Below are 72,089 nucleotides of genomic sequence, written 5' to 3'. Positions count from 1 at the left end.
TGGTAGACCTAGTTGCAGCCGTTTTAAGACGTGTTGCAAGGTGTGTATATGTAGTGTAGTAGTACTGATAGTTATCTGGATAGGACTAACAATTTTCATTCCCTTTGCTGTAAGTAAAGATACTAACATTGTCCCTACTGAAGTTGTAAATACTGACAGTGAGGAGCTAACAACACAGAGTGTAGCAAGACATGAAAGAGCCCTGAGACAAACAAAACAAAACTTAGAAGCATCAGATGAGGGAGGACTACATTATCATGGAGTTAAGAACAAGACACACTTAAATGTTTTCGCAAACTTGTTAATACACTATGTAGAGACTATGGAAATTGAAGATTGCTATGTCTGCATGAAGCTACCTACTTCTGTGGCTGAAGGCGTGACATACCATCACCTGCCATTGACATATGAAATCTCCTGTAGCATTTTAGCTAGTTTATTTTACAAAAGAGGACCGTTACAGTACTATTACTCTAACAATGACGTGATCTTTTCTGAACTTCCTATACGTGGGAACTTGAATCCTGTACATACCAAAAGTGACACCATAAGATATATGGGAGACTACTTTCTGACTATAGGTAACATTGACATAGCAGACGCACACAGAGATAACTTGACTTGTTCTTTGCGTGAGCAGGAAAAGATGTTCCTGAACATGGCAGAGAAAAGAAGAATTAAAATTCAAAAGAAGGCTAATGACGAAAGTCAGAAAAAGCCAAAGTGGGCAGAGAACATGGAAGGCACCTCATCTGGTGGAGCGGGTCCTGCTCTGTTGCTGGATTTTGAAAAGAAAGGCAAGCTATGTCTTCACCGCGAGAAGACTAGCTATTATAATAATGTTTTCATTGGTTCCAGTGCATGCGAACATAATTACAAGGTAATTGGAGGTTGGGGTTTCAAAAATGGGTCAGAGCCTGTGTTTCCTGGAATTTATTATATTTGTGGGGACAAGGCTTATTTCAAATTGCCGGATCACTGGTATGGAAGCTGCTACTTTGGTATTGTTTTCCCGAAAATATACCATGTGAATGGGAAAGCTGGAAGCAATGAAGATACTAATGGCTTAGTGCGTAGTAAAAGAGAAAGTATAGGTGAAATTATGGGTAGTATTTTCAGTGCACTGATACCTGGAGTGGGAGTGGTTCTGAACACTCACAGAATTTGCAAATTGTCTACTATAGTAGATGTGCTGTCTACTGAAACAGCTCATGGATTTCTGCTGGTCAATACTGAAATGGTTGCGATCAGATCAATGGTTTTGCAGAATCGACTTGCTCTTGACACCTTATTAGCGAAAGAGGGCGGAGTCTGCCGGATGTTGAAGGCGCAACATTGTTGCACTTATATTCCGGATAAAAGTGTACAGATCAAAAGATATGTGAAAAACATTACTAATTTGGCAAAAGAACTCAAACCACTCGAGGTTGATAGTGCCTGGAAGAGACTGGTAGATGGTCTCTCAAATGTAGGTCATTGGCTTGCTAGCATAGGTAAAAGCTTATTGTTCAAAATTCTGATGCCAATTGGTATTATAGGTCTTATTATACTTTCCATTTTCTTGTGCTGTAAATACCGCAAGCGCACCAAAAAGCACGAGGTAAATGCAAGAGGAGTGAAACGAAGTGTGGATGAGATTGAATTAGAGGAAGTGAATGATCAGATATACAAAAAGGTGAAGACTTCTCACCCTACTAAAACTGAGAGAGAAAAGTTAGAACGGTTGCTGGAAGAGATAGAACTTTATAAAGTGTGAAAGAAAGTTGGCATCTGGTTCCATTATAATTTGTGATGATAGTAAATATCATCAAAGAGGGGATTGATGAAGCAAAGCTTCGCATATTTTGCGGCTTGCCGAAGTCAAGAACCTCGTTTATGTGTAATACGGTAACAAGTGTATGTTCTACTAACATTTATGTTTAGTTTGGATAAGGATCGTGAAGCTTGCACATGTGGTTTACTAAAATAATTTACTCGAGTCATCTAAAATGGCCGCCGCTTGTATTTAGTTACTGCACATGCGTCAGCCACACTCACGTGTCCTGACGCGTCTGCAGAAGTGGAGGGAAAGTTATGCGCATGCGTAATTCATAGCTGTGCTTATCATGTGGTACTGCTCGTGCCACTGCTCTTGTGACTGTATCAATGTGGCTAACATTTAAACGCAATAGTTTTATTTCTTGATGATGAGTTAAAAGTATAAATCCTGTGATGTGTTGCCATAATGACATTACTATGTATTAATTTGTTTTCGCTTACTTTTCATGTACCGCGGGGAATGGGGTTTTGTCTGTGCCGAGAACCATCTTGGAGGTCCCTCTGCGCCTGCGCGACTTGCCGAGGCATGACAGATCTTGACTGATGGAACACAGCCAGTTGGCAGTGATGAGCAAGATGCTCCTGAGAAACGACCCGAAAACTCGGCTGAACCAATCATATGTGCTCACAGAGCAACAATGTTAAAGTTACCATTGTATTTCTGCACCAGTTCTCATGAGAACCCCAATCTAGTTAGGCGGTACCCTATTATGCAAATGTAGGCTTGAAACACTATGTCGTGATTGGTGTGTTACCCAAATCCTACCTTAGGACCAATCGAAATTAAGGGATTCTGACACTTTGCAACATTGGGGGGTGGTACACTGTCCCCAAACTGTATATCTACCCTGGGTTCACCTAGTGAACCGTCCGACTTGTCTGGTTTAGCTGACCTGTCACTGACCCAACGCACTCAATAGGTGACTGAAGATACAGAGCGCTGCGAAGCACTCTGTCCGAATTTGACCATAGACTGAGGTTCTACTGAACCTTAAAGTGCTGGCAAAGCACTTAGCTGGGAGTTCGTTGACCCAATCGGGGTCTTGATCGATAGCTGCAGAGCGGGTGGAGCGCAGGCGTTGCTTCCGAACTGTGGGTTCCGGTCCTGTCCTGAAGAGGGTCCTGTCCTGAGGGTTTGCTGTCCTGTCTTGAGGGTCCTGTCCTGACTCCTATTCCGAGGGTATCCTGTTCTGTCCTGGGTGTCCATTCTGCACCTGCTGTCCTTGAGGGGTATCCTTCCTTGAGGGTTTCCTGTCCTTAACTGACCCGTGGCCAGGGTTTGGTTTCCACACCTTTCTAGGTAAATATTGCTCTGAAACTCTTAAATCTTGCACCTTCTGAATTTCTAACTTTTGCTTTAATAAAGTTCATCATTGCATATGTTATATTTTCCATGCCTTTCCGCAACTATTGAAAATCAATTACATATTTTTCAAAGGTTTGTTCCTATGTCTTCTCACTGGTTAAAAATTATATTTTGCATTGCAGTTTGTAATTTTCTGATATGGTCTAGAACTTCATTGCCTAGATTGTTCAAAGGCCCATTCACCTTAAGTGAAGCGTGTTACTCTTTATAGGCCCTCCCATAGTTATTCATGCATAAACTGTCCATGCTTAAACATTTCTGAGATTTTATAGTATTTTCCATCTGCATTTCATATTACATTTGAATGATTACCCTGTCATTATTTCTTTATGCCTATATAATTTACGTTATCTTGGTTATTGATTGCCTTATTTTACTGTACCTCATGCAAGAAAATAATGAATTTTAGATAAACATTTTAAAACTTCCAGTTGTCCGTGGTCATTTAAACAGTATTTGAATGTTATTGTTTGGGTTTGTATTTTGCTGCCTTTCTTTTACAGCTAGCTCCCTGATTCATTGTGGTCATTAGGTACCCGCATCGGTGGATGGTAAGTCGGGTGCATTGAAAATTATTAGCAGGGAACACACACACATCAACTTGGTAGAGCTCGTGAAGTCACCTGATTAATGTATATGGTGATTTGAAAGTATATGGGCCCTGAAGCCGGAAACGGCGAAAACTATTGGTCGGGTGGCCTCGCGCGCTCTATCAGTACCACCTACCGCATTCTGAAGTAGTGGGATTACCCGAGCTTGGCGCCTGAGGCAGTGACACACATCTCAGAACAGAGTCAGAGATCAAATCTTCTACTTCCAGTGCAGGTAAAGAGAGTTGATGGTACTATGCAGACACCTAGCGCTGTCCGTTTGTTCTGAGACATTGAGATGTGAATATTTCGCACCTGACTTGCACCCTGCATTTCTGGTTTTCCGCAGTGGACTGATGTTAGAGACTGCTAGGACTTAGGTTTTCCTTTTGACTGTTTCCATCCTTGTTTTAGTCAGTTCTCTATCGTTTTCTTGTAGTGTATTCCAGGCTTCTACTGGGAACAAGGTGGTATATAGATGGTTCTAGTTCTTGTCACAACTGTTTTTATTTGAATAAGACAGTAAGCAGTACTTTATAAATGACCCTTACACGGGTTTCGTAATAGTAAGTTATTAGCTACACAACACTTGCCCCTTTCTTTGTAGGCACATATCTAGGTCCTTTTGAAGCTTACTAATCATCAGCCCTGAATTGCCAGAGAATGAGAATATCCTACCCTGGCATGAGGGGCGTGGTTTCGGCGCCGACCGGGATGGCTGCGTGAGCGAGTTGCTCCGCGCCGCGTCCCGTCCTTTCTCCTGCCAAACGTTGCCCCGGATCGCCTGGTGGCTGGGAATGAGGACCGGAGGGACCGCTGCCCTGCTGGAGAACGTTTGAACCCGAGCGGAGCCCTGGCTGCGGTGTGCGGGAGGACGTAGTGCTCGGCTCCCTCCGGCGAGCGGACAAAGACAAGATGGCGGCACGGACTGCGGGATAGCTCCGAAGGCGGAGCAGTGAGGGACACAGGAGCAGCGGTGGGCGCCTGCGGCACCCCCGAGCGGCAGTGGATGGTGCGGTGACCCGTCGGAGCGGGCCCAGGATTGCGGAGAAGATCGGAGGAGTTGCCGGTAGGAAGGCCCCCCCCTCCCCCCACCCGGGCCCTTGATCGAAGCGAGAGCGGCGCCTGGGAGTGCGCTGTGCCGGCGGAGGCACTGCTGAGCTGTGCGGCCGCTCGCCAACCGGCCGGCCCGCAGTGGGGACCGTCAGCGCATAGAGACGCGCAGCAGGCGGCTGGGGCGCTGTGAGGGGGACCGCCCAGGGCGCCCGCGCATCCCGGATCTAGAGGAACACGGCCGTGGGTCTGGACCTTGCTGGGGGTCCTGCCCGGTGGAGGGCGCAGCTGCGCCGACTTAACAACGAGGCGCTGAGCTGCGCAAGGAGTGTTGCGGTGACCAGTGTTGCCGGGGGCAGTGTGCTCGGTGTGCCCTGGGACCCACATCATTGACTGGCGGCCTCTTCGGCGGAATCTGCTCCCCCAGGCCCTGGTGAGCTTGGCTGACGCTCTATGTGAGGCTGAGGCGGCATGGGATGCTCCTTTGAAATGGATACTGTCGACTGACCAGGTGTGGGGGCAGTAGGCGCCGCGCACTCTCGCTTGCCTGGGGATTGGCGGACCGCGCTGGCTGGGACACTCCGCTGAGCGTTTCTGGTGCGCCTCGCCGTTCTCCGAGGGGGCGGCTTGAGAGGCTGAATCCCTGCACGCAAGATGGCCGCGAAGGGGAATGGCGCCGCCGAATCGCCTGAAAAGGGAAGCCGGGGGTCGGAGGATGCGAGTGGCGGTTTCCCAATGGAGACTTCAACACAGGAACAGAGGCTAAACCTCCGCCTCGATACTATCCTGGCCGCGATCACTGCTACGAAGGATGAGCTGCGCCAAGATATTGCGCAGGTGGCGTCTGGCCTCGGCCTGCTGAGGGCAGACCACTCCAAGCTATCTGATCGTGTGAAATCCAATGAACTACTGCTCCAGGAGCTGAAACCGGCGGTGGTTACGGCGGAGCATAAAATCGATGACGTTATCCGTCGACTAACGAATCTGGAGCGCCGCACGGAGGACGCGGAAGGCCGCAACCGCCGGAACAACGTGCGGGTGGTGGGGCTACCAGAGAAAATTGAGAAAGGCGATGCGATAGCCTACTTGGAGGACTGGTTCCGCACAGTGGTGGCGCCGGAGGGCCTCTCCCCCTTCTTCTCCCTGGAAAGAGCGCACAGGGTGCCCGCGAGGCCTCCTCTGGAGGGCCGACCACCTCGGCCGATGGTGGCCAGACTGCTGCACTATAAAGACCGGGATCTGCTGATCCAAAGGGCGAGAGATCGTGGGCCCTTCCAGGTGGACAACAGTAGGGTGACGATCTTTCCGGACTACACGCAGGAGGTACAGAGGAGCAGGGCCTCTTTTCTGCCGGTGAAAAAAGAACTGAGAGAGGAAGGGGTTCAATACTCCTTGCTTTTCCCGGCCAAGCTGCGGATCATTGTTGATGAGAGGACGCACTTTTTTCAAACACCTGACGAAGCGTGGTCCTGGCTGGAACTATATCGTGCAGGAACGGATCGGGCTCATAGGCCCGCCAGGGAACGAGAGCAGCCGGTCAGGGTCAGGAAGTCGCAGCGCATCCGCTCCAGGAATAGGCGCCAACGGGCCGAGCGCGAGGCGCAAATACTTGCAGATCGAAAGAGTGCGTTGGAGGCCACGGCGACCATCACGGGCTCACAACGGGATGACGCCTCCAGGGGCTCGGCTTCGGAGGACGACGGTGAGGGTGAGAAGACCGGCGAGGAAGACTTGGAGGGGGGGGGAGCGCAGGGGCCAGAGGTTACCCCGCAGACATCGGATGGTATCTTTAATGGGTGAAGTTCGTGGTTGCTGAACTTTTATCAGGTCTGGACGCTCCTGACTTCTTCTGGACTGCCAGGTATGGGGCTGCATTAGCAGCATGGGGCTGTAGGCGCGGGGTGGTTGCTCTGTCGTCCTGGCTCGGGGCTCCATAGCCCTCTATAGACCCTTAAGGTCTTCTGTGGTGTCGACCACAGATTAGTGTGATGTGTTGGGTGTTTGAGGTTTGGAACGGGGCTGAAGCTGGGTTACTAGGCCCTGTCCTGGGGTGGGGGGGAGTGGGAGTTATGGGGCGTGTTTCAAAGGGGTTGTTCAATTGCTGCAATGCGGGTCACAGTTCTTGGCGAGCGCCACTGTTGGGATTGATGCTCTATGGGGACGTTACCTAATTTGAAATGTGTCACATGGAATGTCCGGGGAATTCGAACTATGGTTAAGCCCCATAAGGTGCATGCCTATTTGGTGAGGCGGGGAGTCCAGATAGCGATGCTTCAAGAGACTCACCTGACGCAGCAGGAGTGTGGGGCGTTGCAAAGGAGGTGGCGGGGTCAGGTGTTTGGCACGACTTACTCGGCGTTCGCCAGAGGGGTGTTAATATGGGTCAGAGCGGGCACGCCATTCCAGGTCACAAGTCAGAAGATTGATCCGGAGGGTCGTTATGTGGTGGTGGAGGGGAGGCTGTGTGGTAGGGAAGTGGTGCTGTGTAACATCTATGCCCCCAATGCTGATCAAGCCCATTTCTTTGAGGGATTGTCGCGCTCACTGGCGTATTATTTAGCGGGCCCGATATTGCTGGCGGGGGATTTTAACTCTATTTCGGATGTGCTGTTGGACAGGTCGCACCCGCCCTTGGCTGACTCACCAGTGCGCAGACTTGCAACTCATAGGCGGGAATGGCAGGAGAGGTGGGGCTTGGTGGATGTATGGCGGGCACAGCACCCCGAAACTCGAGACTACTCCTATCACTCTGCCCTGCATGATCTGCATGTTCGACTGGATTCTGTGCTGTGTTGTGAGTCTCTGGCGATGACGGTGACTCACTCTGAATATTTGGCTAGAACCATCTCGGACCATAACCCACTGCTGATTTCTGTACAATGGCAGCTGGCGAGATCGGCGGTCCCTTCATGGAGACTTCGCCCGGAGATGCTGGAGGATCCGGCGTTCTGTGACACGGTCCGACAGGGTATAGACGAATACTTCACGATTAATGCTGGGTCGACAGAGACTAGAGCGAATGAATGGGACGCGATGAAAGTGGTGGTGAGGGGGGTGTGTATGGGTCGGTTTCTGACTGTGAGAGGTACGGTGCTGAATGACCTCGCGAAGGCGGAGGCAGTGCTGAGAGGGGTGGAACGGCGGCGGCCCGAGCGGCCGGAGCTGCAGGATAGCCTGTTGCATGCTAAGGAGGCGGTGGCGACAGAGACAGAGAGACTGCGATGCTATGATTATAAGTTGTATGCGGTGAAAGTGCATGACGAGCGAGATAGAGTGGGCACGCTCCTTGCGAAGTTGGCTGATCCGAACCCTAGAGGATGTCCGGTTATGAGTGTGCGCCAGGAGGATGGGGAGGTGGTTTATTCGCAATCGGTGGTCCTGGGGCGCTTTCAGTCCTACTACGCGAGCCTATACACCAGCCACCTCGAAGTGGATGCCGCGGACATAGGCGATTATTTGGCTCGGATCCCTCTACCGGTACTAGATGAGGAGGACGCACGGGATCTGGGGGGCCCTGTGACTCTAGCGGAAATCAGAGGGGCGATTAGTCATATGGCGCGGAACAAAACTCCTGGGGTGGATGGGTTGCCGATCGAGTTCTACGCCAAATTTATGGAAGTGTTGGCTCCCAGACTGCAGGTTGTGTATGCGGAGGCGGAACAATTGGGGCGGTTGCCTGACTCTATGACGGAGGCGCTGGTTGTGCCCCTGCTGAAGCCGGGCAGGGATGCATTGGATGTTTCTTCCTTTCGTCCGTTGTCTATGCTGACTGTAGATTATAAGATCTTGAGCCGTATCCTAGCCACCCGGCTCCTCCCACTGATGACCTCTTTGGTGCATAGGGATCAGGCGGGATTTATTCCCTCGAGGAGCACTTCGATGAACATCCGCCGGCTGATTGGGGTTATTGATGGTGCTGCCCTGGCTGATCCAGGCCCGGTAGTGCTGACGGTTGATATTGAGAAGGCGTTTGATAGTTTGGAATGGGATTTTTTGGATGGTGTGCTGTTGAAGTTCGGAGTTGGGGAGGGGTTCCGGGGCTGGACGAAAGTGCTCTATTCTTCGGCTAAAGCGAGGGTGCGGTTAGGGACCTTGGTGTCCTCGGTTTATCCGGTCTGCAGGGGCACGAGGCAGGGCTGCTCGCTGTCTCCATTGCTCTTTGCTCTAGCGATGGAGCCGCTGGCGGCGCAGGCGAGGCAGGGAATTGTTTTTGAAGGGATTGCGCTGGGGCTCGATTCGCATTATATTTCGTTGTATGCCGACGACTTGTTATTGTATCTGGCAGACTCTGGGAGGGCTCTTGAGGGTGCGGTGGACATGCTGGACAGGTTCGGGAGGCTCTCAGGCCTCCGGGTGAACTGGACTAAGACTTGTGTGTTTCCGCTGCGGAGGACTACGCTCTGCCCACAGCTCACGAGGCCGGTAGTGTGGGAACCCTCTTGTTTTGTTTATTTAGGAGTGCGTATATACTATGACACGGCGGACCTCCTTGAGGGGAATGTGGGGCGCTGCATTAGGGTGCTACGAGGCAGTATGGACTTTTGGGCCTCTCTCCCGCTATCTGTACTGGGCCGTGTGGCGCTGTTGAAAATGGTGGCACTCCCGAGGCTCCTCTATTATTTTAGAACACTGCCGGTGTGGATCCCGCAGGGTGTCTTTCGGGAGTTGAGGACATTGGTGACTGGCTTTCTATGGGGCCGCGGCCGCAGACGGGTGGCATTGACCACCCTGATGAGACCCAAGTGTGAGGGAGGGGTGGCAGTCCCTGACTATGAGCTATACTATCTGGCAGCGCAGCTCCAGGTCCTGACGCAGAACGTGGCCAGAGAGTTCAGGGGGCCTGAGGATGGCCGGGAGGTTGGCATTCGGAGGTACGTCTTGTCATCTATCGTGATGCAACAGAAACTGGCCAGTAGGGACATCACGATGGAGGAATGGACGCTCAGGTTATGTTGGAACAGGCACCTGAAGAGGGTTGGGAAGCGCCGACCGTACGCGCCGGAGATTCCACTGGGAATGCTCACTGCCTTACCGCATGGGGGCGATTGGTCCCAATTGTCTGAATGGGAGGACCTGGGATTGCAGATGGTAGGTGACCTTTATGTAGACGGGGCGCTGGCCCCGTTCCAGACCTTGCAGGAGCAATTCGGCCTGCCGAGTGGTACCTTCCTATTGCACGCGGCGGTTATTGCGGCCCTGCAGAGGCATTGGGGAGGCGGATTGACGGAGCCGGAGGTGACGACGGTGTGCCAATATGTAGTGATGGCCGCGGGCACCGTTAAGGCGGTGACCTGCCTCCACAATAGGATGTTAAATGAAGGCCTGGCCCCGTTGGCTGAACTGAAGTCGCGTTGGGAGACCAGCGTCGGCAGGCAAATCCCGGACTCGGTATGGGGTCAGGTGCTCCACAGGACCTGGAAGGGGACGAGGAATGCGAGATTCCAACAGGTGCATTATTTTGTGCTCCATAGGGCGTATTTGACCCCGGAGAGGTTGCGGCGACATTTCCAGGTGCTTGATGCCATGTGCCCGCGATGTCTGGAACCTGAGGTGGATCTTGACCATATGCTGTGGGGTTGCCCGAAATTGGGGGACTACTGGTCTGAGATAGGGGACCTCCTGAATGCAGTTACGGATCGGGAGGTAGATTTTGACATGGCCGCATGCCTACTTCTTTGGTTCCCGCATACTAAAAAGACCAAGGTTACGAGCAAATTCATTGGGTTGGGACTGATACTGGCACAGCGTGAGATCACATGGCACTGGAAGTCTAAGGAAGGGCCGTCTGTACGGAGGTGGAGGAATGAATTAGTGAGGTGGTCGAGCTGTGAGAGTGTGTTACGAATGCGCCAGGCGACTAGGGCTGGCACTGAGAAATGCTTGGAACTGGCGCGGTCATGGGAGCTGGTGGTGCAGGCATTGAGGGACTATCTCACCGAAAGCGAGGACACTGCTTAGTTATAACCAAGGGTTCCATGTGGCTGCTTGCTTACCGAAGCTTTCTGATAGTTGTCACCCGGGAGCAGTAAGGGGCTGGTGGATCCCGCATTAGCAGCAGTTGGGGGGGGAGGGTACTGGGAGGGAGTTGTATGGAGGAGGGGTTTGCAACTAGCGGCAACCTCCTAGTAGGGACTGGCCCGGGATAGTACTTACGCGGCTTTAGTGGCATGACTTTAGCGTGGCCTGGGATCTGATGGAGATTGTGGGTTGGTTGTTGTAGGATAAAAGCGGATACGAAGTATTATACTTGACCTGTGTCCCGAATAGGGCATGCACCGAGGTACCTCCAGTGTACTGACTTATTGATGCGCCGCCCAGCCTCCGGGATGTGGGCCGATCGGCTGTGTACTGTATTATTATTGCACTGTGTGATGGGGACTGCTGGTGTACGGGTTGGTTTGTTGGATGTTTTTCTTCCTGATTCTGCAATAAAAATATATTTCAAAAAAAAAATCCTACCCTGGCATATGTTTTATTGATTTTCCCTTTCTTCTCAAATTGATATTCACTTTTTGCCTTCCGAGTCATGAAAGAGAATCTCTTTGTGGAGGCTTGGAGTTAACGTCTGAGTTTCAACATTGTATCCTTTTCTTTACACACCTAACCCGGCAGGTGGTCCACTATTCGGCAGCAATGTCATGGTGACGGGTTCCCTGCCCTATTTTGGATGGAGCAACCACCACTAGATTTCCCAATCCACAACTGCCATGCAAAGGTTAGCAGTCCCAGGCAGGGAAATCTGTCAATGCCCCCCCATGCAGGAAGAAATCAACATGCCAACTGCTTGGTATTTTATTGATCCTACAGAGGAGACAATGCACAGGTTACTCACTATACCATTGAAGATTCCTGCAGACAGGAGTGATCTCTAAATCGAGTGGCAAGTCCTCCAGGGAAGGGGAGGCACTAGCCTCTACTGCGCTGGTCGGTCAGCGGAGACCACGCTTGTTTTTAAATCCACCTAAAGTCTCTCATTATTACCTTATTTGGATCAGCTAATGTTTATGTTTATGTTTGTGCCATTTTTAAAGCGCGCAAATACCCAGAGGTGTCTCGGCGCTCGGATACAGAGCCATCGCAGAGGTGAAAAGTTATGTTTAGATGTTTAGTTAATAGCATCTGGACTTGGTTAAGGAAAGGCTTTGGACCCTGGGGAATGAAGTTCTTTGAATCAATTATTGCAATAGTTTTAATTATCGATGTTTGATAACTCCAGCTCTCTAAATGATACATATATATATATATATATTTCACAGCACACGTTCTCCAGTCTCTCAAGAACGACGTCCAGGCCAGCTTAGTTTTCAAAAACCGGTGTTTATTTCACAGCCCACTCAACGTTTCGGGAACCACTTCCCTTGCTCACGAGTGATGACTGAGAACGTGTGCTGTGAAATCTTAGGGAGTGGCGCTCCCGTCCTGGCCCGCCGCTGCAAGCGGCCACCTATGCTTCGCGCCAAACGAAGGAGTTGGATATATATATATATATACATATATATATATATATATATATATATGTATATATATATATATATATGTATGTATATAAATGTGTATATATATATATATATATATATATATATATATATATATATATATATATATATTACTGCTCCAAAAACACCATCCTGCGAGTCACTCTCATGGCAGTGCTGTGATGCGGTGGTGTACCGCGTTAATATCAACGCTCCAAAGTTCTCCCCCAAGATCTTTCAATGGGAAGAAATACAGCACTCACGGGATCTTCAGCTTATTCAACGGATTTTATTTTTAAGACAGACGCGTTTCGGGAAGCGTCCCTTCCTCGGTGTCTAAAAGAACGCACTGCGTGTCACCATATTTAACGAGCCTGTGTAGCATGATAAACACAAATGAGGGACTGGTCCGTATGATATTCACATAAGCGCCATCTTTGAATCTGTCCTAGCGCATATAGTCAGCATATATACAAGAACTTATAATAGTTTTACACTCAAGATATCAATGTATCCAATGATCTTGCCGTGGATCGGCAATGGCAATCCCCTCCGGAAACTCAAAAAACACCTCTCAACCCATCTTTCTACTAGACATTTCAGTAACCAAAAATTATTGTCAACTCTCCAGTACCTAGGAAATCACATACGTTACTGAAATGTCTAGTAGAAAGATGGGTTGAGAGGTGTTTTTTGAGTTTTTTGATTTTTGATCTTATTCGTCTGTTCAACAGAGCCGTAAGTTGATTGATTGTTTGCCTTATGTGTCCAAAAAGGAATGAGGGTGGGTGCAGCCATATTTAGGCTGCAGTAGCCGATCCACGGCTTAGATTAAAATTAAAACATAGTGTGTGATGGGCTTTGAGTAATATGTTGAAACCAAAACGTTTGTAAATATGCTAGATCACACTTTTGTTCACGTAACCAATAGCGGGTTACGTTTCCCTCATGATTGTGAACTTTTGGATACGGTAGACGAAATCGATAATGTTGCATGATGAGAAAATGTAAATAAGAGGGTTGATCTCCGGAGGGGATTGCCATTGCCGATCCACGGCAAGATCATTGGATACATTGATATCTTGAGTGTAGAACTATTATAAGTTCTTGTATATATGCTGACTGTATGCGCTAGGACAGCTTCAAAGATGGCGCTTATGTGAATATCATACGGACCAGTCCCTCATTTGTGTTTATCATGCTACACAGGCTCGTTAATTATGGCGCCACGCAGTGCGTTCTTTTAGACACCGAGGAAGGGACGCTTCCCGAAACGCGTCTGTCTTAAAAATAAAATCCGTTGAATAAGCTGAAGATCCCGTGAGTGCTGTATTTCTTCCCATTGAAAACTCTTGGGGGAGAACTTTGGAGCGTTGACATATATATACATATATATATATATATATATATATATATATATAAACACTGCGGTAATACGCCCACTGGGGCGGGTCCTCTGAAGTATTCAAAGTGTTCCTTTGAGCTGCTGGGACTTTGTTTGCAGCCAGTGAACAAGGGCGGAACAGCCCGAAACCGGTATGGCATTTTACGGAAGGAGAAAGCGCGACTTGCTGTATCCTGCACCAATAAAGATGGTTAAGCTCTCTTGGTGAGGCGTTTTTACATGGGCAACCTTTTTGATGAATTTTAAGCGGCGCGCCTCGCCGCAAAAACTGCCCCGCCGCATGGAAGCGGATCTGCAGCACCTGAAATGTTTGGGACTGCGAGGACGAGAGAGCTCTAAGGTGTAGGACTTGGTATGTGCAGCAACGCGTGGCTTTACACCTGAAGTCACCCACTTGGGAGAAATAATTTTTGCACCAAAGACTTGTCAGCAACCACTGTGTTAAAGGATAAGGAACTACGGGGACCATAAAACACTGCGGTAATACGCCCACTGGGGCGGGTCCTCTGAAGTATTCAAAGTGTTCCTTTGAGCTGCTGGGACTTTGTTTGCAGCCAGTGAACAAGGGCGGAACAGCCCGAAACCGGTATGGCATTTTACGGAAGGAGAAAGCGCGACTTGCTGTATCCTGCACCAATAAAGATGGTTAAGCTCTCTTGGTGAGGCGTTTTTACATGGGCAACCTTTTTGATGAATTTTAAGCGGCGCGCCTCGCCGCAAAAACTGCCCCGCCGCATGGAAGCGGATCTGCAGCACCTGAAATGTTTGGGACTGCGAGGACGAGAGAGCTCTAAGGTGTAGGACTTGGTATGTGCAGCAACGCGTGGCTTTACACCTGAAGTCACCCACTTGGGAGAAATAATTTTTGCACCAAAGACTTGTCAGCAACCACTGTGTTAAAGGATAAGGAACTACGGGGACCATAAAACACTGCGGTAATACGCCCACTGGGGCGGGTCCTCTGAAGTATTCAAAGTGTTCCTTTGAGCTGCTGGGACTTTGTTTGCAGCCAGTGAACAAGGGCGGAACAGCCCGAAACCGGTATGGCATTTTACGGAAGGAGAAAGCGCGACTTGCTGTATCCTGCACCAATAAAGATGGTTAAGCTCTCTTGGTGAGGCGTTTTTACATGGGCAACCTTTTTGATGAATATATATATATATATATATATATATATATATATATATATATATATATCTCAATATCTCAAGTTCCAAGTTGCCCCTCTCGTAGAAACGCACTGGACTCAGTTTAAAGGAGAAATCATTTTTTTGGTAAAAATGCCACTGAGCCCTGTTGATTTCCCAGCAGTATCGTCGATTTTGCCCGATGCATTTTGAAGCCTCAGTGCTTCTTCCTCAGAGGCTCGACGACCATTCATGGGTGAATAAGCACACCCTCCTTTAAATAAATACCACGCCCTCAGGTGGGCATATACTTCTGGATCTTGTGGTGCGCTTCAACTTTAAACCCTGTATGGGCGCAATTAATTTGTCACTGGCAGCTCGTTCAAAAAGTCCTACATGGGCTTCAGCACCCAGAAGCATCATCAATCCATGAACAGTGTCCCGCTTGAGGCCAGTTAGATACCGATCCCCTCGGCCCCCCTCATCCAGGGTGGTGCGTAACTTGTGAGAAGGGCTGCCACGTTTAAACATCAAGCTCTGAGTTGCCCCGCTCGTAGAAACGCACGTAGAAACTTTATATATATATCTATATATATATATATCTCTATATATATATATATATATATATATATATATATATATAGATATATATATATATAGATATATATATATATATACACACACTACCCAGTGGTGGTTGCCACTGTGTTGTTACAGTTAGGATATAGTTAGTACCACGTTTCCATAGAAAATTGATTTTTTGGTTTTCTAATAACTTTAGCATCATTTGACGATTCTTCACAATACTTTCCAAAATGAAAGTTCATCCGCCTCAGGTCGTTCCTGAATAGTTTTGGGGTGATCTCTCAAGCGGGGCTGAAAAACAATTTAGGTTCCAGAATGCTTTCTCACCAAGCAATTTTCCATAGGAATGTAAAAAAGCGATACCCCAAAACCGGCTGAACGTAATTACACCAAATTTGGCAGAATGCTAGATCTTGGTCCAGAAAGTGTGCCTTCAGTGATTTGAAATAAATCTGCAGTTTTGAGAAATTAAGGTTTGAAATGTATGTATATATCACACTGCAAAAGATCTGAAATGGTCTCAAGATTTGAGCTAGCATCAGGCCTCCCTCCTCGAAATGCTCACTGGCCCCAGTGACACCCCACCTTCCAGAGCAAGAATAAAGCAGTATCCCAGGGACCCCATCCCCCAGGACTCCACTGTGTCCTGTTTGCAAGACTGCTGGCAGGGAGAACCTAAACTCCCTGCCCGTGCTATTTTTGGCAGGGAACACAATTTTGTTCCAGTCTAGGCGGGAGAAGAGAAAAAAGCTGCCCGACCAAGCAGGAGCAAAGGAGTGTAGCTAGCTCTCACCACAACAAGGATGGGTGATGCCGCGGGGAGCATTGGGGCATCCTCCATATCCCCCAACATAAAAATGTACGGCTGCCACGGATGGGCACCGGGGTGCTGACGGTTCAAAAAAAGAAAAGGCCAACTTCCTCCAGGGTGCTTGCTGACTGGGGAGCTGGCAGAGGCTGCATGGGCCTCAAGGCTCCCAATGCAAAATTAAAAACAAAAAAGAATTAATAATGAGTGGGTGGACCAGCTCTTTCATTGTTCACTGCATCAGCGAGGTGTGCCCATAATAGCCAGCGAGGACTTTTTTAAATGATGTGTATTGAATCCATGACCCCAGGAGAGCTTAACATATTGTTTTAAAGCACTGCGAGCTGGAGCTCTATGCTGTTAAGCTGGAGGGCAGGGACCCTGTTGTTGATTCTGCACTTTGTGATCTGATTTTTTTTTTAAAGAATCAAAGATGTGTTAATCTTGGTTTTAATGTTTTATTGACATTTGTATGACAATCACTTTTATTAAACAATGCAGTGTATACATTTATGAGCTATCCATTTGATTATAGTTATTGGTGACTTTTTGACAAGACAATAGGTCTGCTTTATATAGGTTAATGTGCTGTACCCTTGATAAAACCTATAGACATGCTTTTTATATTTTTGTGTTCTGACCCTTTGGGTCAGTAGGTCTGCCTTACTAGGGGAGAGGGTGTGGCAGAGTCTCCAGAGCTGTCGACTCGGGAGCTAGGGATCCGGGTTTGAGTCTTAGCGTCAGCGCAATATCCTATGATTCTGGGCAAATCACTTAATCTCCCCATATCCATGGACAGCTTGTATATACCTCACGGGTGACAATCCTTGCTATATGAACCTACAAACTTAAACTACATTAAATGGCATCCTTTATATTGTTGCATCACATAGTTAGCCATGCTTTGCGTGGAGGTGGGCACTATCAGGGTGTTGTATGCACCAAACCCGATGTCGCCCATGACTTAAGGCCGCCATGCACTGCTAATTACCTCACATATTACATCACTCATGGCATGTTGTATGACATCATATTACTTCAACATCTGAAATTAAATCAATGATGACAGCGTTGTGAATGGCAGGGGCATGAATTATAGTTACTTTAGGGCACAAGTTATAATTACTCATTAATGTGCCTGCCGACTATAAGTGATGGGAACAATGAAAATGCTGATCTACTCCTAGAGCCTTGCAACCTGCCACACTATTGCTGACACAAAATCATTTGCATGGGTGGTTTGGTGCCTTGAACTGAGGGATAAAGTCTCTAAGTAACAATTTAGCTACTGTAATGGCATCTCCACGGGCATAGGGGTTCATTTCCACCCATCTTAAAAACATGCACACAATGACTAAAACGTGTGCATTATTTGTACATTTGTTCATGGTGAAGTCCATCTGGAGGTGCTCAAAGGGGCCCCAAGGAAAGGGGTGAGCAGCGGGTATACCTTAATCCTTTTTTTGACACTGTGTGACAGGTAGATGGCATAGGATTGGCAGTAACTCTGGGCTATGGAAGAGAAGAAGGGTGCATACCCATGAGGTGCTGTGGCAGAGTTATGATGCGGTCCCCACCAACATGGGCTGCTCTGTGATAAAAACCTAGAGAATTTGGGAGTAGAAACTTCGATGACACCACACACTCGGGCTGTCTCTATAACTCCTCAGGGTCTTTATTATGTTACTGCTTAAACTCTTTATAATTTTCAGATGCTTGCTCCTACAATTAAGACAAGTCTTTTAATGTTCGTACAGTAAACAAATCAGTTCTCATAACATAAATAGGAGTACCAGCAGCTTTAAACAATTCTGCATTTTTACCAGTTGAATTTGCTAGGGCATTGCCCCTTGAAATATCAATATGAGGGTATTGGTTTGCAGCACACGTCACCACTGCCTTCTTCTCTGGGTATTGCAAAGCATTTAAAAGATTGTGGACATATTGCCATTCTTAGGAGATTCTGGCTGAGGTCAGGCAACTCCTTTGCTTGCATAATAACCTAAAGTTGTGTGGCACTCCAAATGTGTACTCTGAGTTGGTGTATACAGGGCCAATTTCTTCTTTGGCTGGAATGCAGGCTCTTCTGGGAGTAACTGGAACTGTTGAGCAGCTCAGCAGCTGGAACGCATATCACAGTTGGTATATGACAAGTCTCCACAATTTGGTACACAGTGCATGCAACATAACCGGCAACTAGGATACCATCATCATCATTTCTGAGGCACAATCCATCAATAAATAAACTTTCAGTGAATAATTGGTGCATCAGTCAAGTCATATCAATATATTGTTTTTAACATGGGCAGTAACAAGAATAAAATTGAAGGGATCCCCATCCTCACTGGTGGACATCAGAGAAGCAGGGTTCAATGTGGGAAATTGAACCAGGGTAACATGGGAAGCAGACCACAACAATTTTCTGTATCAAGACAGATGGGCTGTGGAGCAGTGCAGGGTTTTCATAGTGAGGAGGAGTGCACCCACAGACTGAGGCACAGCAACTGTTAAAGGGGCCCTCAACTGAATATTCCAGATGCTTCAACAAGATTTGCAGCAGCCTCTACAGATCATTAACATGGTGTGAGGCCCGCCTCAACTGGGTCCAGATTTTAAGAGTATGCAGATATGGGCTTTTTCGGATCCCCATGACTCTCTACGAGCCATCCATGTGCAAATTCAGTGTGTTCAAGGCAACAAAGAGTAAAAGTTTTGGCATAATCTGGGAGTCCTAGCGCTGGCACAGAATTAAAACATTGTTTAATTTTTGCAAATGCATTTTTGGCTTCCGTACGGCACTGGAGGGTATCTTTTCAGTCATACTCTTGCAAAGGCAACACCATATCAGCATACTCCAACTGTGCCGAGTACCCATCCATTCCCAGAAAGGTACGTACCTGGAAAACAATGGCAGGTCCAGAGCAACTTACAGATGTCTTCAACTTGTTCAGAGGACTGGTGGCACTGACAAGCAGAGATTTCGTGGCCAAAATGTCTTACTCTGGGTAGGCAGAACTGTACTTTCTCTTTTGAAGCTGTGTGTCCCTTTGCTAGCTAATTTGGTAATGAGATACACTGACTCCTCCATGCAGATCTAGAGTAACAGATTACAACAATGAGTAATTTACATACTGGATTAAAATAGAACCTCGGGGGAAGACCAAAGTGTATGGATCCTTCATCGGAGCCTGTGAAGAGACTAAGAGGGCTCAGTAAATCCCTGAGGGACTCAGGTTCATGAAAGCTGGAAGCTTGGGATACCCACATTATTATTAATAGCCCTTAGGGTGTGCAAGAATCTGCATACCTTGGCCGTTCCCACCTTGCAAATCGGGAGAATCTGAGTATTATATCAGCTAACAATAGATACTAAACCCCTTACTTAATCAAATCGTCTTTTACAGGATGGATTCCTTTCTCTGCTTCAGGTTTTAGAGGGTAGTGAGTATTCTGAGCAGCTTTTTCTGAGATTTGGCCTTCACCATCACTGGTTCCATTGATCAAATAAATCCCACATTATTGGCCTGTTTGGGCCACAAAGTGGATGATACCTGTGAACACAATTCAGTTAAATCAGAGAACATAAAAATCTCTACCACTTAATTTGGGTAACTTAAAATGTAACATAATTGTGTGATTAACTAGTTTTTTTATTGTTGAGGTATGTGTATGAATACCCCTTCACAATTCAATTGAGCTTGTACATAATATCCCTGTCTAACAAATTTGTGGGGGAGGTTGTGCTAAGTAAACTGGAATGCGTATCACTACTAGGTCCCACAGAAATGGATATGTCATCAGTAATATGGTGAGGAGCTCTTTGGTTGGAAATATTGATGGTGTCCATGGACATGCTTGAAAAAGGTAGAGAGGGGATTTTGGAGGTTTGTAGAGCCGGGCAAGTAGTGCAAATGTCAATAAAGCAACTAGTGTGTTTACCATCAGTGCGATTTTCTCATAAGGGCCCCTCTGATTGACTGGGATTAGGGTATACACACTTAGAACGTCTATGGCTGTCCTAAAATTCCATTTAACCTTTGTTTTTTCAGTGAATTTCTAAAGTTTTAATATAAAGTAAGATATTATTACAATTTCTAAGTATAACGTTACTTTAACCTTTGTTTTTTTCTGTGAATTTAATAGTTTTCTAAAAATGTGAAGTAAGATGTTCATTGTTGTGCGTGTGTCTAGGTGCCCAACCTACCACCATGCATGGCCGAAGGGTGGGGAAAGGCACAATGATATCTCCCTTTTTCTTGGAGTCCACTTGACGGATCACCCCAAAATTTCCCAGGAAAGGGCTGAGGTGGATGAGACTTTGTTTTGGAAAGTTTTGTGAAGATTAATCAAAAAGTGCTTTAAAATGATTTTCCTTTGGAAATGTGGCATATGATATTGGGGAAAGTGACAATGAAGATGAAAAAAATGAAGTGATCAGGCTATTTTTGATTGAATTGTGGCACAGAATGTTTTCTTTGGAAAAAGAAGCTGGGTTGTGAAAACAAACATATATTCCCATGTGTTACAGTATTATTGTTTAGCTAGATGTATGATAAAGTGTGCTCTGATATATTTGATAAATAAATAAGGATTTGTTTTGTTTTTGGTTTGCAGCATCCATTAGCCTCAAATATGCTTGCCAAATTGCATTGCTCTAGTAGGCCCAGAAGTCAAATTACTAAGTTCGAACAGTTGGGCATTTCTGCAATGTGTAACCTTGTTTCCAGTCCTGGCAACTGGAAGTAGGATTTTGGGAAAATAATGAGCTCAGTGTTGCATTCATGTATGATATATTCTCCTGAATGCTGCAATGCACTTCCGTTGGGAGAAAATCCTGCCACCTGCTCATTTTGCTGAAAGTAACAATTTTCTGTCACATAATCAAGTTCTGTAGACTTATGTTGAGTGAAAAGTTATATAAACTGTCCTACAATTTAAGAGCTCTGGTCAGTTGCAATGACAATTGTCTTTCAATTATACTTTGGGCTCCCAACGTTTTATTTTTAACACAAACCTTGTGGATATCTAGGGAGTTGCTTCCCTCTGATCTCCACCTGCACAAGTATATGATTTGGTATAGTATAAAGATCAATATCCTTAGATATTTCAGCAGAAACGTGGGACATTATTTACAACTAAGTGACTCAGCGCAGTGCTGCAAGCCATTTTGTTGTGACTCACTGAGTCACTCGCAAAGCACAGAGATGCATCATATCTACAACAATATGACGGATCCCGTGCTCCCACAATTGGCTGACATGCGCCTATGCAGGAACCCTTGCACCATTGAGCAATGGTGCCTGCATCACGGGGAGATTGTTTTTGTGCAAGAAGGGACACCTTCCTGCACAAAAACTATTACAAGATGTGATCTCATCTTTCTCTGCATGCTGCAGAATAGAGCACGCATAGAAAGGTGAAAAACCGAGGAGAATTGAAAACATTTCTCCTTGTTGCGCCTCCTTATGCCTCTTCTGGGGAGGCATAGCATTCTGTTGCATTTGCAGCTTTACGATTTCTCGTAAATCTGGAAATGAACAGAAGCCATGGGTGTTGCGGAGGAACACCCACAGCAACACCCATGGCAAGTACCTTTCACACAAAGTGCTGCGTGTAAATGGCTGTATTTTCAAGGACACAAAAAACATTGCAGGCTGGCTTTACATGTCCTTGTAAATATGAGGCAGCAAGATGCGCCACCAGGACATCACAAAATGTGACACACCGGCTGCACAAGGGGCTTGTAAATAAGCACCATGGTCTTTAAAGGTCGAAGAATATATGGCAAGGTATACGGAACTGACAAAGTTGATCCTATCTCGAGTCACTCGCACCAGGATGAGATAGGGCTCACAGTGGATGCTAGACCAGATCTTAACATGTATTTTACTGATCCAGGAGATGCGGATGGATACAAAGGTGGAGAGAATGTGTGTAGGGAAGTTGAGAGGAGAATTTGGGACTGTATTATGGCAACAGGTTTTGAGAGTATGCATACTTAAAAAATAGACAGATACCGAAGGAGGGGTATTCCAGTGAGATATTGCATGTAGACATTCTCCTTTCATAATGAAAGAACTTTTAAATGGGCTCTGTGCCAAAAACATTATTTCCTTGGGAGGCTCCAGGAGTAAGTTCACTCAAGAGTTCTGGTGACCTAGATCTCTGTGTTGATTTTTGTAGTGTAAATAATTTATTTTGGATATACCATCACCCCTTCCAGAATGTGCATGACATGTTATCAATCTTGGCAGGAGCTACAGTGTTTTCCATGTTAGACCTTGTGAGCATTTACCACAAGATAGTTCCGGATAACAAGTCCAAGCATTTGACTGCTTTTGTGACCCCAGAGGACAAGTTCCAGTCTAATTGCATTCCTTTTGGAATGGCTAGTGCTACATCTGCTTTCTAGTGGGCTATGAAAGAAACTCTTCAGGGGATAAAAGGTGATTTTGCATTTCAAGATGATATCCTTGTTTTTGGCAAGAACTGCAGCTGAAACGCCCACAATTTTGAGAAAGTGGCAAAGGTTCTAACAAAGAAGGGGCTAACACTCATATTGAAGAGGTGTCATTTTGAGTGTGTTGAATAGAGTTTACTGGCACACCATCTCTAAAGCAGGAATAACCCAAAGTTGAACCATGTCAGGGGAATGTTATATGCTCCCAATGCAACCTCTACTGAAGAGTTGATGATCTCATGAAATTATATTCTAGGTCTTATGGAATTATATTCTAAATGTCTTATTGGCTTGTCAAGCAAAGTAGAGTCCTTAAAGTTTTTGTTAAGAAATCATGTTAAGTTGAGTTGGGGAATAGAACAAGAGTTCAAGTTGCTTAAGTAGCTATATTGAATGTGCCCTGCTTGCAGCCATTCTTGATGGGCAAGAAGTGTATTGTGGATGCAGAAACCAGTAACACTGGCCTAGGAACAGTGGGGCATATTACCAAGGCATACGAACTGAAATTATCGCCACTTTTGCGGCCATTTTCGTCCGCAATGCGCGATATTTCGATCGCCCTATTAGCAAGCTGTCGCTAACATCAGTTAGCAACAGCTTTTAGGTGATAGCGAGCGGTTTGGGGGCCGCTTTGCATGTCAGCGATATTTATCGCCAATGACATGCAAAGTGGGCGTACCCAACCTGTTAGCGACTGAAAGCAGTCGCTAACATCGCTATCGCCTATTATCAACGCAGGCGTAGCGATAAAAATATTTGCGCTAAGCGCGAGTATCGCCAAATCCTAATGCCTGCTCAGACCACTTCTTAGCCTGTATATCCAACGGGAGGTGGATATTCAGGTTAAGTCCCTATTAGCCTGTAAATCCAATGGGAGGTGGATATTCAGATTAAGTCGCTATTAGCGATAATGCCTGAATATCGCTGAATTACCAGTGATATTCATGCATTTCGCCGCTATCGCCGGATATTTTATTGCTTTGGAGATAAACGTTGTTAATAGCACGTTATCTCTGCGATAAAATCCGGCGATGCACGGTGATAAAAAAAATTTCGCTAAGCTTATTTAGCGATAAATATCGCTTGTTGTTGATAATATGCCCCAGTGTTACTACAACATAGTAGCTGAAGGGAGTGAAATATTGCATCTGGCTATAAGGGATTAATTAACAGAAGCCGCAAGACATTATTCAGTTATTGAAAGAGATCTTCTCACCTGTACCTGGACAACAGGGCATGTGCAGATCTTCTGCACATCTGCACATGTTTATATAAAAGACTGATCACAAACTATTAGTTAACAAGCTTAAGCAAGGGCATGACACTCCCGGCTAGAATGGCCAAGTTAGCCTCCAAAATCCAGACATTTCTATTTGAGACTGAATATATTCCCAGCCAGGATAATCAACATGCAGATTGTTTGGCAACAGTTGCCATTATCCATCTCTGATAAGCACATGAATGAAGAAGAGCATTACCTAGTTAAACCATCAGTCACATCGGGATGAAGAATGGTAATATGGTGGCGTTCATTATTTCTTAACAGGACTGGGACAGTGGCTCATTTACCAGAAGAAAGGAAGTTGCTGGGGATTTGAAGTTCTTTGTTAAAATGCAAGGGGAAATATGATTGGAGAACTTCTCATGAGATGAGATATGGTAATTCCATTAAAGTGTTAGGGGAATGGGACTATCACGAAAAGTCACAAGGGACACCCAGGAATGTCAGGCACAAGTGGGTGCCTGAATGTATGTTGTGTACCAGAGATTGATGAGTCCCATGCCCGTAGACCTTCTTGAGGCTCCTTAGAGGAACGTGGGGTTGAACATAGTAGGTCCTTCTCACGTTGCTGTGAAGAAAAGTGCCTTTTCTCTTATCCTGGTATACTTCCAGGTCACCAGAGATAAAGATTGTTAAAAGCTTAACATTTGATTCAGTTGTTGGGTGTCTAGAAGATATTTATTATAGGGAGTGGCTTTCTGAATACTCAATGTCAGATAATGGGCCCCAATACACAATTGCCAACATTTTAAAGTAAGGGTAAGGTTTAGGTTTCCCCATAAACAGGTTGTTGCATACCATTCCAAAGCCAATGGGCAATGAAATCAGCTGCTGCTGGTGGTATTAAATGGATTAAAGTGTTTCAGACAACCTTGCTCTCATATAGAACCACAATTATGAGTCACTCCTTTTGAACTATTGACTGGATGCAAGCCAGAAGTTCTCCTGGTTCCCTTGCGATTGTAAGGGAAAGTAAGAGTGTCTGGGAACTTTGATGCTTTCAAACGCAAGACATATAACAAAATAAGAAGACAACAGTAAAATGACAAAGTAAATGTATGCGGATACCTTCCATTGTGAAACCAAATGTGGGTGACTGGATCCGCATCAAACTGCTTAAAGTGAGTGCAGTCAAATTTCATAGATGGTCAAGTCCAACTACGGTCACAAAGAAGTTGAGGGGGGCAGTTGAAGTAGTGAAAGGTAGTGTGTGGAACCTAAATAAAGTGTGAATTTTCAAAGAGGAGGAAGGCGGTTTCATATCTTTGTGATATAAGGAGGCAGAAACTGTGTCCCGCAATGCCGATGTTCTGCCTTTGGGTACTGGAAATGGCTGTGATGGTAAGATGAAAGAGGTTCAGATGAAAGAGTGTCACAAAACAGTGAGAAATTAGTCACCATATTTTTCTCCAAGAGCGGTAGCAACGTGTGAGCCATTGTTGATGAGGCAGCTTTCATCAAGTGGTGTGTCACCTAATTTGTTGGGGAAAATGGCATTTAGCTACAGCACCAGAAACAGAGTGGTCCCAATGATGTCCAAACAATTAATTTTGTCATAAATCCTTTTCCTTGTATGAGTAGACACTTGGTTATTGTTCTGATTTATCCTTGCCTCCCCTAGGCTATTTCCAGGTGCCCATTTAATTTTGTCCTTTTGCATCTTTGTGAAGTCCAAATGTAGAAGATGTGTAGCGGTCTCAGGTTATATCTGTTATTGGGTATGATGGTACTAGAATGTGGGCAGATCCTTTCTTACATATTGGAACCACTACTTGTTTGTAGAACACAGACATTTGTATTGGTTTGAATTGAGGGATGGAGCTTGTCACTATCCCTGTGTGTCCCTTACCCCTGTTGCTTTTGTTACATATATATCATACCTGCTCCTGAATAAATGTACACATTTGTGTAAATATGTGTGACGCAAGCCATTTTTTAATCACTTTCTCTACTAGACCTCTTGTAAGGTTGGGACGCTTATTGGTAATCTTCATTAGCCTGGGCCCAATCATTCTCATCCCATCCTTTACTGTATTATGGGAGAGCCCACTCATGACAGGCGTTAATCCGTTATTTATCATTCTTCATTAAAATAATGACATTCGCCCATAAATATAATAAATTAAAATAACGCCACCAAAGCTTTCTGTAATCCCAAGCTTCTCCAAACTGGTCAAAGGCCATAATATTGGGAGAGTGTAAGGATTAAGCATGGGCGTAAAATCCGCTCCGCTCGCGGATTTTTCGGATTTTCGGCAAATTCGCAATCCGCGAACTCTCGCGAATTTGTCGAAAATCCGTGAATCCGCTCGCGGCGGATTTTGTGCTTGGTTGCGGCACGCGGCGTGGTGCACGGCGTTCACTTTCCGTCATTAAGCGTTTGCCGAGTTGTTTTTCTCGATCATATTTTGCGAGTGCCGCGCCATTTTGGATCTTGCTGCGTGATCCCGCGGGAGTTTGGCGCCCGCGAATACGTAATCGCGGCTTGCCACCTTGCACAGCACACCTCGCGAGAGTTCGCAATTGCGAACACGTAGTTGCGGCGGAAAGGAACAATCTCGCACTCGCGAAATAGAGATTTTGCAATTCTGCACAAGAAATCCACCAGCAAACAGGATAAACCTTCAGAAAATGATGATTTTTATCAGAATCACTCCTCAGGTTGACATTTACATGGCCTTTTTTTTTGCAAGGAGTCCATTTTTTGGGGGGGGGAGGGAAGGAAGTGCCCCACAGTCTCCAACTTCCTGTTCCTGTCCAGCAGGCTCCTCCCAGTGCTTTGTCCATCTCCTGGTCACTTTCATTTGGATCTGGAGCTGGAAGGATTACTTTTTGTGGGTGCTGCTGGATATTTGGATTTGAGGCCTTTTTGACTTTCTTTGGATCACTTTTGGATTAGAAATCAACTTTCACAAGTAAGTTTGTTTGGGGCATTACAGTTGCTGCAACTACAATTTTTGAACTTTTTCAGAACATTAAATAAATTATATTGTGGGTAGCCACAGTATCCAGTAGGACCAGGGTTGGTTATGGGTGCATGATACAACTGTTTTGTTGAATTTAAACACCATTGAGGCCATGGATGGGCTGGGATTGTGCTGATTTTTGTTGTTTTTGTCGTTTTTTTGGGGCTGCTGGTGGGGCCCTTTGCCCAGGGGTGGTGAGTGTTGCATGGGCCTAGTCTTTCTGTGGGGTGTCTTCTTGAATTTAAACATCATTGAGGCCATGGATGGGCTGGGATTGTGCTTATTTTATTGTTTTTTGTCGTTTTTTGGGGGCTGCTGGTGTGGCCTTTTGCCCAGGGGTGGTGGTGCATGGACTGAGTGTGCCTGTGGTGTGGTCTCACTCTCTTTAATGTAAACATCATGGATGGCATTGGATTGTGGTGATTTCTGGCTGTTTTTCTGTTTTTTGGGGGTGTACTGTTGATGTGGACTGGCCATGTGGGTGGTGGTGGTGGCCATCTTGAGTGCTGGCTGGTACAGGCAACATGTGCTTGGGGTGCAAGGGGCCATTTTGAAGAGAGGCAGTGTCTGAGGCCTGCACTTATTTTGCCTACTTTTCATCCATTATGCCCAGGGGTAGTGAGTGTTGCATGGGCCTAGTGTTTCTGAGGGGTGTCTTCTTGCATTTAAACACCATTGAGGCCATGGATGGGCTGGGATTGTGCTGATTTTATTGTTTTTTGTCGTTTTTTTGGGGCTGCTGGTGGGGCCCTTTGCCCAGGGGTGGTGAGTGTTGCATGGGCCTAGTCTTTCTGTGGGGTGTCCTCTTGAAGTTAAACACCATTGAGGCCATGGATGGGCTGGGATTGTGCTGTTTTTTGTTGTTTTTGTCTTTTTTTGGGGGCTGCTGGTGTGGCCTTTTGCCTATGGGTAGTGGTGCATGGACTGAGTGTGCCTGTAGTGTGGTCTCACTCTCTTTAATGTAAACATCCTCGATGGCATTGGATTGTGGTGATTTTTGGATGTTTTTCTGTTTTTTTGGGGTGTACTGTTGATGTGGACTGGCTTGGGGTGTAAGGGGCCATTTTGAAGAGAGGCAGTGTCTGAGGCCTGCACTTATTTTGCCTACTTTTCATCCATTATGCCCAGGGGTAGTGAGTGTTGCATGGGCCTAGTCTTTCTGTGGGGTGTCTTCTTGAATTTAAACACCATTGAGGCCATGGATGGGCTGGGATTGTGCTGAATTTTGTCGTTTTTGTTGTTTTTTGGGGCTGCTGGTGGGGCCCTTTGACCAGGGGTGGTGAGTGTTGCATGGGCCTAGTCTTTCTGTGGGGTGTCCTCTTGAAGTTAAACACCATTGAGGCCATGGATGGGCTGGGATTGTGCTGTTTTTTTGTGTTTTTTGACGTTTTTTTGGGGCTGCTGGTGTGGCCTTTTGCCAAGGGGTAGTGATGCATGGACTGAGTGTGCCTGTGGGGTCTCACTCTCTTTAATGCAAACATCCTGGATGGCATTGGATTGTGGTGATTTTTGGCTGTTTTTCTGTTTTTTTGGGGTGTACTGTTGATGTGGACTGGCTTGGGGTGTAAGGGGCCATTTTGAAGAGAGGCAGTGTCTGAGGCCTGCACTTATTTTGCCTACTTTTCATCCATTATGCCCAGGGGTAGTGAGTGTTGCATGGGCCTAGTCTTTCTGTGGGGTGTCTTCTTGAATTTAAACACCATTGGGGCCATGGATGGGCTGGGATTGTGCTGAATTTTGTCGTTTTTGTCGTTTTTTGGGGCTGCTGGTGGGGCCCTTTGACCAGGGGTGGTGAGTGTTGCATGGGCCTAGTCTTTCTGTGGGGTGTCCTCTTGAAGTTAAACACAATTGAGGCCATGGATGGGCTGGGATTGTGCTGTTTTTTTGTGTTTTTTGTCGTTTTTTTGGGGCTGCTGGTGTGGCCTTTTGCCAAGGGGTAGTGATGCATGGACTGAGTGTGCCTGTGGGGTCTCACTCTCTTTAATGCAAACATCCTGGATGGCATTGGATTGTGGTGATTTTTGGCTGTTTTTCTGTTTTTTTGGGGTGTACTGTTGATGTGGACTGGCTTGGGGTGTAAGGGGCCATTTTGAAGAGAGGCAGTGTCTGAGGCCTGCACTTATTTTGCCCACTTTTCATCCATTATGCCCAGGGGTAGTGAGTGTTGCATACTTGCATGGCCCTAGTCTTTCTGTGGGGTGTCTTCAATGTAAACATCATGGATGGCATGGGATTGTGCTGATTTTTCTGTGTTTTGTCGATTTTTTGGGGTGTATAACTGAACTGATGTTCCTCTGTCTTCCATTGCTTTTAGGTGCACAAGACTCAAGAGAACCACTAGTGCCAGGAAGAAGTCCTGCAGCGGTGTGTGTGTGCAGCATAACGTCACGCGACGTCACGTCTGGACACAGACAACTCTGCAACTCGTGCAACTGCTGCCTGCTGTTATGACCTGCTCTGAAGAAGATGGCCCCAAAAAAAGTTACCCGTAGCTCCTCTAGCAAGAAAGGTGCCAGTAAGGAGCAGAAGAAGCAAGTTACCAAGGAGACTGGTGTGCCGGCCGCCCCTTTTTTTGGGAGTAAAAAAAAAAGTATGCCTGCAGCAGCAGCGGGATCTGCTGGGGACCAAGCTGGGAGCAGCACCCCCGCTCCATTGGGCTCAGTGCCACCACCACCACCACGCCAACTTAAGTCCAAGCCCTTGAGTGCTGCAGAGGCAGCCAGTATAGTTGTTCAATCACCATCGACCAGTGATGTTGGCTCATCGCAAGAAAGCAGCAGCAATGTCCCTCAATCAACACAGGTTGTTGTAGCTCATCTGACGAGTGTTGAACAACCACAGCCGCAACAACTATCACATGTGCAAGTACAAGCCCAAGTACATGTGGAAGGAGAGGCAGCGCAAGGAGATGCGCAAGCAGAGGTGCATGGAGGGTCACAAGTGCCCACAATAGTTGTTCCTCCCGAAGTAGGGGCACATCAGGAAATCGACAATCAAGGCGAGGTATCATTTGAGGAAGACACTCCTCCTGATGATCATTCATTGTCTTCCACACCCCTAGCAAGGAAGAGATCAATGGTGGTGTCTACATCTTCTTCAAGCACACCTCCTTCTGATGATACGGATCAAAATTGGGAACCAGCACCACTGCCGTCTGAGAGTGAGGCACACCATGATCTGACAAAGGTAGTTAAGCGTAAAAGGAAGCTCGTCCAAAGTCTCAGAGTGTGATGATGAGGCTCAGCAAGAAGTGGCAGATACTGCTGCTGATGAAGACTCTGACAACGACGACCCAGTCATCATAAAGGTAACTGCAGCCCCAGCGGGCATGCAGCAAACAGACATTTTGACCCTAGCCCGAAAAGCTGCTGAGCGTGATGATGATGATGTTGTCGACGAGGAGGCAGTGGAAACACCACCACAATCATTGGAGTTAAGTAGTACACCAACTCGTACCGCTTCCATATTTCTTTCTGGCAAGAAGGGACCTCCATCCACCTCGACCTTAATTAGTGGCGGTGAAACTGCACAACGTACAAAAGTTGGGCAATCCAGATCCTCCACTTCATCTGGCATTAGCAGCATGACCACCACCACCAGTATCGCCGCCTCCTCCAGGCCCCACAGACACTTCAAGTCACCAGTTTGGGACTTCTTTACTGTTTGCCCAAAAAGGGAAAAGTTCGCCATTTGTACCCTTTGTAAGGTTGCAGTTAGTCGTGGTAAGTCAGGTACCAACTATGGTACCGGAGGCCAGAGAGGTCATCTTAAGAGACAGCACACTGTCCAATGGTTTGCGCACCTAAAGGCGATCAAGGAAGCCCGAATTGGAAGTCAAGAAAACGTTGATGTTTCATCTGATGATGACGAGGAGGAAGAAGACGTGTCAAACACTTCACTTACACCCAGTACCCCTGTCAGCAGCACACCCCATGAGAGGCACACTAAGAGTGTTGGAGCGAGTGAGACACCAACGCGCAAAAGTTCACCAGCGAGCATAATTGCGTCAACGAAGTCATTATCATCCCGTAAATGCTTGGTCCAGGGCAACATTAGAACCATGTTTTCTTCAGACGCGCCATATGAACGCAACCACCCACTGACGCGTCTGTATAACACTAAGCTGGCTAAAATGCTAGCTGTGGACCTTCTCCCTTTTTCTTTTGTAGAAGCGGTAGGTTTTCTAGAATTAGTGGCAACGCTCTGCCCTAAATGGAAGGTTCCTAGCCGGTTCTATTTTGCCAGAGTTGCGGTTCCAGCACTACATGAAGATGTGCTGGAGGCGATTGGGGCAGCTTTGCAGAAGCGTGCTGTTCACACTATACATCTGACAACAGACATGTGGACCAGTGGCGCAGGCGCTGATTACATGTGCATCACTGCACACTGGGTCTCTTTTTCAGGTGTTAAAGCAAAGCTAAACGCAGGTGTTGACCCGGACCAAGTTTTTAAAGCTGCTCGGAAACATGCAACACTAGCCATGTTTGGCTTAGAGAAAAGTCACACAGCAGAAAACATTTTGGACGAGTTTAACAAAAAGGTCTTTCACTGGCTGTCCCCAAAAAAACGCCAGATTGGTTATGTTTCCACGGATAATGGCGCCAATGTAGTTAAGGCCATGGCGATGGGTGCATATTTCAGAGTGCCGTGTTTGGCGCACTGTATCAACCTGGTAGTTCAAAAATTCTTGAGTGATAGAGACAGTACAGCGTTCGAGGTAATGGCCACCTGCCGCAAAATGTGCAACCATTTCAGCCATTCTTTTAAGGCCCGGAAGCATCTGAGGAGGCTGCTACTTGAACGTCAAATGCCAGTGAAAGCACTCATCCAGGAGGTGGCAACACGTTGGAACTCAACCTTCTACATGCTTGAGCGTCTGTATGAGCAGTATACGGTACTCGATCACTATTTCTTAACAGAGGGTACAGCTCAGAAGGACCTGCGGATGGGTGCGGCGCAATGGGACATAGTTAAAAGCCTGACAGACATGCTTCGTCCTTTTGAGTTCTTCACGCGTGCAGTCAGCCAGGAGGACTGTAATTTGGGACAAGCTATCCCATTGTTGTGCATGCTGGAGCACCAACTGAAGGCGGTGTCTTCTGAGTTAGAAAAAGATGAAAAAAAAAAAGACCCTTTTATTTTGTCGGAGAAATTATTAGACCGCCTACGTGGTGATGAACGTCTTAAAAAGATCAACTCAGAACAGCATTACATTTGTGCTACTATTCTGGATCCACGCTACAAAAAGGCGCTGGCAGGCCAAGCATTCTTTCCTTTTGCTGATGAAGATGTTAAAAAGTACAAACGTTGGCTAGCCTGGTCAGCCAAGAGGTTTGAAAAAGAACGGCAAAAATGGCAGCTATCATTAATCCATATGTGAACCCTCTGTTGAATTGTTCTCTTGTACAGGGTGTGGTTCCCCAGTCCTGGAAGCAGGCAATGATTATCCCCCTGCTCAAAAAACCTGGTTTGGATGCGGAGGTGTTGGCAAACTACAGGCCTATCTCACTCTTGCCTGCTTTCGCGAAGATCATTGAAAAGCATGTGCACAAGGTGCTGGCCGATTATCTGGAGTCCCACGGTCTGCTGCACCCCACTCAATCGGGTTTCCGCACCAATCTTAGCACCGAGACTGCTCTCCTGGAAGTCTCGGAGGCGATTAAGGAGGTGCTGGACTCGGGTGGCAGGGCGATGCTGGTGTTGCTAGATCTGTCGGCGGCCTTTGACACCGTCCCCCATGAGGGCCTCCTTGCAAGACTCTCAGAGATTGGTCTCAGGGGGACGGTGCTCCAGTGGTTTCGATCATTCCTGGCAGGCTGTCGACAAACGGTCTGGGCCTCCGCCTGCTCCGCCGAGATGTCGCCATTGGGTGTCGGAGTTCCTCAGGGCTCAGTATTAAGCCCAACTCTATTTAACATCTTCATGACCCCTCTGGCGGCTCTGGCGGAGTCTTTCGGGGCTCAGATCGTTTCCTACGCTGATGACACCCAGCTCCTCTTCACCTGTGAGAGGGGTGCGGATTTCGATGGAGGTAGGATCCAGGGTTGCCTTGAGGCTGTATTTCAGTGGTTTCAACATCACAGCCTCAAGTGCAACTCGGATAAATCTGAGGTCCTCTTTTTTGGGTGCAGTTCGGATCCGGACTGGAAAGTGTGGTGGCCTGAGAACATGTTTCCACCAGCAAGTTCGTCCCAGGTGGTGAAAAACCTTGGGATTAAGATTGACAACGGCCTCACACTGCGCTCACAGATAATTGGTCTCACGGGCACCTGTTTCGGCTTGCTCCGGATGTTGCGTAAGTTTCTCCCTTTGTTATCGCAGGAACACAGGAAGATCACCGTGCAGGCAATAATTGGCTCGAGAATTGACTATGCTAACGCTCTCTATCTCGGCCTGCCGGAATATCTGCTTCAACGGTTACAGGTGGTCCAGAACTCAGCAGCTCGGGCCATCTTTGGACTATCTCGCCGTGCTAGAGCCTCGGGTCTCCTGGAGGCACTGCACTGGCTTCCTGTCCGGAAACGGATAATTTTTAAGATCCTGACTCTGGCGCACAAAGCCCTGCACGCCTCCGGTGCGAAATATCTCGGAAAAAGACTGACCTTCTACCATCCAGTCAGGTCGCTGAGGTCAGAATCTTTGTTTCTTGCTGCAGTGCCTCGTGTGAAGAGGGCACGCATTGGTGGCCGCTCTTTTAGACTACTGGCGCCCCAGTTGTGGAATAAGCTGCCAATGGCCCTGCGCAGTATTCCAAACTTGTTGGCCTTTAGGAAGGGGCTCAAAACTTGGCTTTTCACTTCTTAGTTTTTTCCTGAGCTCCGTGGGTTTCCTTTCTGTTTTTATCTGTTTTCCTCGTGTTGTGTTGTAGATAGCTTGCAAAACAAAGCGCCGGGACACTCTTTTGAGTAGCCGTGCGCTATATAAAACCCCAGTATAACATAACATAACATAACATAACATATTGAAGGAGAAGGCAGTACATCAGCATCAGCATAAGCAGGCCATCCCCAGTCAAAAGAATCCACTTCTGCACCTGTGGCTGTGGCACAAGTGACCTCTCAGCCGTTAAAGACACCGGCAACCGGATCATCTGCACCACACACAACAGTACCAGTGGCTGCTGTAGAGGATTGGCTAACTTTGCTTGGGTATGGTTCTCGAAAAAATGTCACAGGCACAGCAAAAAGTAAGCAAAGTGGAGGAACCGTTGAGGACCTTGAGTCGATGGTGCAGGACTATCTGAATGACTCAACAGAGGTCTTTCTTAATGATGAGCCATTGCAGTATTGGCATTGGAAAAAACAATTGTGGCCACAGCTCTCCAACCTGGCTATAAACTATTTGTCTTGCCCACTCGCAAGTGTGTCTTCTGAACGTGTTTTCAGTGCTTCTGGTGGCATTGTAACTCCCAAACGGAGCCGCCTCTCGCCCAAAAATGTGGAGCGGCTGACAATGATTAAGATGAATCAGCACCTCATACCACCAGATTACAAAGTACGAGAAAGCATGCCGCATGAAGACGAGGAGGACGGCAACGTAGATGAGGGGATTTGTTCTCTGTTCGGTGACACTGACCTCATCCTGCCTGAATTCGCAGAGTATGATGACGAAATCTTCTTCTTATTCCCTGACACCGAGCCCTGAAAATGAGACAATGAATCAATAACTTTCTTTTTCGTCCTTATTCACTTTTATTCCTGTGTGTCTGTCTTTCTTTGTTTTCCACAGTTAATTTAATTCAAACTTTAATCACCTAATCCCAAAAACAAGCCCATCAGCAGAACTGTCTTCACTTGTTTGCTTATTGATTTGAAGGTGCCGCAGTCTACATTCCTCAGGTTCACAAGTTCAGAAGAACATGCTCCTCTATCCTCCTCCTCCTATTTCCCTCAAAGCAGAGGGCTGGATTACGCCCAATGAAGAAAGACTCAGCACTTGTGGGGGTGTTCTACTTCTTTGCGGGTGAGTTGACGGCTCTGGGCCCATTGCTGTGAAGCTCTAATAACGGATAAAAGTATTTAGGATCAAATATGAGGCTGAAATTTCTTTCCGTTTTTGCTGACTTGCTTGCCTTTGAGGTGCTCTTTGGCGGGGTTCCGGGTGTTTGTGGGTGAGTTTTGGGGTCTGGGAGCACTGCTGCGACAGTCTAATCTTGATTGCATTTCCTTTTCAGGAAATCCGTGGTGGAAAACAGGAGTTATGATGATGATGACCTAGCTGCACAGCGCGTTTGGACCGAAGGCCGAGAGATATTGTAAGTATGAGATTTTGCTTTTTGGCTGTTTGGGGGTGTTGTCGCGTGCTTTTTTGCGGGTGGGTTGGCGGGTCTTGGGGCATTCCTGGGAAGGTCTAATACCGGATAGAAGTGTTTTGGATAAAATCCATAAGAAAAAGCCTTTTTTTTGCTATTTCTTCTGACATCTTGCTCAATGTAGCGTTTTGGGGGGCTTCCTGGTGTTTGTGGGTGGGTTGCGGGGTCTCTGTCGAAGCACTGCTGTGACAGTCTAATCTTGATTGCATTTGCTTTTCAGGAAATCCGTGGTGGAAAACAGGAGTTATGATGATGATGACCTAGCTGCACAGCGCGTTTTGGACCGAAGGCCGAGAGATATTGCAAGTATGAGATTTTGCTTTTTGGCTGTTTGGGGGTGTTGTCGCGTGCTTTTTTGCGGGTGGGTTGGCGGGTCTCTTGGGGCATTCCTGTGAAGGTCTAATACCGGATAGAAGTGGTTTGGACAAAATCCATAAGGAAAAGCCTTTTTTTTGCTATTTCTTCTGACATCTTGCTCAATGTAGCGTTTTGGGGGGCTTCCTGGTGTTTGTGGGTGGGTTGCGGGGTCTCTGTCGAAGCACTGCTGCGACAGTCTAATCTTGATTGCATTTGCTTTTCAGGAAATCCGTGGTGGAAAACAGGAGTTATGATGATGATGACCTAGCTGCACAGCGCGTTTTCGACCGAAGGCCGAGAGATATTGTAAGTATGAGATTTTGCTTTTTGGCTGTTTGGGGGTGTTGTCGCGTGCTTTTTTGAGGGTGGGTTGGCGGGTCTCTTGGGGCATTCCTGTGAAGGTCTAATACCGGATAGAAGTGGTTTGGACAAAATCCATAAGGAAAAGCCTTTTTTGTGCTATTTCTTCTGACATCTTGCTCAATGTAGCGTTTTGGGGGGCTTCCTGGTGTTTGTGGGTGGGTTGCGGGGTCTCTGTCGAAGCACTGCTGCGACAGTCTAATCTTGATTGCATTTGCTTTTCAGGAAATCCGTGGTGGAAAACAGGAGTTATGATGATGATGACCTAGCTGCACAGCGCGTTTGGACCGAAGGCCGAGAGATATTGTAAGTATGAGATTTTGCTTTTTGGCTGTTTGGGGGTGTTGTCGCGTGCTTTTTTGCGGGTGGGTTGGCGGGTCTTGGGGCATTCCTGGGAAGGTCTAATACCGGATAGAAGTGTTTTGGACAAAAACCATAAGGCAAAACCTTTTGCCACTTTTTGTAACTTAGGGTTCGTTAGGGTTAGCCCTAGCAGCAGGATTGCATGTGTTTCGGGGTGTTCTATTGCAACTCAGTTCTGGGGTTTTAGAGCACTCTTGGAGCGATGCTGGCTATGGATACTTTTGCTTGCTTGCAAGTGGTTTGAATACAATCCACGGTGGGTAAGGGTGTATTTGGGCCTACTTTTACTTTTAAAGTACGTTTTGTCACCATTTTTCTGCTAGGCCTCGTTTTTTGAGATCTGATTGGGGGTCTTCTACATTTGCGACTGGCTTTAGTAAGGGTCTTGGTGTGAGCATTGCTGGGAAGGTCAAATTTTGTTCTAAAACACAGTTTACAGTACACCTACCTTGAGGGGAAAGATCCGCTATAATATTTTGGCCATACTTATTTATCCTTAAAAAGGTGACTCTGACAGAGTACGCAATTTCAAAAATATTGTACTGTCTATTAGGGAAATCAAAGTGTGACTTTTTGCACCACACAGCGTACATACCTTATATTTATTTATCAGTGGTATTGTAATAGCACTTCCTGTTTTCCGTTCAATAATTACAGGCCGGGTTTCAGTCAACATCCGCCAGGCAGGCAGTGGACAGGGTGTCTTCTGTCAGTGGTCACCAACATTGATGGACGAAGCGTCAGCTGGAATGGAGGAGTGCCGCTAATAAGAGGAATTGTTTGCTGCATGCAACTTACTTACCAAATTCAACAGGACAACTCCAACAACATACAGAATACAGATACAGTATCCATTGTTTTCTTCTATGAGTGTGACTGCATGTGGTTAGCTTTAGTTTGTACCCAAAGAGTTCTTTATCTTCAATTATTGTTTGTCCATGCTGTGCTTTTTTTTTCTTCTCTCAACAAAACCTACCCAAAAAGAAACCCCCATTCCCATCCATTTTCCAAACCCTAACCCTCTTCCCCCGGGCTGTGTGGTTTTGCTTGATGTCTGACTAAATGACATCAATAATTCCACACACTTGCTGGGGAGGATAAGGTCATAGCAACAGGCTGGTGAAGGAATACGAGGATATATTCTAGACTTACTCAGCTTCAGTACTATTTCTTGTAGTAGTAGGAGCCAATGTCAAATAAATTCAACGCAAGTACTAGTTATACTTGCAATACTTTACCATTTGTTAGGCTACATTGTGGATCTGTTCTAGTGTACTGTCACCTGCTATATTCTCGAGCGTACCGTAACCGTTGTAATGCTACAGTAAGGACAAACCAGGTTTCGTTTTCTTTTTTTCCATAGGCATGCAACTGCCACTGTGTCACACCACTAGTACCACCGCAATGAGGAAATTTCATCCGCCCAGGATTGCCAACCTTAATCCCCATTTCACGTGGAGCCAGCCCTGGGCCTAGCCCTAATTTCTAACACAAATTACAGGTAAGATAAGCGTTTGGTGGGAGGTAGTATAATGGAGTATTAGGACTAGACGAGAGATTGACGGTAGTACTACTAAAGTCCTAGGACTCTTCAGGAAAACAAACTTACTGTTACACCCCCACCCACCAGACTGAAAAGCAGTAAAAAACAGGTATGGTCAGATAAAGTTTAAAAAAGTATATTTATGTAGCCCTAACAAAATAATCTCCCTCAAGACCCTCCCTAACCCCAACGATTGTCTTTGAAAAGTCCCAAAAAGCACCCAACTCCCAAATCCCACCCCCCAAAAGTCTCTAAAAAAAGGGCAAGGGACACTCCACTACTGGAGGGTGCTGGTGAATTTTGCGGCCAGGGCATCATACTCCTTGCGGAGGGTGGCATGCTCGAAGCGGAGGCCCTCCACCAAGTTCTTGTACCTATGGACCTTCTGCTCCAGGTAGGACATTCTCACTCCTAGGCGGCGCTGGCGTGCCTTGCAGCTCCTGTGGGGGGCAGCTGGTCTTGTTGCTGCTTGGCGGTGGCGGTTGGCTTTGTTAGCCCGGCTCCGTACCGCTGGAGCACTGCGCTGGCTGGCAGCCCGTGGGGTCACGGAGGAGGATGCAGCTGTCCCAGTCGAGGATGTTGTGGTTGCACCGGTCGACTGCGTGTCCTCCGACTCCTCCAGGGCCACCAGCCGCCGATATTCCGCGACAGTGGCATCCAGCCTCCGTTGCCGGGCCATTCGAGCCTGCTCCCTCCGTGATGTCGATTTGGAAGGAGCAACTATATGAAGAAAGAAAGACATAGTCTGTAACCAATGCTCCTTAACATTAATAACACAAAGTGATTGAGCCGAAAGTTGTGTCACAGTACAAGTAGCAAATTGAAAGCACAGCACATAACGAGGACAGTATCTATCTAACCTCCCACTTCTGCATCCTTGCTCTAACATTAGTGGTAGTTTAATGAACAAATTCTACGACCACTATGGACTTCCATTACAGTCGACTATGACAGTACACCAGTCTTATTCTTATTCTTCTCTCTTGTTTCGGAAAATTGGTACGTTATCTTATGCAAGCCGGCAGAATGCCAGCGCAGTGAACTTGCACCCGAGAAAAACAGACGCACACTATGATGAGTGAGACAGACTTGCGTTACTGTACCGGTCCAGTACATGCAGGTGGTGAAGCTATTACTTTTCTATTACGGGTGGCACTGAGAATACTCTGTTACAAGGGCTACTGCTTAATTAATTTACCTTTCACCCTACAGTGCAAATAAGTACTAGAAAAGGAAAATGAAGAAGCAAAATAATTAGAGTATCTATCACTTCACATGGGATGTATTTGATGACATATGGGATGACTTTAGGTGCTTTGCTTATTATTGAGTGAACAGTGATACACCCACACATGAATGACGTACTACTACTAAACTAAAGTTATTAAGAGAGGTACGGAGTGTCCACCGTAATAACCGGATATATGCTGTGCTTGCAGTTGCAATACAAACTATTGCTACTATTCATGGTAGTATTGGACAAATTTACAATTTCTTTTCCTTGCCTTCCCTACACTGGAACGGACGTGCGGGTGCGGTGTTACATGCTCTTCAAGGTAACACTTAGTTCATCCAGTGACCATCTACTCTCTCTAGATACACATGTGCTATCTAAGAGTCAGATAATACCATGCTCCAGGCATCCATCCATTCAAAGTATATGCACACATACAGTTTATGTTTCACCCACCCAGGCTGTTGTCCTTCCACCCATCCTTGCTTCATCATTGACCCAGCCATGCACCATACCATATTCTTTCCTTCCCAGCCACCTCGGGGGCCAAGCAAACACATATCATTCTTCTTTGCCAGCCATCATAAAATTTCTCGTCCTTCCACACTTACTTACACCCTTCTTTCGCTTTTCGAATATATAGCTTACCTGTGCCCGCCACCACCGTGTCAACCCTCACAGGCACATTGGTGTCGTCCGCCACTCGCACCGCCTCCTCCCCAGAAGAGTTGTCCTCCTCATCCACCACCTCCGCACTGGCCCCGCCACCAGATGTTCCACCTACAAAGTAAATTTTTAGAATGTTAGAATACACCACTCACTACTGTATAATATTTGGTCTAGGAGGAATAAAGAAAGTTAAAAAATACGAAATACAATGTAATAATTTGTAACTGTATACTCTACAGTAAAAATGTCCCTTTTTCCAGGGAAGGCTGTTGTCTTGCTGCACTTTTTGGCACAACTGATGAATGCTTGCTTTTTATTTTTAACACACAACACTTTTTCTCCTAACAGAAGCTTGACTTCTAAGAACAAGATCAGGGTCAAGCTCAAGTTCAAACCAGGTGAGAGCTCAGCTCGACCACAAGAAATGTGTCCAATTAATCGTTAGCACTAAGCACTTTTCCATTTTCAGTTAAACGTTTACTTTTATGACAAAGTTGATTTTAATAAATGTGTTTAGTTTTAATAAAGCTTTTAAACTTAAATAGACTCTGTGGTTTTTGGTCCTCCAGACTAGAGTGGATGAGCTAAAGGTTTTGGAATTTTTGCAAGCATGAGTGGCTCTGACACTTCTTGACTGTGACTCCGTACTCTTGCCCTGCGTAGGATAATCTAATGATCATTGGGGATCAATCATCGGTGACTTAGGGAGCTAAATGACTCTGCCACACTATCTAGTCAGTAAGGAGATTGGGGGTTCTTCAAAGTCTGATATCACTGAGGTATGTGGAAAGAAAGTCTACCTGCGCCTATTATAATTGATAAACAATGCACTATTTAGTGTTCATAGTTCGGTTTGTGCAGATTTGTCCCTGCAACAGTAGTAGAATGGATTGTCCCCCTATCCAAAACAAAAGTAAAGTAGTATCTTATTCTTTATGGTGGTCATTCACCTTTTTATTGTTGGCAATTGTCAAAGCATAAACATTTAGAAGACTTGAAAAGACATTATGGACAATCCCAGAGGACTGCACTCAGTGCATAGAGCTATTGCTGACTAGAATGGGAGTCCAATGGAATTGCCAAATGTGCAATCTTAGTTAGCTACACAAACAGACTAATAAGAATAATCTAGTAATACCACAGGGAGTCATAGTCGAGGCAGGATAAGAATTTAGATCCAGTCTACAAGAAGATCAAAGACGATTTAGAAAAAATCGAATGAGGAACGCTAGGAAAAAATAGGTACTCTTTATTAAAATTAAAACTTACTGGGGCCAGCAAAGGAGCCCTCGCCTGCCCGATCCTGGCCTGCATCCTCCTGAACAGCACCCTCCTCCTGTGTCCTCTTGCCCTTGGGGGGAGCTGATGTACAACATGAAAGAAAGAAAGACCAGAAAACATGGATGAGATTTGTCAACCAAATCAAACATTTCAAAAGAACTATAACAAAATATTTTGGAGAAATAGCATATAGATAGACAACTATTCCACGGGATATATTGACCTATCTCATATGGTATACTACGTTATTCGTATTTCCTGATTTGCGGACCGTTGACTTTCAAAGTTCCTATGTAACTCAATAAACAGACTACTAAAAAGGTTTGCCTAGGCCTGGCAGGCAGAAGTCCGCAGCACGCAAAGTGACAGACAAAGTCCACCCTGCTTGCAGATCAGTGAATACTCAAACTATCAATCCACCGACCACCACCACTATTTCTTCTTATAGCCATGTGTCTAAAGGAAGGACTGGACTTCAGTCTGTTGGGGCTGATTTAGAAGTCCCTTGCGGCTCATTTTCCTCCATTGTTGCGTGACTTTTGTGACGCAGCGGCAGAACAAAAGAGTCGCCATGGTGCGACGTATATATTAAAAAAAAACGCATATGGGAGATGCATCACGTTGTAAAGCCCTGCACCATCAGGGGGCGTTCCGGCGCAAGGGAGGGCGTTCCTGCGCAGGAACGAATCCTAAAAGTAGCTGAGGGAAATCTACAAGATGTCAATCAGTCACTTTTAGGACAATGATGCGTGACTCAAACCCTGCGCCTGCTTGAAGCCGACGTACGGCTTGATGCAGCATTGGGGAGATAGGGCACCCCAGAGCATTGCTGGAGCTGCGCCATCGTTGGCACGCAACTCCAGCAATGCGCCGCCTTTACGCCACAGATGCGTAAGGCTTCTGTGACGTTTTGGGCCAATGGGTGGTGGTGGCATGGCGCACAATTACTGCCGCATCCCTGCTACTTTGCGGGGATGCGCCGGTAATTGAAAATATGACCCTTAGTGTCTAGCATTACGCAGTTCTTTACACTACACTCATACATAATTTCTCAGGCCAATGAAATGAACACAAAATACAAAACAAATAGGCATAGTAGCAAGCAAGGCTACTGAGAAGGAGAGCAGTGCACCTGAAATGCATGGAAGATTTTGAAATATAATTTACCTAATGTAATCGGCAGCATTATTGCTCTTGGTAAAGAACAAAGATTTGCAAATAACAGAGCCGGATAAAACAGATTAGTGATGAAATAGCTATAAATGGCTACTACTACTCACCAAGCCCGGGGACCTCTACGCCGAGCGCGTCCAGCAAGTCCCGTTCCCGGTCCATGACATCCGTCCAGCGGTGGGTGGCCTGGTTATAGGTGCGCCGGACCCCAGAGAGCTTAAACATGGCCCGGCACACCTTCTCCCACCGCTTCCGGCGCTCCCGGATGCCATAGCCGGTTGCGATCTTGCCGCCTCCCAGGATCATCTTGGGGAGGCGGCGCTGGACGTGGAAGATGAGTGAGGCCACCTCCTCCGCGCTAAAGATCTCCCGTAGCATCACTTGCTCCCCCCTCAAACGCCCGCACGGGAGCCGGGCACGGGGTGCGGGACCCTTCCCCTTCTCAGGGTGCTTCCCGGCTCCCTTTACCATGGTCTGGGCAGAAATGAGTTAAATAATAAAGAAGAAATAGAATAGGGAAGAAGAAAATAAAAGAGTTTAAAAAAGTAGTTTAAAATTAACAAAAAGTAGCAGAAAACACAAAAATATAGAGCTAGAAAAATAGAGGGATAGATAATAAGTAAAATAGATCAAATAAACTTCAAAAAAAGCAAAGGATGGCAGAGATTCAGAGAGGATACAGAAAGCATGCCCAGAACCATAGCAATGAATGAGAAACAAGATGGCCGCGCCCATTCACGACCGCGTGGGTAAGTTTGCGCAAGATTTTCCTCGCGAGCACATGCGAAATTGTACTAGCGAGCAGCACACTTTGCGAGATTACACATAGCGGCCGGAAACGGAATTACGTCACGCAAACAAGATGGCTGCGCCCGTGTACGACCGCTAGGGTAACTTCGCAAACGTATAGCTACAAGCGCCTTGCGAACACGAAAAAAATCACGCGAACATACACGCCGCAAAAAAAAAGTGTATTCGCTCGCATTCGCGGCTTCCGAAATCGATCTCGCACGGATTCGCGCCCCGCAAATGACGCGAAATTGCAGAAAAACGATTTTTGCTAAACTGAAAGCAATCAGCAGGTGCAAAAGTTCAAACTTAACATTAGTAACCATTCACTCTAGTGCTTCCTGAGGGGCCCCTCCAGAGTTCAGTTGCCTATTTGCAACTATTCCATGACCCTGCTATGACCCAAACAGCAGGCTCATAGAATAGCTACAAGTAGACCATAAAGGTCCTGTGAAAAAAAATTGCACTGCAACAGAAAGCAAATTACAGATAAGGAAGGAAGCAGGTGCCAGCCAGACTGGAAGTTTCAAAATTACTGACACATTAATCCCCCCCTAATTAATTCATGGCAGTTGAAGAAGGGCAGGTGTGCTTGCTTTCATTGCAACAGAAAGCAAATTACAGATAAGGAAGGAAGCAGGTGCCAGCCAGACTGTAAGTTTAAAAATAAGTGACACATTAATCAACCCCAAATTAATTCATGGCCGTTGAATCAGGGCGGTGTGCTTGCTTTTTTTCACCCCCATAATCTACAGTGATAAACAAACCTAATGGGTGGCAGTCAGGATGTACCAGAGGGTGGCATGGGTGTACCAGAGGGTGGCAGTGGTGAAACAGAGGGTGCTGTGAACCTGTGATGATAAACCAGACGTAGAAACAACATAGTCGCGGCCGTTTGTGAGCCGAAAAGTAAGTTCGCAATTGCGAAATGGTCCACAAATCCTCGTGAACGCTCGGCAACAAAAAAAACGGAAAAATCCGCTAATCCGCGAGAGTTCGCGGATTTTGCGGATTGCAAATCCGTAAATCCGCAAATTCGCGTACGCGAGATCCGCTAGATCCGCCCATGCTTAGTAAGGATCTTAAGCAATGGAAAGAGTAAGATGGCCCCCAGGAGTAATGAATATTACTGTAATTCGACAATTGCCCCAATTACTTTAATGAGAATGTGTTCAAGCCAGAAACAAACTAGCCATTGAGCAAAAAGTAGGAGCCCTACCGTGAAAATGTACATAGCAAGAGTTAAGGTAGACAAGACCTCTGGTGAGCTTATTGCTGCTTCATCCTCAGCTCCCAGCCAACTCCCCTTCAACCTTTCAAATCCACCCGATAGTTCTCGAACTAGAGCATCATGATGACAGTGTGCTAAGAGGAACGGAACCCCTGGTAAAAAATCACACATACACAGTGTAGCTCCCTCCAAATACCACTATGTCAGACGCTGCAAATTATTTTTTCAGAAATCCATCAACCTTTAATTCGACTGACACTGGGGATGTTGTATATTTAACAAGACTTGAAGCTTTGCCAGCCAAATTGGAAATCAAAAGTCAACCTTTGCCATTTGCTGAAATTCAGTATCTGCACCCTCCAGATCATAAAGAAGAGACACATGTCTAGGAATTGAAATGTTGTCTAGGCAAGAACCCTTGATATTAATACCACACATCTTTCCCCTTTAAACAAAAGATTAAAAGAATATAACAGTAGGAGTAAACATTAGAAACAATATTGCATCAAATAAATGTTAGGCATAGGAACAATGAGTATAGGTACATGCATAAAATAAATGTTAAACTCCATACAACTATAATGACAATAAAATAATGTACTTACAAAATCCTGTAAGTAAACACATTTCTCCAAATGAATATTAAGCAAAATAAAAGCACTTATCTATATCATACATTCAATTTCTTAAATAGTCATGTAGCTAGTTGGGTATCTTCTGACATCTTCTTGGCTTAACGTCCTTCAATGTTATAACTTTCCCACATAAAGATCCCCTCTTCTTACTACAAGCTGAACAACTCTTATTAGAAAGTTCGTTATCATCTTCAAGATTTTCATTTTCATGAACAACATCAAAATATTTGTTTGAAACTATACATTCAGAACCCTGAACAACTCTATTAAAATTTCAACTTTTTCCGTCCTTCGTTTTGATGGCATTCTTAAACAGCTTAATCACTTTCCTGGCTGCAGTATAGTTTGAACCAGGCTGAGCTCCCACTGGAGTTTAGATTTTCACTCAGGATCCCACGTTTACATTCAATTAACTCACAACATGTCTAGTCTCAAAGTGACATTTCCGCTTAAACATCCTTTCTTGTTTTTTAGTTCTCCACCTGTCATCAAGTGAGACATTCACTCAGCCTTTATTCCAATCAATCTGCCTCTTACAATGCTGGGATGCTGGATTGTCCGTTTGTGTTGGGGAAAGCCATGCCTGGTCCTCGGGTGCTGCTGGGGACTTCACATCCCATCTCCCCCTGCGTCCTGAATGCGCTTAACAGCGCAAAACCGGCCCGCAGCGCAACTGCTCATAACCTGGAGGAGGCTGGGCCACCGCTCCAACATTTTGCCTTCTTGGGGCATGTACTCAACAAACAAATGGTTTAAAGGAAGTCGAGGGGACCCGATTCTGCCGGCAAAATTAGCAAGACGTTGGACTCCTTTCCGACCAGGGCAACAGATGTGCTTTCCAGAGAAATTAAGATCACCGAACGACGCCTCCCACTAGAGGAGGTAAGGCTCCCTATTTTAGACACAGAAGTTTCTGGTTTAGCCCACATGGAAAATGGGGCAGAAAAAGGTCCTGATAATGAAATTTTGAGTACACCAGCTCCAATCACTAACTGTAAACCCTCTAGCCCACGTGGTAGCCCCTTATTGCAACCCCCGGGAAAAAAGGTAAAGAGGGAAGACTAAAAACGTATTGCCAAGTGTTAGAAATGGGATTTCTGGTTGGTTAGGGCTTGCGCCTAAGCCAGGTAGAAACCACCACTCTAGTCAGGGCAAGGGAGCTACACGCTGAAGATAACCCTGCTCATCCCCTTGGTAGCTTCGCACAAGCAAACAGGCTTATCCCAGAGGCAATGTGTAAAGCGTTTGCGCAACACAGACACAGCAACAACACACTAGGCACACCACAGAAGGAACTCCACACAAGGTTATATCAAAAATAGCCTTTGTATTATCATAAAACACATTAGAATAGTAATCACACAATATACACTGTGCCGCCTGGCACTAGGCAATATTTACAGGGGATTATATACACCTGACAGGGTCAATTGGGCCCCTGTCAGAACCATCACTTAGTAAAGATAGTATATGTAGAACATATAATAAACGTAAAACACAACCAGTAATTACTGGCAAACACTGTACTCATCATTATCCTGTAACACAAACCATATTATGCACAGTATCACATTAGGCGTGAAATATATTCTGCGCCAACCTCATAAGCCTAAACATATTAGACCATAACCTCCTAATCGTAAAGCACATTAGAGGCATGAACACAGTAGTGAATAACCTCACCAGTATAAACCACAGTATGCAAATAACCTCATAGCATAAATCACAGTAGAGGCATAAATCACGGTGCATAAATCACAGTACATAAATCATATTAAGGTCTGGCACCCTATCAACCCAACAGTCCCCCTGGCCAACTGGCCTTCTCAGAGGGCTCAAATGCCCCATATCCAAAAATGTCAGGGCAGCTGCCAATGCAGCAGAGTCCACAAGTGCGCAATTGTGCTGTTGCAGAGGAGTGTATCTCACCACTCCTGTCTCATTCAAAAATGCCCCCAAAAGAACTGATTATTTATTTTGTTTATTTTGTGATTTATAAAGCGCCTGGTGACCCGAGGGCATCCCCGCGCTGTAAGGTTGTGAAATCCAGGAAAGGGAGACCAGGGCCTATTTGGGGAAGAGGAAGGTTTTAAGTTTTTTACGGAAGAGGGTGTGACATGGTTCAAGACGGCCTAAACATTGCAGCTGACTCTAATTGCCGTGCAGCTGTGATGCAAAGAAAGCATGGAACCACTGTGTCCTCTCTTGTCCCACTCAGGGACTTCAAAAACATATGGGCCGAACGTTGCAGTTGTGTGCTACTGCTGCGAAACTGAGAAAACCGCACAAGGCCCTGCTCTGGGGCCCACTAACTCAAATGGCCCCCATCGGTGCGGATATGGCACTGGCACTCCACGTGCCCTCTGAGCCCCACTCCAGGACTCTTAGAAAATGAAAGGGCCACCTTTTATGCAGCTGCCCTCTAGCCAGTGGGGCAGCTGTACAAAAATAGCCATGCGGGGAGGCATGGGCACCTATGGCCCCTCTAGACTCCTACGGGGGCCATAGGAACACTGTGGCTCATGTTGGAGCGGCCCACTGTCTGGCGGGCCGCTCAGATTCCCCCAAGCACCGGTATTGTGCCTCGAGCGGCATCACCACACTCTAGATAACCCCTACTCACCGGAGCATGGATTGGCACAGTCTCCTCTCTTCGCCTGTCCTTTCTCTCGACTCCTCTCTCGGGGCGGCAACACGCGGGCTCCCTCTTTGCCACAGGAGCCCCGCCGACCATCTGCAGTAGTTCTCTTTTTCACCCGGTCCCCCTCCCCCTTCTGGGACTGGGTCTTCACGGTGAAGCCCGCAAGGCTCCGGATGGCCCTAGGCGGCCGGCGGCACTACCTCTTCCTTCACCCGGGCCCCCTCCTGGGACCTGGGACTTCAGTATAGAGCCTGCGAGGCTCTGAGACTTCACACATGTGGGGCTTCCCTTTTCTTCCAAAATCCCCGCCCATGGACAGGCACAGCCTTGCCTGACTTCCGGCTCGGGCCGGCGGCGGTGATTCTCTTTCACTCTGCAGTACCATGTGGGGTAGGCACCCTCTCTAGTTAAAATAAACATTGAGGCGGGGTGGGCACCCGAGAAGCAGGCAACATGCGGGGTGGGCACCCGCCATTAAATCCAAATGCGGGGTGGGCACCCGCTATCAAAATAAAAAGCATAAGCGGAGTGGGCACCCGCAATTACACCAGCATCACGGGGGAATGCCTCATTTAGATTCCCTCTCCAAGTGGTTGCAGCTCAGGGCTGCGCAGCTCAAGCTCTTTTTCTTGTTGGGCCAATTTAAAAATAAAGCGCTCACTGGACGCAAGATGCCCTCCAAGGTCCAGGGGGCATAGCTGGGCCCAGGGAGGCCAGCACACAGAGCCAAGCAGGGAGGTAAGCCCCAATGGTGGTTCCTCCTGGGCCCAAGCAGCAGCCCGTCCCCCCGTCAGGAACAGCACCAGAACAGAACAGGAACAACTTCATGGGGTCACAGCCCCTATACTTATACTACACCATCTCTTTGTCTGCAGCACAGGGCTTGGGGAACCAGATGCAACTTGTTCAGGGGGGATTTGGAGCACTTTGTTTTTCAAGATCCTCTTTCCCTTTGTCAGGTGGGGGCTAGGTGATCAGGCACAGGATGTGGAGCCAGCATTGTCCAGGTTGGGCACAGTCCTATTCAGGGTCAGGGATTACTCCTCCCACTTCTCCCAGCACAGATGTCCCATTCAGCCTAGTGGTGACTCACCCTGCCCCTCCTGGAGCCACACACACCTCCCAGCCCCTATCACTCACAAGCCAGACATGCAATTCACATGAGGCAGGCAGACGCATAGCACACAGAAAGGCCAACTTCTAAAAGTGGCATTTCTAAAATAACCACAATAAATCTGCGCACACCCTTGCACAACATTTATTATTACAATTCTTTACATACTAAACTTGGCCATGCTGCTCCTCCCATACCATGAATTACCACTGACACACACTGATCAGGGAATCCCCAATGCATTTCTATGGGAGGGCAGGCCCACCTTACTAAATGTGCACTGAGAGCGCACAAACTTTACACTGGACCACAGTAATAAAGTGCCCAGAGGCCTAAAACTATCAACACCATGTCAGAGAAAAAGGCAAAAAGTTTAGGGGTGAACCTGCCAAAAAGGGCCAAGTTCGACAGCGAGCAAGTCCACTAAAGTGTGCAAAAATATCCCAATGATTTCATTTCGGGCTCCGAATAACGCCCTTGTACCCTCACCACCGCAATTGTACTCCAAACCCTCCTTGTGTCAGAAGTTGGAACAACTATTCACCACTTTTCTGCACCCCATCTTGATAAGCGTGGCTCAAAACCACCTGAGCAAACTTACCTCACTCAGATATCATTCCAATAAAATAAGCCAGACAGACAGTGGAGAAGAATTAGAAACATTTATTAGGCCATTAGTTTCTCTATAGAGAGGCCCCGTCAGGACTTCACTCCAAGGAGTGAACCGAGAGGACTGCCGGTTCTTCAAACGACAATACATTATAACACGTTACAGCAGCATTAGTCACGCCCCTTATGGAAAAGTACAGGACTGGAGAAATGATGAACAATGAACACACACATGAAGCCGCTGAATCTGCGGAAGGATGGCTCTGTTATCACCCCCCAGGCCACGGAGCCGAGACTCCGCTCCGCCCGGGCATGGGAACATTACTGATAGCAAAGAAACACATTTTCGTTGTTAGTTTTCTGCAAATGCTAACTCAAGACGAGAAATGCTGAGACCAGTGATTTTCCGCTCATAAGGGAGGGGGCATTGCAGTCGGGTCGCGGAGGCCTGTTTCCAAGATGGCGGCACAGCAGCTAAGCTAAGAAATTGCCAACTGGAACACGAAAATACCCAATTAGTCCTAAATACACGTGCAACACATCTTTCGGTTAGACACACTATGCTAACTTATTCATCATCATGTTATGTGAATTGAGGGGAGGGAAATGCAAAACCTATCAGACCCTCCTTTTAGCATTGTGTGGCTAACATGGGTGCAACCTTTATTGGCCAAAGGAGTGCCTTTACAATAACTATGGGAAAAGCAACTGGCTAATAATATCCTCAATCCTCAAAGATACTCTCATCAATAGCCATAAGTGATTGAATCTCTTTGTGTGTCACATTATTCAAAACAGGATATTGTCGAGATTGATATTTGGAGGAGGTCATAGTATTGGCACAAAGCAAACAACAAGGAGGAAGACAATAAACACAACCACAGCAAATCAAGATTATCCCCAGAACTCCCACTACCCCCATTAAAATCTTCCAACCCCAGGAAGTGAAAGCTCCCCAGAGCCACGCACTCAATGACCAGGTGCCAGTATCCTGATGTAACTCAGCAGCCAATTGATGAAGTTTTAGCACAGCCAGGTTAACAGTGGGAGCGGAATCAGGTATATAAACACAACAGGAAGTCCAGATGACGTGACAGGCTCCACCACTATCAGCCAGGATGACGTCAAGGACCATTCTATTTTGTAAAGTGAAAAGTCTCATAGCCTGCATCTCAACAGTCATATTGGTCACAATGTCAGCTTCTGTATTGACCACTTTCTCCATAACCCTAGATAGTCTCCTAATAGCCCTACTGTTAAACATAGGACCCCAAAATGGTAACAGTCCCCGGGTAATGTCCGTCCATTGTTGTAAAGAGGTATCAGTCTGATCAAGTCATCTGCTTTAGATTCCCTCCTTTTCCTCTGTCCGGGAACCACTGTGGACCAACGATGGGTCTTATGGTAATTAGAAGGAGCCAAATAAACTGGGGGTAGTAGATACGCTAAATGGCAGACATCTCCCCACCCCTCAGGTACCCAGAAGTATCCATTCCCACCGCAGACAAAATAGATATGCGGTGGAGGGACCAAAGAGGGGCTGATGGACAATCGGATTGAAGAGGTCACGTTGCAGGAACTATTACCAACCTTTATAGGTCCCTTTCCTACAATGCAAAATGGAGACTGAGGACCCAGCAGAGCAATAGGGACTAAGGGATGTCTGCTGCTATTCCCCGGGGGAGGTCGTCAGAAAATCAAAGAAGAGTTCAACTGCCGGAAACTCTCTCTAACGAGATCTGTGTCATTCCGTGTAGTATACCGTCCCACCTTTCTGTAACATGTATTTACAAAAGTCTGGTCAAAATGTCTGTCATTAAGAAATGGTCCAAGAGGGGATTGGTGTAAAGGACGTACTCGCATTGTCAGGGTGAATCCACTATTGGTAAGTCGGGGCTGCAAGAAATCAGGTTGCTGGAAGAATTTCACCAAACTGATCAGGGTGTACCATCCCACACAACTATTTACATAAGATAATGGAAGCGCCAGCAACCTATCGTTTTTGTGTACCGCTGAAGGCAATAACCCACAAACCCAACAGTCACTGACATTGTATACAGCATGAGCATGATGTAATGTCTTAATGAACACATTATCCTGATAGCCCCTACGCAATGATTCTTCTCGATAATCTAGAGTAACCACATTATTTTCCGGTGTCAGGGTAGTGGTAGACATGAATTGGTGAACCGGGTACTTCTCATCAAGGAAAAATAGAATCCCAAGAACTATTATGAGTGCAATGATGATCACCACTATAACTACAATTTTTCCGTTCCTGGATAATGATGACCAGGATGAGTCAGGTTCAGCTCTGCGAGGAGCCGCAAAGGGCTGCTCCTCCTCGGGAATGGGACAACCAAAAGGGTTCATATTCACCTAGCTATAAGTCCAATAATAAACTAAAAAGAAAAGGGATCAGTTCAGACTGAGGCCAACCAGAGGGGGTCTTCTCCCTGTGTCCGTTAGAGCCTCACAGGCAGGCTCCTATTGTTCATGCCCTAACTCCCACGTCGGAGTTGCACAGCTTCACAACTCAAAGGAGCACTTAATCTGGGCCCAGACACATCCTAATGTTCTCGTAACAATGTCTCGACTAGTGCACCAGGGCTCAATCTGTAGTCCTTCCCTACTTCTCTCGCTCAGCCCCTCTTCCAGTGCACTGTTCTCCTTTTCTGGGCCGCAGATTATAGCAAGTGTTCCCTCGCACCTCTGGATCTGTGAACAAAATGGGGGGTCAATGGCAAGGTACTTATCCACTGATGTCGAATCAATTCGATCTCGAGAGGCTTCGTCTCTCTCAACTGAGGTCAGCCTCTCTTCGTTCTCAGCTAGCTCCTCTCCCCTCAATTGAGCATAAGAGAAGGGCACATACCGAGGAACTGTTTCACTTTCCTGATCAGCGACGCCCTCCCTCACCCACGCATCATAGGGCAATGGAAGTGGAACCTTCTTCACGTGACTGACATGCGTCCACGACTTGTGGCCCTGGATCCTGAGTGCGGTACGCGTTGCCAACAGCACCAAGCGAGGCTCGCTCCAAACAGGATTTCCGTTGATACCGACGAATCCAATACCCAGTCTCCGGGTTAGATGGAATGTCCAGGCCCCTCCGGTTGCGGCTTCAGGGTGTCTGCTACCTGGTGGTGAAGGGAACGGAGATCTTTAATCAAAGCATACAAGTAATCTGTTAACAGAGGATATTCAAAACATTTAGGCCTCGGGACACCCCAAACATTAGCTGGGCGACCAAAGACCACCTCATGCGGGGAGATACCTGTCGTGGAGTTCATTGTCACCCGAGTAGAAAGCAGAGCTAAAGGGAGTGCGTCTGGCCATCGCAGACCTGTACTCTCTTGGATCTTAGCCAAGTCCCATTATATCTCTCCACCAAGCCTACTGATTGGGGATGTCGTGCTGCATGAAATTTCTGCTGAATTTGCAGTCCCTTACATATCAGTTTCATCAATCTGGCATTAAAGTGTATCCCGTTGTCACTCCAGATCACCCGAGGCAATCCGAATCTAGAAAAGTATTCCTTAATCAGCACCTTTGCAGTTGCCATAGCTGTACATTCTTTTGTTGGGAAACCTCCACCCATCTACTAAAAGAGCACACCACCACCAAGACATACTTGAGATTGTTAACCCTCTCCATCTCGATATAATCCATCTGGATCACCTCAAAAGGGAAAGAAGGGGGTGCAAAATTACCGGGGAGAACAGGTGTCCCCCTCCCAGGATTGTATCGCCAACAGACCATGCAACGTTGTATTAACTGTGTCGCCACTCTAGAGATATTGTCATTGCGCCATACCGGGTCCAGTAATTTACAAATCCCCTTTGCACTAACATGTGCCGGTCCATGAGCCATTGTAACCACAAGAAGAACATATGCATCAGGGAGCAGCCGCCTTCGTTTCTCTGATAAGTCTGTCCAACAATCATCCGAGTCCAATCGACCCACACTCTCCCTCCATATCTTCAACTCGTCCTCTGTTGCCCCCGTCTGAATATCCCGTACACTCTCCACAGTGCTCATAAACATGTCATTGTCTGGTGCCCACCTAGCTGGTCCTGCCACAAACATACGTGGGAGTTTTGCCTTAGCAGTTTCCTTAGCTGTCTGATCTGCAAATGCATTGCTCCGGCCCACATCATCCACCACTGCTTTATGTGCACTACATTTGATTACAGCCAGTCTTTTGGGAAGTGTTAATGCTGTCAACAATCGTAGTATCAATGAGCCATGCAGTATCTTCTGTCCATGTGATGTCAAAAAACCCCTTTCTGCCCACAGTCGCCCATAACTATGACCACGCCGAAGGCGTATTGGCTGTCAGTATAAATATTCACATCCAATCCCTCACTCAATTCACACGCTCATAGCAAGGCTATCAAATCCGCAGCTTGTGCTGACTGATAAGGAACCCTTGATGTCTCCACAACCTTCTGCAATGTTGTTATAGCAAAGACTGCCGTCCTAGTGCCATCTGAAAGTTTAAAACACGAGCCATCGACATACAATTCCCCTTGGGGTTCAATTAGGGGAGTGTCTCTCAAGTCTATCCGTCCCTTCGTTTCTTCCTCAGTCCGAAACAAACAATCATGGACGTCATTGTCCTTTTCGTCTGAAGGGAGGGGTAGTAACGTGGCTGGATTCAGAGTGGCACATCTTTTAATTGTAATATGAGGGGCAAACAACGTCAATTCATAGCCCGTGAGACGAGCACTAGTTAAATGCTGTGTCTGTGTCTTATTCAATAGGGTGTCCACAGCGTGCGGTACCATGACTGTGAGATCAGAGCCAAGTACGAGCCCCGCCGATTGTCTAATCGACACCGCAGCAGCCACTGTGGCTCTAAGACAGCTCAGCAAAGCTCTTGCCACATTGTCAAGTGTAGCGGAAAAATACGCACAGGGTCTCTGCTTCACACTGGGTTAACACTGAGAGTGCGCAACCGTCCGCCTCATGCACATGAAGTACAGAAGGCTTCTGGTAATCAGGGGTGCCAAGTACAGGTGCAGAACACAGAGCAGTTTTCAACAACTCAAAAGCTTCCTGGCATGTGGGGGTCCTAGGCAAGGGCTAATGCACCTCCTTGGTAGTCAAATGAAGAAGGGGCTTGATTAGTAAAGCATAGTTAGGTATCCATTGACGACAATACAATGTTATGCCCAAGAAGGCGCGCACCTCTCGTTGGGTCTTAGGAACAGACATATTAGTTATCGCCACAACACGCTCCGGAGTCAACCTCCTACCCTCCTTGGATAGGAGATGACCTAGGTAGGTAACCTCCTGTCGACAATACTGAAACTTAGAGAGTGACACCTTATGCCCATTACGTGCCAAATGATGTAAAAGTCGGACAGTGGCCTTCATACAACCTTCCGCCGTGTCAGACGCACTCAACAAGTCATCTACATATTGCAACAACACATTACCCGCAGGGAGTTCCAAACCATCCAATTGTGTCTTCAATGCTTGACTGTATATACTAGGGCTCTCAGTATAGCCCTGGGGAATTCTACAAAACTACGCACAAAGGTTCAAAGTTTCAAAGGTTCAAAATTAGCTTTATTCGATTTTTTGTTGCAAAATCATAAAAGCACATATAAAAACAGTCAATAAAACATTAAAAAGGTTTAAAAATATCAATCACAAATATTTTCACAGGGCTAAAATTAATCATGTTTGACGGCAATCAAATTGTCTGCTACAGATCAAAATTTAAGTAAATAATAATAAAACATTCAAATATGAGCGTCCTTACTACTGTCATTTTTTTTATTATTATTTTTTTTTTAACCATGTTGAACAGTGATAGTTAATTAATTACATAAAATTCATGAATATTTCTATTACAAAAATGAATTAAGTAGGAAAATACAAAGGACTACACAAAAATCACCCAAATCACATGGTGTTCCTCAGGCCAATGAGCATCCTCAAATAGGAAGAGACTGCTTTTGTAACAAATTCTGTTTCCAATTGTTTCAACTTAAAATAAGCTGCTCTGCATCCCCTTATTCCCCATTTAGTGAGTATCAGCTTCAAAAACCTTTTCCTAGGGGTAACATAGAATTTGCAAAAAAGAATGCAGTGAATATTGGTTTGGTGGGATAAATTATCGCATGGGCACTTCACTAAATATTTAGACCAATCATTACAATTGGGAAGTGTCACCAAACGAAAATAAGTATCCACCCTAAACCTGGTCAGCAGCATTCTTGAAAAAGCACTAGAATCTAGCACCAAATAAGGCCCTATTCCTACATGAGAAATGAGTGACTGGTTCGCCGTGGCAGTTTGCTTACCCTTTTCAACATGCCACCTTTTCTTATCTAGATGTTCCAAGACCAATTTTTTAAGCATGCGTCTTGGAACTTTTTCTAGACATGTAGGGTTATAAAAGAATTCTTTGTGCCCTATATCCGATGCCATGGTTTTGATATACTTTAACCATTTAATATTTACAGCTCCGTCTAGCGATAAACAATCGAAAACGACATCTCTTTTTAAGGATGTTTCTGGGGTTACCAACATTTTATGCCATAGGAACAGTGGGGAAGATTTTATCGTATCCTCGATGAATGGTAACCCAACTTCACTATGGCTAAAATAAATAGACATAGATTTAGGGGCTGCCAATAAATAACGAATGAAATCGTTTTCAGTGCGTTGTATCTGCTCCACTTTGACAATCCCCCAAAGCCCAACCCCATAACTGCCAGTAGGAACACATTTTGTTTTATAGATTTGAATAAGTTCACGCACTGGTCGCCCAGTTTCCTGGAAAAATTTATCAGGGCACCATTTGCCCTGCTAAAGGCCAATTTTCTTGCAAATACTGCCTCTTTCCAGCTCGCTATACTATTAAAGTTAACTCCCAAGTAAGAGAAGCTACTGGTGTTTTCGATCCTATTTTTTCTCAGAAAAATTGCCTTGCTTGATCTTGTCGAGGTGCTACATGTCATGGAATATGTTTTCGAGACATTAATTATTAGCCCACAGGTACTCATATAGTTCGAAAATTCAGCCACAGCCCTTTGTAGGCCGATGACAGTACGTGACATTATTGCTGCGTCATCCGCATACAAAAGGATGGGGATGGGTATTCCTCCCACAGCAGGATAATCAAACTGAAAATCCTTGAGGTGTTGTCCTACACTGTTGATATATAGGGTAAAGAGAAAAGGCGCCAAAATGCCGCCTTGTCTCACTCCTCTTTTTATGTTGAATTTATCAGAGCAGACTCCCCCCCTCCCATACCGTACTCTGGCCCCTGCATCCCTGTACAATTCCTTAATAAATATTAGGATCCGTTGGTCTATGCCCATATTGCTCAACACCTTCCATAGCATAGAATGGTCCACACAATCGAAAACGGAGCTTAAGTCCACGAATGTGATAAATAGACTTGGCTTGGGTATACTTGGCAATCAGCAATGCTAAATTAAGGCCCTGTTCAATCGTGCCCTTGCCAGTACGGAAACCATATTGTAGGTTAGTGATAATATCTTTTTCCTCTGCCCAAACCTGCAGCCTGTTAAGGGTTATCCTGCCCGCCACCTTCATTAAGGCGTCTAAAAGAGAAATAGGTCTATAACAAGCGGGGTTATTCCTATCCCCTTTTTTGAAGATTGGTATAACTGCTTCTGGCCAAGTTGAAATAAACCCAGAAGCATTGGCACAATTTAGAACATTTGTTAACAGGAGTGACCAAAGAGATAACTCAGATTTATATAGGTCAATCGGGACACCGTCCGGTCCCGGCGCTTTCCCTGAAGCACTATCCTTAATTGCCTCGATAACCTCCAATGGGAACGTCTCTAATCGCTCCGTCTCTACAAGTGACACCGTCTGATTATCGATGACGTTCTTAATCTCAGGTACATTAGGATTCTTATATAAATTAGAGAAATGCTTAACCCAAATGTCCCCTGGGACAGCTATGTCAATAATATCTGTATCTTTATCTGACAGGAAAGGAGCGTTTACTGCTCTCCAAAAAATATATAATTTTTCAAGCATGCCTCATGGAGGTTCTGCCAGATTTCATTTTTTAACTCCTTTTTCCTTCTGGCTAAAGCTGCCCGGTAAGACCTTCGAGTCTGTCTTACCAGCTCCAATGATCTGGGGGTTTCATGTAAGGCGGATTTCAAATTTTGGTGTGCCCGTGAACAAACTTTATCGAACCAGCCCTTAACTTTATGTGTGCGATTTTTATACTCTCTTGTCAGCTGTTTTTTAATTTCGCACGTAATTTTACCGAAGGCGTCAAGAACTTGATAATTACCTTCAGATAGAGAGAGGCAGGTTAACAGCTGGTCATAGACTTTGGTAACCAATTTTTGCATGAAAATTTCAGGGTCTACTTTTGCCCATTTAATGGAGTAACCATTTGTGCTTGCCAGATTGATTGGGTCATTATAAGTAACCTTATTAATTGTTTCAGGTCCCTTTGCTTTCAAACAGAATGAGATGGGAGAATGATCGCTCAAGGCGGCGTCTAGTGTCTCCCATGACAAAACCAATGAGCGGTATCTAGCGGATAGGAGGGTAAAGTCATTTATAGAGTTTACCACTCTCCCATTAAATGTTGGTTTAAACCCCTCCACTGGTGAACAGCTTTCGTTGATATAACCCAGATCAAATTCGTATATCAAAGAATTTAACAAATCCCCCAACCTGGAATGAACAAAATGAGTTGATGCATCCTCCCTGTTCCCAGTCAGGGGACAAATACCAGCAGCGTGACAGGTACAGAGCAAACAATTAAAATCACCCACCCATAAAAGTGCCAAATCCCCATCCCCTATTTTTTCTAAATCCCTTAGCGATCTTCTAAGACTAAAGATGGTCCCTTCCCATAAGGAAGCATGAACGTTGTTGTAGAAGTTTATAATGCCCATGTTCTTCAAGCCCGGCCAACTGACTAACAGGATCTGGTAACATTCTGCTGAGATGAAATTGAAAACTGTTATCCCTGATGTATTTGAAATATAGGTGCATAAACCCCTTTTATTTCTGCCGTGCTGACTTACAATAGCAGGTGTGTTTAAGGCTTGATATCCCATTAGGTTAATCTCTTTGGTCGTCCAAGTTTCTTGAAAACACAAAATATTGTATTTATTTACCATGTCTTGCCGATCTAGGCGGTCCACTTTATCCTTTAAACCTGCTAGATTCCAAGACATAATCATCTGACCTTTGAGGATATTCTTGTCAGAAGTATCAACCTCTCCCACTTTGGATATTACATCAACTGAGCCTTCCTCCCTATTTGTCACATCGTCAGCAATAAATGCGGGTAACTCGTGATCCCTCACAATTTCTACAGTCCTGCTTGTAAGACAGTCTACCCCCTCCAATCCGGAAAGAGAGGCAAATCGGTTAAAGGTGGCAACGTTAAAAATTGGACCCGCCATGGACCGATTATTCGGGTACCGCGGTCTAGAGTGGTTTCCTACCAGAGCTTGTGGATAAAAATAACTTAAAACGCGGGTAGATATACCTCCCCCATAACTCTCAGGGTACCAATCTCTAATGTGATTAGTCGCCCTACGATCCCTGAAGTTAATAAAGATGATATCCCCCTGTAGGTCCTTCGGTCTTTGTCCCACCCAACCTAGTCTTCTAACGTGTAAGATTTCACCATCTATCTTGGGAGGTAATGGCCTGTTCTTTCTCAGCCAATGCACTACCTTATTCTTAAGGTCCTGGTATCCTTCGGTTTTCCCCGCTAACAGCTCTGGTACCCCAGTGAGTACTTTTAAATAAGGTACCGCCTCCGGAGGGAGATCTATTTGCTGAGCTTGTCCTTTTAGGTTTTTATCCAAATGAGATCTACTTACAGTATTTCCATTCTCATAACCTTGCTTACTTGCTTGCCCTCTATCTCTTACTTCCCTGATTTTCATAAGCTCAGGAACTGTATTCATGATTAGGGTAGCCGTGATATTATCACCGGCAGGGGGTAGCGGATCAGTGCTCATCGCAAAATTAGTTGTTTTCGGCACTGTCACTGGCAGGGTGGGGATCGGGTCACGTCTGTTAACTGACAGTTCCTTAAGTAGGTCTGTATTAACATTACTTGATTCTTGAATAGACCCCACTTGCTCTGCCATTCTCTCTACCCTCTCGAGAAGTGGTAGTAATAGGGATTTAACCAATTGCTCTATATTTCTCATAAGGTCTTGATAACAATGAGAATGTATACACGAGTGATCTTGATCAGGGTTACTTTCTACGGTAACTTTATTATTCGATGGGCTCTTGACCAATTTAGATGTTTTTGCTCGTCTTCCTTTTTGTCTATTCCCACCTCGCTCTCTTTTAATTGGCGATCTTAACCCTGATGTTTTGGTTTCGCTGGTGATTCTGGTTGATCTTGGAGCTGTGGGGCAATACCAATATCGCTTAGTTGTTCTATACCAGTGCCATGGTGGGATGGTGTAGTCGCTAACTGGATGAGCCCCAGGGAAGAGCGTTTATTCTGCAATTCAGAGGATAGGCGCCGCTCAGTGAACGCAATTTTGCGTTCTAAAACTGAGGCGGCCCTTGTAATAAACTGGTCTAAAGTGCCTCTGACAGACCCACCCACCAAGGACTTTCTACCTGTACTAAGCCGGGTATTCATGTTATGAAGTGTGATTATGGTTAAACATACAGATATTTTGACCAAACACCCTTATATTAACACATATGGTGGGCAATAGATGTATGCTCTTACTATAAAGTCCAGTGTCTCGGATGACCAATGCAAGGGGGGTGGCACTGCCCAGCCATGGCCAGCCCCGGACGGCCACAGATGGCCCGCCCTTGTCCCGGGCTTCTCTCGGCGTCACCTGCGTTCCTCAGTTTTCAAGCGCCTCCGGGCGCAACAATGGCGTCACACATGCGCCGTGGCCCCCGGGGCACCTGGGGATTGTAGTCCCTGCCCTCGCGGCGATGATGTGGCCGGGGGAGCAGCCATTCCCCTCACGGCGGTAGTCGGCACAGAATTAACGAGCCGTTCCCCTCACGGCAGGATCACAAAGGTTAGCACTCGAGTCCAGCGTCCAGAGAGGTCTCCCAGTGAGCGCTCGCTGATCCTCAGTTTTCAAGCGCCTCCGGGCGCAACAATGGCATCACACATGCGCCGTGGCCCCTGGGGCACCTGGGGATTGTAGTCCCTGCCCTCGCTGTGATGATGTGGCCAGTGGAGCAGCCGTTCCCCTCACAGCGGTAGTGGGCACAGGATTAACGAGCCGTTCCCCTCACGGCAGGATCACAAAGGTTAGCACTCGAGTCCAGCGTCCAGGGAGGTCTCCCCACGACCAGATAATGAGAATCCGAAAAGATGGCGGCTATCAGGATGAAGAGGGATGCTGAAAAATGCATTCTTTAGGTCCAAAACAGAAAAATACTTGGCCGTGGGAGGAATCATTATCAAAATTGTGGTTATATCAGAAACTACCGGATATTGGGGTTCAACTACTTTATTAATCTGCCTCAAATCAATTACAAATCTATAGACATCTTGTTGATCACAACCAGCATCAGCAGAAGGCTTCTTAAGAATCGGAAGAATAGGACTATTGCACACATTGGAAGCCGTCTCCTCCACCACTTCAGATTGTATCAAATCTTGAATGATCTGTAAGAGAGCCTTTTCACCCTCCTGTGAAATCTTATACTGGGGAATACAAGGTAAACGAACTTCCTGCTTGACCTTAATGGAAAGAAAGTGGTGCAATATTCAATGTACCCACATCAGTGTCACTACTTGCCCACAAAGCTTCTGGCACCTCCTTAAGCTCCAGTGGGAGAGGTTCGTCCTTAGAAAAGCATTGCTGAGCCCGTGCAACAGAGGGGCCCAAGGTAACATAAACACCATCCGGTGAAAAGTAAATCATACCATGCAATCTCTTCAACAAATCCAGACCTAAAAGATTTTCACCACAATGGGACGTGGGAAGGAACGGAAAATCAACAGTAAAAGGACCAATCGTAAGAGTGAGTGGTTTAGAGATAGGGCTAATCACCGGTGTACCTGAAAACCCAACGGAGATGTTATTCGGGCCAGACAGAGCTGCCCCAGGGACCAGAGAACGTGCCATGGAACTCTTCATAGCTCCCGTATCCACTAAAAACTTCTTGGTGGACCCCAGCAAGTCCACAGTGACATAGGGCCCTCGCTGATCTATCTGCAATGACACTGGTCCCTTACTCTGCCCTATGCTGTCCTAATTGTGGGAAAAACCTGTCACTTCGTCTACATCATAGTCATCTTGGTAATACTGTCTGTCCCGCTCCCCGTCACAATCTCCTCGGTAATGCTATCTGTCCCTGTCACCATCGAAGTAGTTCCCACCTGTCCGCCGACCCTCACTAGGTTGCCAGTCATCCCTACGTACTTCACCACGACCTCTACCTCTGCCCCGTCCTGTGTATCCATCCCGCGGCTCCCGAAACTCCCGCCACCAGTGACCCTCCTTCTTACAATTTGCACACTGATTTTCCCCCAATGCCAAAGTCTGCCTTCCTCCACGTCTATATCCAACTCCACCTTGCCCGGCCGCAGTGGGCGGGGCCACACTTCCCCGTCCTCGTCCTCTGGCTACTTGCTGCAGCAACACTCTCGTTTTCAGGTCCTTTTCTTTCTTATCTGCTTTATCTTTACTCTAATTCTCCCTATGCTCATAGTACTGAGCCATACTCAAAATGCCAGAAGGGGTGGACGGCATCCACGTACTCTCAGAAGCCTGTAACCGAGCTGATACTTCCGGTAACAAATTATGCACAAATCTGTTAAAAAAAAGCAGCACCCCGCCATCCTGCGACAAATCCTGACCACTGAAATCCAGGAATGCCTCCTCAAAGCGAGTAAAGAAGTCAGACACACCCTCCTCTTTCTTCTGGTGACATGCAGTCAACTTATCTCAATCCACTTTCTTTGGTGGGAGAAGGGAATGCATGTACTTAATGATACGTCCAGGCAGGGCTCAAATCTCCTGTCTCGGTTTATCCCCCGGCTTCCTTTCTTTATCCCAATCCTTAAACTCCTGCCATGTGCCCCCCAGCTCGGCTGCATGATCAGTACCACTCACTTGTCTCCATACATCCACTGAACCCAATAATCCAAAGAATAATTTTATGTCTGCAAATGTCATGACTGTGGAAGTAGCCGCCTCAGTCAATTCCTTATAATAGGCAGTCGGATTCTTTCTGGAGTCAGGTAACTGTCCCTTCAGTGCCAACACCTCACTCCTCTGTCAGGGGACATTAACCCATTGCTCTTGGAAGCGAGCCTCTACCCGCGCCCTTGTCACCGCATTTGTCACTGGATCCACCAATTCAGGTATTTCAGGGTAAAAGACGGGGTGAACCTCACGCATGGGGGGTACCCCAAGCGTAGTGGTACCCGTAGACTGTAATTTTTTTCTGTAGCCAACTAATGTACTCAAATTTCCATAAACCTCTCCCAAACTAGTATTGGCCCTGTAAGCTCTGTCTCTAATATCATAGATAATCTGGGGCGCCATATCCCCACGGCACTGCTCCCACAACCCTATCAACTTCGCTGACATGTGCCACAAAGCATGCTGCTGCATCAAAGGTTCATAATCTTTCATCGTAGACCAAATATCCTCCATTGTATAAATGGCATTCCGAGCCCACTGACATGCTTGATTGGCCACAACCTGTTTCTCTTCCATACCCACATTAGAACGCGTAAGTAATTTACGTACATGGTCAAATATCATATGCCCATCCAACCCCCCTCGACCCCAAGTCGCAGTCTTAGACATAGTCTGAGGGGTAACACTCGCCGAAACTGTAGGTAACGCAGATGCAGATAGCGGCATAGCCACAAGGGGGGGCAGACGGGGCTGAAGTTCCCGCCAGCAAGAAATAAACGAGGGGCGATGTTACAGAAGTCAATGCAGCTCCAACAACTTTCAAAACACTGGAAGTAGAGGCTAGGATAGCGGAAGGGTCAGAGGAAGAGGGTGCCTGTGAATAGTCAGAAGCAGACAGAAGAGTCGGAGGAGTAGATAGCGCAGGATATATCGATTGCGGTGCATAAGGGGGAGGGGGTCGGGCATCCAAAAGGTCCTCTATCTCATCCTTCTTCTCCGCTCTTACCACATAAAGAGTGTTCCCTCGAACCAGCGCGCATGAGTGCCTGCGCACCTCCGTGCCCCGGAGCGCGCACTGCTGTGTCTGTGGCACGCACACAGTGCACACATCCCTGGGAGCATTCGCGCCGCCTCTGCATTTAGCAAGTGCTCCCTCTTGCTAAATGTCTTTTGTTTTCTAGAGTGCGGCTGTGGGGTTCATTGCGTGATTTTGTTTAAATATTCGTGTTAATTGCAGAGCCTGTCACGAGCTGCGATTAACACTAATGCTTTAAACAAAAGCACAAATCTGTCCGCAGCCACACTCTAGAAAACAAAAGAAATGCAGCACCAAACTCAGCGTGTGCTTTTAGAATCAATTAAAAGCACACGCTGCTGCGTTTGTAAGCTAGCTGCATTTCTTCTCTAAATAGAGCTGGGCTGCGGGGTGGTGGTGTGCCTTTTTCAAACTTTCATGTTAATTGCAGCCCATGAAGGGCGCTGCCATTAACATGAAAACGTTAACAGGGGAGCACAATCACCGCGCAGCTGCGTTCTTTTGTGACAGAATTCATTTTAAATCCATAAATAACTTCAGTGTTCGAAAAGTTTATGCCAAAACATCTTTCCTTTGATTCTAACAAGTTTAGTGGCATCTTCCCTCTGAACACCTGCATTCTAATGGGCATTTTGTATTAGGAAATCCTTATGACTCCAACCTCCACTTATAAAGATAGAGCATTTTCAGTGGCCTCTGCTAAGGAATGGGCACTTCCAATAAGTACGCACTCTTCTCTCCATTTGTTAGGAAAGCTGCTAAAACTCATTTAAGTAGTTTTAATTCAACAAACGTTTTACAACAGTTTTTGATCTTAATCTCCTTAATAATTCTAGCAACAAGAAACCAATTTGGTTTACTTTGCACTTTATAAATGAACTAAAGATAAAGGAAACAATAAGAGTACGGAAATAATGTTCATGGCATACTGAGGGCATCTAACTAAACAACTTGCCAGTTCACAGATGACTGTTATCCTTTGTTACGTGAGATGTCTTACAGTTCACTCCCCCTGAGACGCACAGATCTCAAAGATCACAGATCAGACCAAGCAGTCGTAATTAATTTAAACCAGTAGCATTCTTTGCTAATCATCTTTGAACAAATCCATCAACAAACTTGCTTCACAGAAGAATACCACCAGAGAAGATCCTTACCAGTCTTCCCGCGAGATTAGGATGGGGTCAGCGAGGCATCCCTGATGTTGGGAACCCTGGGATCTCAGGTTCCTCTGCAGGGCCATATATATCGCTTGACATTTGAGATGAGAAGAATCCAAAAGGCCAGGAGATTACAAAACTGCAGACCCTTCCTAACCAAGACCCAGGAGCAATCCCAAAACACTGGGCTCATAACATGAATGTCCAGGACTCACTGCGGCGGAGGAAAGACCCTGAATGCTACACTGTCCAGAATTAGCCCAATGAGTGGAAGTTTTTGTGTGGGGCTTAGAGCACTTTACATCACACTCATTACACTGAGACAATTAGTCATATGTGTGTAAATCTCTTTATAGGAAATGTTACATAAGACAAAGGACTACAAGGTGTAGGAGTGACATGACATCCATACGAGAAGGCAGTGTAGTGATTGGTCTGGAGAAACACACTGAATTTAGAACGTAATACCATGATTGGGGGTTCTTTTTAATAACAAGAACTGATTTCTATTCACATGAACCCTTTTTGCAACATTAGGATAATCAGACTGGAGAAAAAACATGCAGCTCTTAGATGACAGTTAATACCTCACTGTTCTGTTAGGATTTTCACTTATAAACTGTAAGTACCAAAAGGATCTCACTTACAAAAGCAGTAACCCACTGACCCATTTACATGATGTTCACTTTGTGATCTGGATAGCACATGTTATTTGTAGCAGTCAAATTAGCCCCCTGTGCTACCTTTCCATGAGTCAAACCTTCCACTTGACACATCATCTCTCTCAGGAAGAACATTAATCACCGGAGTTATCATGACATTTTTATTGTTGCCTAAAATTGCTGGAGGCCAGGAAGGAGACAGCAAGGGCTTTTGGAAACATAATACACTTCCAAGCATGTCACCCCACTCGAAATCAGCGCCCGGTGCGATCGCACCGCCCTAGAGCCACCTTGCTCAAGGGTCCTGTGACCTCAGTGACTTTCACGCTAGGGTGTGCTAGTTCATAGGCCTGCCTGCAAGACTGGAGGTGAACTTCAGTATGGATTGTGGTTCACAGGCCTTTAAGATTAACCCACAGATGCCACCGTTAGGGTACACATGATGGTGCAAAGACACCAGGGCTTCTAAGGTCTAGCAAGGGAATGTGCTCCCTCAGGAGAGTGGTCTGGTGGACTTGTCATGAAGGCTGAACCTGGTTCCCCAGTTCCAGATTCGGCAGCTCTGACCTTAGTGCCACATCCTCTTCTCCACTGAACACCATACTGCCCCATTGATAGAAACTTGCACTGCCTTCAGCTACAACCCAATTGTGGCCTGCTATAAACTCCTGGATGCGACACAATTCAAATTACACATTAGACAAGAGTAATATGCTGCCTAAAAAAAAAGTTACAAAATCATGGAAAAAGCAAACACTCGTAGGGAATGCAAGTTAAGTAAAGCATGTGAAATGTAAGCAGGAGCAACATGGTTACCTTGACGGTTTTACATGAATGATTCAAATATCAGTGAGTGCTTTTACCAGCAGCAGAGGAGAAGTGGACACTGCCCTGGTCTTCTCTGGGCAAGAAGGAAGAGACAGAGTCCTTTTCCTTCTCTACCCGGCCTGCCCCGAACTGCCACAAACGCCAAGCCTTATCTGTGGTCCATGTCTATTTCTGCCATCCTGGGACGCATTTTTAAAATAAAAAAGCACGGGAACGGAATCTATCAAATTAAAGAAGTAGGGGCACACCTTGCCTTGCTGATCCCGCCCACTTCAACCAGTGCATGTGTGGTGCTTTTAGGAAGCAAGCAGACTACTTCGAGGGTTAATGATCGTCTTGCTACTAGAATGGCTGAGCTCAGAGGCTTAGCTAGAGCTTGCGGCGCCCGGGGCTATCCCTCAGATTTCCGCCCCCTTGCTGGGGAAAAAAGACGGCGAGCACTTGAAAAAGGTCCGAGAGATGTGTCGTATCGCTGCTAATAGTTACCTCGATCATGCAAGTTATATGCCCATACATGACACAGTCTAAGACTACACAGTTGATTACACCGGTGACCGACAGTACAAAGGAGAACACACACACTGCATGATCTATCTGGGGACTCAGAAAAACTGCCTGTGACATTAGCGAGCCTATATATGACGAAATTCCGCAAACTTTTATTCCGCATACCATGACTCCGCATTTATTACAACGCATGAGTCATTAGTCCGCAGTACCATCACTCCGCAATCTATTACCCCGCATATAACTTTACCACGCATGCCTTTACAACGCAAAAGCATGTGTGGTGAAGTTATAAACTTAGTAAATGTACTTACCATATATATATATATATATATATATATATATAAATAGAGAGAGATATATATATATATCTATAAATATATATATGTATATATATATATATATATATATATATATATATATATATATATACACACTTAATAATGCATACTTATATACATATATATAATTTTTACATTTTAATTGCTAATACATATTTTTAATGTATATATATATATAATATATTCATATAGATAACTTTTTTCACCCTAAAAACTAATCCCACCCAAGTCCCTTAAAATACCCCAGTACCCCAAAATACTAAGCCACCCTTACTCCTTAAAATACCCCAGCACCCTTAAACACTAACCCATCCTGACCCTAGAAATACCCCTGTACCCCAAACCTATCCCTGAACCCTAAAGTACCCCTGTACCCCAAAACCCAAACCTACCCCTGAACCTTAAAATACCCCTGTACCCCAAAACCCAAACCTACCCCTGAACCCTAAAATACCCCTGTACCCCAAAACACAAACCTACCCCATAACCCTAAAATACCCCTGAACCCCAAAACCCAAAACTACTCCTGAACCCTAAAATACCCCAAAACCCAAACCTATCCCTCAACCCTAAAAATACCCCTGTACCCCAAAACCCAAACCTATCCCTCAACCCTAAAAATACCCCTGTACCCCAAAACCCAAACCTACCCCTGAACCCTAAAATACCCCTAAACCCCAAAACCCAAACCTATCCCTCAACACTAAAAATACCCCTTCATCCCAAAACCCAAACCTACCCCTGAAGCCTAAAATACCCCTGTACCCCAAAACCCAAACCTACCCCTGAACCCTAAAAAATACCCCTGTACCTCAAAACCCAAACCTACCCCTGAACCCTAAAATACCCCTGTACCCCAAAACCCAAACATACCCCTGAACCCTAAAATACCCCTGTACCCCAAAACCCAAACCTACCCCTGAACCCTAAAATACCCCTGTACCCCAAAACCTAAACCTATCCCTGAACCCTAAAAATACCCCTGTACCCCATAACTCAAAACCCACCCTGAACCCTAATAAAAACCCCTACCTCCCAAAACCTAAACCTACCACCTTAACCCTAAAAATACCCCTGTACCCCAAAACCAACCCTATAATCCAAACCCACCCTTAAAATGCCCCATAACCCCTAAAACATATACCCCAACACCCCAAACTAAAACCATATACTTACCTTAAACTTAAATATTAAAAACATATACTTTTACCATTCATGCATTTACAACGAATTTCGGTGTAAAAGCATGCGTGATAAAAGCATATTAGATATAATGGTATGCGTTTTAAAAGTATTGCGGAGTAATGGTACTATCGTTGTGATGGTATGCAGAGTGAAGGTATGCGGAATGAAAGTTTCGTTGTAAAGGTGTTTTACCGTGTGAACAATTACAACACGAAAGGAGTGCATACCACATATCAGCCCTACATGAAGTTAGAATTTTTGAAATCCTGCTTTATGCTGCTAAAGTTTTGAGAAATTTCAATGTCATGCTGTCTGAAAAATTTCCCAAGATAAGTTTGTCTTTGCCTTCCTTACAAGTTTGCATTCAATTCTGCTATGTGCGGTAGCTCCTGGAACCACACTTATTGGACTTTTGAGTTTTGGAATGAAAACCATGTTCCCTTCATAAATGCTTTCAGGCCAAACCTACTGATATCTATCAGGGGAAACCCGGAAGATGGCATTTAGGTGCAGTAAGCAGCAAGATCTGGAGGTTGGCCCTCATTACTGGGGAATGACCACTTGTAATGAAGTGTATAGCAACAGCAAAACAACAACAAAACAAAAATAAATTCAAAATACTTCCCTTACCCTCCACTATCCTTTTTCAATCCAAATAACAGACTAACATGTCCACTACTCAAATAAATTTCCTATTTCACTATGCTAGTTAACCACTAATCCTTTATGGGTTCCGGAGTAGCATGCTACTCACCAAAAAAGCACATTAACACCTCAACAGGGGTAGCAAGCACAATATAAATGCAAACATTTTTACCTCTTCTACCCCTTCGGTATCCTTCTTAATCCAAATAATTGACTAACATATCCACCACTCGAATTATTAAAAATGACTTGCATATTTCATTATACTAATTGCGTCTGTGAGCTCTGCCTCCCGTGGTCTATCCCACCCTCCAGTGTAAAATGACCAAACATAAGTAGGAAAGGAAAAAAAGTGAAAAACGATTGGCAGTGCCTCACGGGAGTAACAACATGGGAGTCTGCAGACTGGTACTCGCCTGCATCCTCAGGTTCTCATCATCAGCAACTGCCAACCGATAACAAAAATGTTGATAAAGTAAGAAAAAGAAAGAAGACACAGTGCTAAGTGCCTAAGTCTCCATACCTCCACTATCATTCTCAATCCACATAATCTGACTAACATATTCACCACTAACCTTACTTTCATATTTTCATTATACTAATTCACCACTATTCCTTTCTAGGTTCCGAAGTAACGTGCCACTTGCCAAAAAAGCGCTTTAACACTCCATCAAGTGTAGCAAGAGCTATATAAATGCAAACCTTTTTCCTTCTTCTATCCCTCCACTATCCTTCTCAATCCTTCTCAATCCAAATAACTGACTAACATATTCACCACTCAAATTTCTTTCAAATTTTCACTATACTAATTCACCACTAATCATTTATGGGTTCTCGAGTAGCGTTCCACTCGCTGAAAAAGCGATTCGATGACTCGTTATGGGTAGTGAGTGCTATATAAATGCAATTACAATACAATACAAAAAATAATTGCAAAAGAGCCATCAACACCCTCAAGCAACCAGACAAGGAGAAACCATGCAACCGAATTTGAAAACCATTCTTCCAAACTCCTGACCTTCACAAAGAATGTAGGTCCATATCGGTGCGTCAAAGGCAATATTTGAAGCTACATGAAGTCAACCACATCTGGCCCACATTCTGGGTTAAACTAGACCTTAGGTTAAAGTTGTTAGATATATGAGGTCCTGCACCCCGGCCTCCTCTTAGATATGTTGCAGCTTTGTTCCAAACCACAGAGAGCAAATGCTGATCATGCAAGAAAACAGAAGCCAAGGGGTTCATAGGAAGAGCCCGAAACAATTGAAAGGATATCAGCAAATAATAGCAAAAATCCTCATGTGTGCATGAGAAGCAGTTAGAAACACATGGGGAAATGACTTAAACGCCATTATTATTCACAGAACAATATGGACCTCACAGACCTCCCCAGTGTCCAGTTGTCAATGTTCGTCTGTGCTGTAGTGTGACATTGTATCTGAGGCAGGCTGAACTAAGGTAAGACGCCATGGCAGGAGTAGAGTTTTAGCTTCCCATGGGGGCTGGGCTTATCAGTGAGACTGTGTGGGGGCCCAATTTGGTTAAAACTGAGTAGAGACCAATGCCCCTCTGTCCAGACCTAGCCTAGACCTTTTTTTCTTTGAATTGTTCTTCTTGAAATCACTGCAGAGACGCAGGCTTCAAAACTGGTCACGGATCATAATACTTGCTAGTGGTACAGTTTAAGTTTAAGCATTATGGGAAAGGAGGGACGCAGTACTTCACATCTTCAAGTGACCCTTTGACATCAGTGACACCTTCATCAAGTCCTGCTTTTGTGACAAACAGCACTTTGCTTTCTGGTGTTTTAGGATCCACAGAAGCAAAGTGGTCTTGGCTAAACAGCCAAGATTGGAAGGCGTCACTTATGACAATGGGCGGTTAACACGCTTACTACTTTAATAGGATTAGCAGGATAGGTTGCCATCTTACAGATTCTTCAACCGATAGCAGGCACCAGATCAAATAAAAAAAACCTGAGACGGAAGCACTGTTTCTGCTCCACTGCACCACTTGCCCACAGACTTAATTAAGATCACTGAGAATTCATGATGTGATTGTGCACCCAGATCAAAGGGTACTTCCCTACCCCCCAAGCTCTCTTCAAACGGAATAAATCTGCATGGGCAAGTTCTCTGGCTGTGATTGTAACTTTTTTTAATCTTGAAATGCGTCGTTGGCTTTTCTAGCTGGGATATTTTGTTTTGCGGAAATGCAATGTTGTTCTTACACCGCTTTTTAAATTTGGTAAATATGTTAGATGCACACTTTTTACATGTTTATACTTTTAATTAACTAATAAACTATTACTAGTCACTTGAACTGTTCATACACATGACTGGATAATATGGATGCGCTGTCCTGGGGCTCTGGAAAAAAACACACAGAGACACACACACACCACACACACACACACAGACACACACACACCACACAGACACATACCACACACAGACACAGACACACACAGACACACAGACACGCACACACACACAGACACACCACACCCAGACGCACAAAACACACACAGACACACCACACACACAACACAGACACACACAAACACACACCACACAGACACACACACCCAGAGGATGGAAGCCCTATTGTGCAGGGTCTCCAATAACTTTGCACTGAACTAATGTTATACATGAGTAAGACATTTTAGAAAGATGATTCTGCATTTCCTGCTGCAATCATTTGAAGGGAGAAGACAGCACAATGCTACACCATCCATGCATCAGAGATGTGGGACACGGACACCCCACTCCTCACAGACGCCACCCCTTTTCAGTCATGCATAGCTGCCAAGGTTTCAGATCGCCATGTGTGACATTTTCATAATTTTGGTCTATTTAGGAGTGACATTTCCACAACTATGAGTGACACTTTCTCACGAGCAAAATCAAGCAATAAAGACGAGGGACACATAACAAATATCAGAAATTACATGAATTTGAGCAATGATAAGGCCAAATACGTTTCTAAAACTGCTGCAAAGCACAAGTATTCAAATGGCAGTAATATGTGCTTGTGTGGCAAGGTCAGGAGGTCGAAGACAGGCATCATGATCAGTCTTCCTGCTATTCTACTCAGCCAGCGCCGGGCGGGCGGCAGCAGCAATTACTGGGGCCTGGTTTGTCAGAAAAAGTTACCAGGATGTTCAAATTAACAGTTTAGTAGGGATGGGTAAATAGAGAAGCAGTTCCAGAGTTGCTAGCACTACAGAGGGCCCCCAAAATTGATCTGCTCAACTGTTGCTTTCGTTTTGCAGTTAAGTCGTTATTTATATGACAACTCCTACCCGACCAAATAGAAGGCAAGTAAATGCCAGAAAGGAAGACAACAGATAT

This window comes from Lissotriton helveticus, chromosome 6, assembly GCF_964261635.1.
Source record: "Lissotriton helveticus chromosome 6, aLisHel1.1, whole genome shotgun sequence".
In the NCBI taxonomy this organism is placed as follows: Eukaryota; Metazoa; Chordata; class Amphibia; order Caudata; family Salamandridae; genus Lissotriton; species Lissotriton helveticus.
Note: the sequence above shows the minus strand (reverse complement) of the source record.